Raw genomic sequence first — 72,089 nt, 5'->3', positions numbered from 1 at the left:
GACTGGCCAAGATATAGGCTCGGGCCTTCTCGTTTTCCCGTGTCCAACGCTCGTACGCCGCCTGAACATTTCAAGTAGCATCCTGAGGTGGAATAGGAGGACAGTCCTCCGTTAGGACAAACATTAGATCCTCGATGATGAGTATCGTCGTGAGCATATGTTTCTAACTCGAATAGTTTTGGCCATTCAGTTTTTCGGCACTAAGTAAATTGATAGTGGCTATAGCCATTTAAAACCATTGCTGAAAAATGAATAAACTTTTGTAAGACTTTACAAAACCACATTTTTAACCAATTAGTTTTAGCAAAATAGTTTCCAAGTACCCTAAGTGATAAGACTTCTATTTTGCAATGATGCCCCAGCGAGGCAGGACAAACGTCTTCGGTGGGGTGATTAAATGTCCATTCACTGGGATGAGACATTCTCAAACATTAGGTAAAACCAAATTTTGAAACTAAACCTAACAACCAACATTTTTTCGATCTAGAACTATTAACCCTTAATAATTTCGTGTAAGTGTAACCCCTCGTTTTCAACCCCAGAGTCCCGCCTTAATGCACCCACCGTAAGGAAAAAGCAGATTAGGACAAGAGACTAAGTAACCTTATCCTCCTACAGGAGATCAAATAAAGAAACGTGAAAACAACCATCTTATGACTAGAAGAAATTTGGGCTTTAATGTCGGTTGGAAAAAGTGAAATCGGATGTATAATGTTGATTTAAAAAAAAATGGATCTTTAATGTCAGTTTTAAACCGACATTGAAGATGGGCTTTAATGTCAGTTTAAAACCGACATTAAAGGTGTAATGTTTTTTTTTTTCTTATTTTATTAAATATAATATCCCTAAATCGCGCGTTCCTTCTCTTCTTTATGCCCAAACCTTTTTCTGTCGCACCGTCACTAAACCTTACCTCGCCCAATCCCTAAACCTTTCCCTCGCCATCTGCCGATCGTTATCAGCTTTCTTCCTCGCCATCTGTCGATCATTCTTCAGCTTTCTTCGCTCGCCGTCCGTCGATTGTTCTTCAATTATTAGAGTGATTTACCCGTTATCGGAGTTTCGTTGTTTCTATTTTCTTCAATTATTAGAGTGATTTACCCGTTATCGTCAATGCAAGAATCTGACACCATTAATATGGCTCTATTTTTTGTTTGTTCTTTAAGTGTACAGTCTGTGAAAGTTGAGATTGATGGCAACAAATTGACAGTAACGAGGAAGAAAATAGAAACAACGAAACTCCATGGGAAACTTTCAAATAAGACGAAGAAGAAAGTGGATTTGATTTCACCAAAGCCCAAGAAGGAAAAGGACTCGAAGCCCAAAGATAAGATCGATGATGACCAGATTTCTTCGAATAACAATAAATCCGACAAGAAAACAGATGAGAATAAGAAGAAATCTAAAGAAGTAATTTGAAAAATCAACAAACCCCCAAATGAAAAATCGGTCCCCTCTATGATTCTATTTGATTTTGTGTGTTGTTCTCTCTTTTTTCAACCGCCAGTGACGAGGACGGTGTTGAAGGTTTCATTACACTGCCAAGGCTGTATAGAGAAGATTTAGAGAGTAACAACGAAATTCAAAGGTAAGAGATATAAATCAACAATTATTATCACTAAACAAGAACATGATTTCTGATTTAATTTGATTCTATTTGATTTCAAATAGGCGTTCAAGAGATGTCAGTGGACAGACAAAAGGATTTGGTGACAGTGAAAGGCACAATGGATGTTATGGCCTTAAGTGGTAGCTTAACTGAGAGACTAAAACAAGCCGTTAAAATTATCCCAATGAAGAAGGAGAAAGATAAAAATAAAAACGAAGGCGGCAGTGGCGACAACAAGAAAAATGTTGATAAATTATTCAACATTATTTAGGACTCTCATAGTAGCTTACAACATAGTTTTGCTTCTATTGGACAAGGATTAAGCAAATTCGGACACCAACTAGCAAGGATTTGGGTTCTTTTGGATTCAGAATAGTTTCAAAACTCTTCGAATACTTTTTAGCAAGAATATGAGACTATTTTGTTTAGACTTGATTCAAAGTGCCCGAATTGAGATTTAAAATTGCTTTGGGAGTCTTTCAAATAGTTTAGAAGTTCTTTTATACGCATTGTGCAAGTGGAATTCATCTTCTAGAGTCTATTTGTTATGTGCTAGCCTGTTTCGGGCTTCTATTGTAATTTATATATTATTTATGGCTATATATTGATCATCTTGAATCATGTGTTTTGGCTAAATAATAGCATGTTGTGATGTCATGTAGTAGTGTAATAGCTTATGTGTGAATGAGTTTTTAAGTGATATGGTGCATATGACTTTGTTGACTTGTTGAGAATGTTTGGTTGTGCAAATGATTATGTTGGAGGCATGTTGTTACTTTATGTGTTTTGACATGAGATATGGTTGAGGATTATACAGTAGAAATCATGCATTGGTGAGATTTTGTAAGAAGAGGGTTGAGAACCTTGTGAACTTGTAAAGAAAATGTCTCAATGTTGGAGGCATGTTGTTACTTTATGTGTTTTGGCATGAAATTTTTGTTCTTATGTTTACGCCTCTCAACTGTTTGTGTAAATGTCTCAATGAAAGCCAGCTATAATTTCACTCCAATATGTCTCTCTACTCCTAGATTTTGGCCTTTTTATGTGTGTATGGCCTTTGAAATTCGATTTGATTAATGGTTTTGTTGTACACGATACATTTGTTGAATTACTTGAAGTTCTTGTGCATAATTACTTGCTATCTTTTGTGATAACATCCTTAAGACAGGTAGGAGTGAGAAGTTGAGTGATGAAGCAATTAAGGAGACACTTGAGAAGGTAATTTTTACTGTGATTTGGTGTATCTCATTTGGATGTGTTTTTACTGTGTACTGGAAGTTTGCGGTTGTAGTTGGGAGAAATCTAGCAATTTGGATGTGGGTAGTTGTTAGCCTAAGCATATTGGAAAATAATAAGTGTTATCTCCTAGACTGTGGTGCTAAAATATTTGTTTGGGTTGGAAGAGTGATGCAAGTAGAGGAGCGAAAAGCAACAATTCAAGTAGCTGAGGTAAACTTTTGTGCCAAAATTTCAAGTAATTAAAGTCATGGACAGAATTTATCAAACAATACTTTATATTCACGAATTTATTGCTAGCCAGAATAGGCCAAAGGCAACTTGTGTGACTTGGGTTATAGAAGGCTATAAAACACATTCTTTTAAGTCCAACTTCGAGTCCTGGTCAGTTGGATCAATGACTACAGGTGCTGAGGAAGGAAGAGGAAAGTAGCTGGTAGTTACCACATCTAATTGATAAAATGAGTTTTTTATTCTACTTGCTTTAATTATTATTCAAAATGGTACTCTTTTTGTAAACATCTCTATTGAAGCAACAAGGTCTCGATCTCAAGGGATTAACAAAAAGTGCACCAGTGAATGAGGAAGTTCCATCGTTGCTGGAGGGAGGCGGGAAAATGGAGGTTTAGATGATACCAGTTTTGGTTGTTTGAAATGGTTAGATTAGTTTTGATTGTTTAATCGAGGCCCTGATGGTTTTCATTCTCTAGGTATGGCGAATCAATGGCAGTGCCAAAACTCCATTGCTTGCAGAGGATATTGGTAAATTTTATAGTGGAGATTGCTACATCATTCTTTACACCTACCACTCTGGTGAGAGGAAAGAAGATCATTTCTTGTGCTCTTAGTTTGGAAAGGATGGCATCGAGGTTAGTTAGCATTTAGGGTTTATTTTGAGAAAATCTAACTATTGTAAGTTACATACTTAAACTTGGAATGTGGTGGTACACTTGCCAATTGAGTTGAATAACTAGTGTTGATTCTCTAAGAAAGGGAATAATGGAAGATGGTTTCCTTGATCTAATGAAAGTACTCTTGATTCATGTAAAAGAATAATTTCTTGTAAACAAGTGTAGAGATGTTTTCTCATTCCTTACATTTTCATATCATGACATATTTAAGTGCATTTGTACATAAACATATGTGTTTATTGCTGTTAAACCATTTTCTATTATTTCAAACCTCAGGAAGATCAAAAGATGGCTACATGGTTGACGAATACAATGTCCAACTCGCTGAAAGGGAGGCCTGTTTAGGTACCATAAACATAAAGTATACGTGATAAATAGTTTCTATCTTTGGGAATTTCCTTATCATATGCTTTTTTCTTTTGGCAGGGTCGTATATTTCAAGGCAAAGAGCCACCCCAATTTATTGCCCTCTTTCAACCTTTTGTGGCGCTCAAGGTGGTTGTCTTATAAAGCTTCTTTCTTAACTCATCTCTTTTGATTAGAATCACGTTGTAGTTTCTTTTACAAGGTTCTGATGTGGAACTGAGAGGGTCTTTGAGACACACATATAACCATCATTTTCTTAATGAATTCTGGTGTAGGGTGGCTTGAGCTCTAGTTGCAAGAAACTCATAGCAGATAAAGCTTTGGCTAATGAAATTTACACGGAAGATTCTGTTGCCCTTATTAGGATATCACAAACATCCATTCACAACAATAAAGCAGTGCAAGTTGAAGTTGTACATAGTAGTGATTTTGATAATTTTCTTTCTATGTTAAGTATGATTCATGCTTTTTAAAATGCCTTTCAATCTTGCCTCTTGAGGTTTGAAATATATGTGTGCATACATATTCAAGCTAACTGAAAATAATGTTATAACATTGTCATTGGGTCATGTTTCATGTTTATGCTGAAATCCTGTACTATGAGCCATTGCAAGTCTTATGGTAATGTCTCAACTTATGATTATCTAGATTGCAACCTCACTGAACTCTACTGAGTGTTTTGTCATGCAATCTGGCTCTTCTGTTTTCTCTTGGCATGGAAACCAAAGTACATTTAAACAGCAACAGTTAGCTGGCAAAAGTTGCAGAGTTTCTAAGGGTAAGGTCTCAAACATTTTATCCATTTATATATATATATATATATATATATTAGAATGGATACAATCTTCCGTTGCATGTGTTATGCTTACGCCCAAACTTTTATTGTTTGTTATCCTTTGAACAATAGTGGTCAAACAAAGATGCCTATAACCAGACACTGCTGAAGCTGGGGGGTCTGTTCAAGAAGAATTATGAAGGGATCCATACTTACCAAGTGGAGAGGGATAGTAAACTCAAAATGTTTGTAAAATCATAATCTTTGTATTACTTGTAATTTGTGTTTTCAAGGCCTGAATTATTGTACGCCTTTTAAATTATAATTCAATAGCAGAATTTGCGGATTAAATATAATAGATTTATAATCCATACATTAATAATATGTCATAGCTATAGCGTTCGATGATGATGTGTCATGTTATACTGTTTTACCGAAAAAATGGATTTGGTAAAGGAACTTTAAAAAAGGGACAATAATTGATAAAACGGACAGATTCAGGTTTCAATGTCGGTTAAGAATTAAAAAAAATGGCTTTAATGTCGGTTGCAACCAACAAGCTTTAATCACTAAAGACCTTTAATGTTGGTTGCAACCGACATTGAAGGTCTTTAATGTTGGTTGCAATTGACATTGAAGGCTGTGTTATTGGTGTTATTGAAGCCTTTTAATGTTGGTTTAAAACCGACATTAAAGGCAACCGATATTAAAGGGCTTTAATAACACTATCTTTAATGTCGGTTGCCAACCGACATTAAAGCCCGAATTTCTTCTAGTGTATAGAGGAAAACCGACATTAAAGTCCGAATTTCTTCTAGTGTATAGAGGAACACTCCCAGGGTGCCTCGAGGCGATGCGCATAAACTTTATTTAATCCAACGAGAGAGACCGTGGGGTATGCTGTCGCACTTCCCGCTCCCACTTATTATGAACATCCTCTCCATCCAACTTGATATTGACCTACCCAAACACCATCCTTTAGGGAGACACTCCCAGGGTGTCACAAGGCTGAGGATAGATCTAACAATGTAGACTATGAGGGAGAAACGTGAGAGGCTTAAATGAAGCATCAAATGTCCCAAGTACCTCCCACTAAATGTTCTACCTAGAGGTTTATTAACCTAGAAAATCTGGCTACTAATTATAATCTAAGTCATGTATTAAGTTTACACAAAAACAACTTTTGTCTTTGAAATAAAACATGTTCAAGTAGTCACATTAAACTCTTTAATGGATTGTCCTTAACTTGCATGCATGCATCAAATCTATCTAATTTACCTTTCCAGGTAGGTTCCCAGGTAGGAGTGTTCCATTGCCGTCACCTTAAATACCCCAGTCTAGACAGAACCTGCCTTAGACAAAAGGTCCCTTATAGATAGATTTGCTACACTTTAACCTTTTATTAATTATTTTAGTTTTAATTTCATTTTATAACCATTGTAAAATAAACAACTAAAACACACATGCCACGTAACAAAGTATTTATAATGCTTATAAATATTACGCTAAATAAATAATGCATACATAAATATAACCCTTATATTATATGATGCATGAGCATGCACTTACGTAATTTAAATCATGCTTCACTAAATCATAGCACTTATAATAAAGAGAATATGCATGACCAATGCATAACCTACGGTGGGATTTATCTATATGTGTATACCATATGACATAAAAGAAATATCCATCACATTTATAAAACCATGGATTAATGGACCAGGATTAACCAACACAAAACCGGAATGAAAAAACTATTTATTACATTATTCCACCGAGCAAACCGGTTCACAAGCGAACCAGGTCTTGAACCACCGGGCGAAGCTCCCATCGTTTAGCAAACTCCTCCAAGTAAATGATCATGTAGCGCACACTAGACGATAGCGCGAAAGCTAAACGATCACATAGACGACAACGAGGTTGCGAAGCCTGATCGTCTAGACGATCGCTTAGCACGCGAAAGGTAAACGATTTACCACGCATTTACTCTGCGATTGTATAGTCAGTAACTAAGCGATGAGGCTTGCTGAGCTATATGATCGTCTAGTGTGCGCGTGCGTTAAACGACAGCTGAGCATCCGATACTCAGCGATCGTCTACCTCATCATCTACACGACACGACCAACGCTTGATTGTCTTCTACCTCGAAGAACAACAACCCTTGCTCCAAACTTCTTCACGAACGACTTAAGACTCAAACTAACTTTGAAATTACAAACTTGATAGCAATTAATTGTGCCAAAAAATGCAGGGGCCTTTACAATTAATTGGAGAATTTAAAAAACCAAGTTACATCCCAGAAAACTCCATTAATCCAAAATCCACAGACGATTTAACAATTAAAACAGAGAGTAGACAAGTTGCACCCACCGAGAATGTAAATGCAATTCTTTTGCAGCAATGAATTGGAATATCAGAAACCTGGAGCTCTGATACCAATTGAAGGAACTCTTTATTCAAGAGTACCTATGAGTGGAAGTGGATCTTTCCAATTCATTGTGACAGAATTTCCATATATACATTCAAACATATAGATATGCATTCACAATGCTAAATTACTGGCATGCTTAAAGGAACAATAAACTAGAGGCTGAGAGATCATACCAGTTGAAGACTTTTTTGTTCATAAAAAATCTTGTTATCGCTGGAACGACAAGCTATCGTTAAACAAATCCCAAACGTCTACCTCGAATAGTCTCCATACGAACAAAAGGAAATGGGGACGACATTACCACTTAAAGCCCTCAGTATTCTCGAAGTGAGAATCCAAAGGGTGGGCTTTGTTCGGATCCGGTAGAGGGAAAGAGGAAGGGAGATTGTATACAACGACCAAGCAAGTGGGGGAAAGGCTCGTCTATTGTATAGATAAAATGCTTAATCGTTTAGGTGAAGTATACGATCAAGTAGGAAAAGGTAAGCGATAGTCTAAACGATCGTGTAGGAAAAGTTATGCGATCATCTATGTGATCGTTTAGTAAATATCGGGTGCTAATGATAGCTTAGAAAAAAGTAAACGATTGTTTAGTAAATAGCGTGTGCAGGTGTAAGCATTAAGCAATCGCTCAACACTCACATATAGGTAAGCGATTGTTCAACACTATCGTATAGGCATTGATTTTACTAAGCGATGGCATACTTCAACACTATGTTCGCGCAACCAATGCTTAATACACCGTGAGCTATTTAAGCGTCTCAAATCGATTCTTCAACTTACTCATCTGTTATGAAAACAGAAGAGACGTCGACCTATTATCCCTTAATGGTCCAATTAATAGATAAGGAATATGATTACATTATATTCATTACCTATGGAATAATATCAAATATTAATGATAGTATTTTTTCCTCCACTAGATATAAATCATATTTATATCCAATTTCTTCCAAATTAATGTATCTCATAACATAAAGTTAATTATATCAAATATAATTAACTAGTTCAATTATATCATATATAATCGAACTCCCTCTTGTCAATTTGAACATTTCAAATTGACCTAAAAACTAATTCTCAACTTGTATCCAAGCTACCAAGGGGACCTTATGGACCTATGGCTTGAAACTCCAACGGTATGTGAATAACTGACTAAACTCTTTAGCCACGATATCCACCATCCGTTAACTGTCAGGCATTCTACTAAAGACCAACAATTGAACTCTTCTTATCATAGATATATTTCTATGTCCATTGGATATAACCAATCATCAATACAATGACCTTTCACAAATGCTCGTAAGTACAGCTGGACCAATTTACCATTTTTCCCCTGTAATTACATCTTACTCCTTAACAACAATACAACATATTCCTACTATGTGTGAATACCTCTCGGGCCATGAGAAGGTGTGTGGCGCCACATCGTTCAAGCCCCGGGATCAGCCCTTAAGAGAGTAATCTATCTACTTACCTCTTCTTTGGGTAAAGAGTGAACTCCATCTTATGAAACTGAGTTCCTAGCTCCCAAATCAGACGAATCCTCAAAGTGTTAGGTTTGAGTTGGCATTCTGGTCACTCGTACCCATGCAAATCAAAGGACCGCTCTCAATGGCAGGAGTTGACAACTTACTCAAGATTGAGGTCATGTTACCTATGGTCATCCTAGTGAAGTGAAGTCTCTGTCATGAACGGAGTTATATGACGAGACGTTAACACTTCGTGGTTAGGTCTTATACAAACTCTTTGTATAGGACGCCCCCGCTCGCATGTCCCCTACACGAATGATCAGGATCTGACCATCTGTGACAATCACAACACTTGTAACTATTCCACAAAGCGAGCCGCGTCCGTAGCATTACCAGGATAAGGTTTCTCTTCTATATCCATATACTACAGACTATTTTGGTTGTCACTTAAGACATGATCTACTTGTATGTCACTACATACATGCTTAAGTTACATAAAGACAACCAGGGATATTAAGTTTATTGGTTTGTGGTAAAATAAAAACATTTAAATGTGCAAAGTCAAGAAGTAAAGTAAATATCATATATATTATACATCACAAGCGTTCATACAAAATTGTTTACAAACTACAGAACACGAGACTTTAAGGCATAAATCCCAACACTGTATTCCATCCAGGAGTGTCACGAGAACACATTTGGAATTATGGAATAGTCATAAAGGTAGTTTATGCCATTTCAGAATCTAGGGCTATCCAACACATGTGCTTGAGACAAATTCTAAGAAATTGGAACCTTGTTCAAAATTGTGCCTATTTGTAGGCTACCCTAAAAGAATGAGAGGTGGTTACTTCTATGATCCTAAAGAAAATAAAGTTGTGTCAAAAAACGCTACATTTTTAAAAGAGGACCACATAAGGGAGCATAAATCCTGCAATAAGATTGTGTTGAATGAACTTTTCAACGAAACTACTAAACCTTCAACAAGAGTTGTTCAAGAACCCAATACCTCAATAAGAGTTGTTGAAGTTGGATCATCTAGTAGGTCAATTCCACCTCAAGTTATGAGGGAGTGTTCAAGACAAAATTGGTGTCATTAATTCAAATTAACCAAAAACAAATGAAATTTCTAATGCTCAAACTACAACTAAAACTAACAAGTAGTTATAATAGAAGTAAGAGTTCAATCCATAAGGAACCTACATTAATTATCAAAATTTGACTTTTGAATTCCAACTTGTAACAAAAGGAGGGTGTAGTTGGTTTGAAAGAAGTGAAGTAAAAGTAGAACAAGATTTGATAGGAAATTTTAGTAATGAGAGAAAATAGAGAGATTATGTAATAAAATTCAATGGAAAAAGAATCTTGGAGAATTTATGTAGATTGAACCAATTCCATCATAGACTTAATAAAATTTATACAATTAATTATTCCATAGTTCATTAAGGATTACCTCTAATGCCCTAATTAACCAATCAAACAATTAGCCCTAATTTAGTTATTAATTCTTTCCTAAAGACATTCCACAATTAATCCCTAAATTGCATTAATCTCTTGGGTTTTCTTAACTATGACATTCTTGAAACTCAAAAGATTAAAAACTCAAGCATGATTATATCAATGTTCTAAACTAGTGGATTCTTTCAAGAAAATAGGAAAAGAAGTCCAAACCATCAATCAAGGTCACTAATTCTTGCAACCTAATTACAATTTTGCTATAGAGACATGTAATTTTACATACAAAAATCAATTAAATTTGATTTTTTTTAGTTCAATTTTAATTGATTTCATTCAAAATCTCAACAAGAACATTCAAAGAACAACAAATTGTATAAAATAAATTGAAGAAAAGTCTTAAGAATTTGCTAATCTACATAATCCCCAAGAAAGAAATTACCTACTCATGGAGAGGAAATTTTTTCAAGAATTTCGTTGAGTCTTGCATTAAAATTTACAAGGATTGAAAAAAAAAATTGACAGAATCTCTCAAGAATTACAAAGAAAAGCACTCAAATTCATCAAATTGATATCTCTCTATTGTTGAAATCTGGAATATTTGAAGATTATATCTATTGAGGGTCACAGCATTGCGACCCTAGGCTAACGATGCTGGCTTGTGCGAGGCGCATGTGCACTTTTTATTTTTTTCGTCAATGTCCGGAGCATTGCAACGTTGGGTAGAGCATTGCGATGTTGCCTCTTTTGATGAATTTTAGTGCATTTTTTCTTTCAGTGTTGAGCTAGTGATAACTTGTAGAAATACAAATTATTTTTGTTCTTAAGTTGGGACAACTAAGGTTTTTAATGATAAATTCTCCTCATTTTTAGTAAAAACGCATGGAATTTTTCAAACAATAGCAAACTCATGAAAAAAGAAGTTTTATTACCAAATACTGTGGTGCTAACGCATCGAATTGCAGGATTTTTACAAGAAGCTAATGCATAGTCAAGAAGTGCCACAGGGAAAGCTCTAATGCATGGGCCATTCGTTGGAGGGAATTCAACACAGAGAAGATTCATTTATCCAGGCTGATTGTGTCACATGACCACTTGCAAGTATGGGCACCTGCAGTAGGCGGCGTCTGAAAAGCTTCCAGCAGCAGGTGGTGTCTGAAAAGTTCCCGAGAGTCAGGCGGCTGACCAGGGCATGGACTTTAATGCTGCCCATTCACCAAGTGGACATGACCAATGCCTATAAATAGATAGTCCCTCCAGAGTTTGGAGTTAGAAAAATTATTCAGTTCAGAAATTATCAAGATCCTTACTCTCTGTAATTAGTGTAGTCATAGTTTAAGTTGTGCTGTGGTGCCAAGACGATCAGAAGGGTTGAGAACCACCACCACCGCCGGTTAAGGAGCGGAGGAAGCCAAGCTTGAGAAAGACACTTCGTCCTCTTCCTATACAAGTGATTGTACACAACAGAATTGAGCCAAAGAGATACAAGAGATTATACTCTGCGGCTTGACTCAGTTTCCTTCATCTCTTTCATTTCACTTGATTGAATATTGCTTTTGTAAAGACAATTTACTTGTTTATAAAATTCATATATTTGATCCATCACATTTTTTCCATTGTTTATTTCTTGTTCATGTTGAATGCATTTATACTTTATGCAAAATTTCATTTCAACGCTTAAGCCAACTTGATCAATTAGTAAAAGCATCTTTAACTTAGATCGTTCGAGAGAATAACTAAGTCGCATCAAGTAGAACGCCTAGTACAACTAGAGATAGACTTACTGGTGTTTATTGTATTATGTGTTAGACGTATGCATCCTAGAGATAGGTTTTGTATGTTGTTCGCATTGAATAGTGTTGAATAAAGTCTAACGCATGAACAAAAGATAAGCACATCATCCCATCTCATCCATATCATATTCTGGTTTGTGTATACTCATCTTAGACCGACACATCCACTTACATTAAACTTCTTTTTCGCATGACCCATCACTCACCATTCAACTCTTTTGTATCTTCTTGCATAGGCACAACACTTTAGTGTAAATAACACATTTCTCTCATTCATTTAGGAAAACCCCTACAATAGATATAACGCAAGGTCTGCGTTTGTTTAACTGAATCCCTGAGTTCGACCCTGGACTTGCCAGGAACCTAAATTAGATTTATACTTGGGTCTGGTTTAGGAAAACTTGAACGTCATTAATAGGAGTGTCGTGTGTTCTGATTGCATATCTCTAACACATCAATGCGTTACAACTACTTAAACGCATCACAGGATCAACACACCATTTATACTTCACATTATTTTTCCAACTTATTTTATACAATACACTCCCTGCTCGAATCACGATAGCAACGAACAACTAGCGTTGGACCTAGTTATGGAGAGAGCGTTGCGATGCTCTAAGTGGTGCTGAAGTGTGTAAATTTGTTCCTTTTGAGGGGTACAATGGTCATTTGTATTGTTCTTCTTTTAAGTTTATTCTTTTGACTCCAGTAAGCTCGAAACTTTCTGTAACGACTCCAAAAGTGTCGGGATTGGATTTTGCCTATCAAATAGATATTTTAAGCAAACAATTGAAGTAGAATTGAGGCATTTAACACTAAGAAAATAGCTCTTTTCAAGACTTATCAAAATACCCCCAACTTAGCTGTTGATCATCCCGAGCAAGTTTAAAATCTAGAAATATGCATTCCATCAAGCAAAATGTGAATTTGTTTATTTTTTTATTGAAACTATTCAAAACCTTCATTCAATTATTTGAATTGTTCATATGCTCAATTGTCTTTACACAAAAATTTGATTATCATCTATTTTCTCAATAATCAAGGAAGTGACGATACAAAGATCCATTTAGAAATTTAAAAATTTCTAACAAAAATTTGAAACTTATTTTTGAAGAGAAAAGGTCTTTTTCTTGCAAAATCATAAAAGAGAAGATTACAAAGTTTTAGTTTATTTAAAGGCCAACAACTAGTAGAAAGTTAACATCTAACTCTCAGCTCCTCTTCGCCCTACATTGGCATAGTTATTGGTCTAATATATACCTAAATTGTATTGGAAAGAGACAATTCTAAGACAAGGGTGCCTTTTTCAAAATTCACACACACAAATTTTAATTGGCATTTCTTTTAGGAGGGATAGCTTTCACACTCCGATCGTCTGGAACCTATCACTCTTTTCTCACAGGCCTTAACAAGACACAATGGAGGTAGCTCTTTTCACCTTTATCCATGCACACACACACGTGAGTGAAAGTTATGTTATTTTGCAAGCTTGCTTAATTAACTTTTTTTTTTTTTTAATGCTAGCAACTTTCTTTTTTTTTTTTTAGAAGGCCATCTTTTTTGTCTAGACTTGCTACTCTAACAATATGGCTGTTCTTAAACCAAAAGTTATCCTATCGGGGTGACAAAGAAAATCAAGTAGATTTGACATTTCTAAAATTTTTAAGATTCTAAATAAATTTAAATGCTAAGTATTCGATTTTTTTTATGAAATTTAAAAGGAAAAGAATTTTTATTTTGAAAATTGGTTTTAAAAAATCTGTTTGAAAATTTTAAGAGGTCTAAAATTTTTCTTGTGTCTTTATTAGAAAAAGCCCAAAGCATATCATTAAGATGGGAGCTCCAATCTTTTCTTTTCAAGTTGATTATCTTTTCTATAATGCTTTTTCACTTCCCTATTAGAAATTTCCGCTTGGCCATTTGTTTGATGATACGAGGTTGTTACACGGTGGTGCACTCCGTATTTCCTCAATAATGCCTCTATGGTCCTATTACAAAAATGTGTTCCTTGGTCGCTTATAATGGCTCTAGGAATTCCAAATTTACAAAAGATGAGATTTTTGAGAAATTTTGAAACAATAGAAGAATCATTTGTTCTAGTGGGGATTGCCTCAACCCACTTAGAAACGTAATCTACTGCAAGCAAAATGTATAGATAGCCAAATGAAGAAAGGAATGGACCCATAAAATCTAAGCCCCAAATGTCAAAAATCTCACATACAAGAATGGAATTAAGTGGCATTTCGTTTCTTTTTGAAAAATATCCAAATTTTTTATCACAAGATTTTCAATATGCATAAGAATCGGCAAAGAGAGAATTCCAAAATACTCCTGAGTCTAAAATTTTTCTAGCAGTTCATTTTGGGCTAAAATGACCTCCACATGCGTGTTCATGATAAAGCAACAAAACAGACTCAAACTCTTGATCGGGAACACATCTCCTAATTATTTGATATGAACAAAATTTCCATAAAATAGGAGGATCCCATACAAAGTATTTAGAGTCACTTTTGAGTTTAGACCTTCTAGAAGAAGACATGTTAAAGGGAAACTTACTAGTTACAAGGTAATTTACCATGTCGGCGTACCACGATAGGAAAGTAGATACCTTGAAAAGGTGTTCATCGGGCTAGTCTTCTCTTATTGGAATTAGCTCCTCTTCTTGCACGATTCACTTAGGTGGTCGGCTACTAAATTCTCTGATCCTTTTCTGTATTTGATGGTTAAGTTGAACTCTTGCAAAAGAAGGATCCATCTTACAAGCCTGGACTTTGATTCTTTCTTCTTCATAAGGTACCTAAGAGCAGAGTGGTCAGTGTAAACAATTATTAGAAAACCAAGAATGTAAGATCTAAATTTATCTAAAGCAAAAATAATGGAAATAAATTCCTTTTTTATGGTGGAATAATTGATTTGAGATGAATTGAGAGTCCTAGATGTGAAACAGATCACATGGCACTTCTTGTCAACTCTCTGCCCTGATACTGCTTGACTGTAGGTTACTAGCATCACACATGATCTCGAATGGAAAATCCCATCGGGTTGGTTGGAGGATTAGAGTTGAAGTCAACTTCTCTTTAAGCTTATCAAAGGATTCCTTGCATTCAACGTTGAAATCAAATATGGCATCGTTTTGAAGTATGCTAGACAAAGGGAATGCAATTTTGGAAAAGTCTTTAATGAATCTACTGTGGAATCCTGCACTACCAAGAAAAAAGTGTACTTTCCTAATGTTTTTAGGATAGGGAAGGTTAGCAATGACAATTTTTGCTTTATCTACTTCTATGCCTTTTAATGACATAAGATGTCTTAAAACAATTCCGTGAGAAGTCATGAAGTGACATTTTTCATAATTCTGAACTAAATTGGTTTCTTTGGTACCACATGTATTGGACTTACCCATTGGCTATTTGGCATTGGGTATATTATCTCGACTTCAAGGAGTTTGATGATTCCCTTATGAACTATTTTCTTCATCGTTGGATTAAGCCTTCTTTGAGGTTGGGTGGTGGCCTTGGCTCCGTCTTCTAGAATAATCCCGTGCATACAAAAGGAAGGGCTTATTCCCTTGAGATCATCCAAAGTCCAACTGATTTTTTTTTTTTTTTTTTTTTTTTTTTTTGTAGATCTTCAATGTTTCCACTAATGTGCATTCTTAAGAAGACGTTAGTTATTTAGAAATGATAACTAGAAAGGTTTTTTTTATCTCCTAGGAAGACATACTTGAGGTGAGAAGGGAGAGCCTTAAGCTCGATCCTTTGTACTTGAGATTCATCAATATCCTTATTAGAAGAATTAACATTAAAGTCAAACTCATTAGAAGTAAGAAAAGATCAATTGAAGAGTCATCATCAAGATCAATGGAGGGGATAATCAAACAGTCAAAATTTTCATCAATAATTAACAACAATTCGTTAAACATATCACATGTATCTATGAAGCAAAGAGACAAATACTCCTCTGAAAATTTCATGGCATCATATATGTTGAAAGAACTTCTCCATCAAATTCTACTAATAAAGACCCCTTATCTACATCAATTCTAGTTTTGCAGTTTTTAGAAGTAGTGTAAGGTTCATCCATTTTTAAGATATAAAAATCAACGAGAAAAATCAATTTGCCAACTCTCAATAGACATCCTCAACTATGCCTAGAGGTTGTATACATGACCTATCGGCTAATTGTATGCAAACATTCATTTTTTGTAGGCCATTCAATTTTAGGTCTTCATAAACATGAAAAGGCATAACATTTATTGAAGCTCCTAAATCTAGCATAGCATTCTTAATAACTCTATCTTCTATTTTGCATGGCAAGGTAAACATTCCCAGATCTTTACATTTTTTTGGCATGTCTTTCTTTAACAAAGCATAGACTTTTTTGCAAACCATTACTCTCTCCTCTTCTTTCCTTTTTTCTTTTCTTAGTACACAAATCTTTTAAAAAATTAGCATACCTGGGTATTTGTTGAATAACATTGAGCAAAGAGATGTCGATTTGTACCTTTTTTAACATCTCAATAAGCTCTAAATCGACATCTTCTACCTTAGGCCTTGCTAATCTACTGAGGAAGGGAGCCTTAGGTATATATGGTTCTACTTTAGGGGAGTAGTTACGTACCTCAGGAAAGATGGGAGTTTCCTCATATTCATTTACTCCTTGTTTTCTTGTTCATTTACCTTTTCTGGCTTCTTGAGGGATGATTGAACAGGGCTAGCTTCTTGAGAGGAAGAAAGAATCTCCTTCCCACTTCTAAGAGTTATGGAACTTACGTTCACATGATCTGGTTGGGCGGGAAACTTTCTGAATGATTTACTCTCAAGTTTTCTTACCACAGTTGCAAGTTGTGTGATTTGAGTGCCCAAATTGATGAAGCCTTATCTAGTCTCTTGTTGAAAGGATTTCGTGTCTTGTTAGAGTTGGATGTTGTCTTTTTTAAGTTGGTGAAGTTCTTGTTGAAATTTTAAGGAGTGGTCAGCAAGTGATTTTATAACATCCTCTAGAGTTGTCCTGTTTTGCAGCATTTTAGTGCATTCCGTCTTTTAGCATTGAGCTAGCATTGGACCTAGTCATGGAGAAAGCGTTGCGATGCTCCGAGTGGGGCTGAAGTGTGTAAATTGTTCCTTTTGAGGGGTAGAATGGTAATTTGTATCTGTTCTTCTTCTAACTTTATTCTTTTGACTCCATTAAGCTTGATACTTCCTGCAATGAATGACTCCAAAAGTATTGGATTGGATTTTATCTATCAAATAGACATTTTAAGCAAACAATTGAAGTAGAATTGAGGGATTTAACATTAAGAAAATAGCTTTTTTCAAGACATATAAAAATTCCCCCAACTTAGCTCTCGATAGTCCCGAGCCAGTTTAAAAACCAGAAATACGCATTAAATCAAGAAAAATGTGAATTTATTTATTGTCATTCAATTATTTGGATTTTCATATGCTCAATTGTCTTTACAAAAAAATTTGAATATCATCTCTTTTCTAGGCATTTAGATTTTTAGAGATCAAAAGAATAGAACGCTAGTTCTATCTTAGGCATCGTACATTAACAAAATGCTTGTCATTTTTTTATGCAAAACTCCAAGATAGTTCTAGTCCCTTTCAGGCATGGAGTTATATTATCTAAGGAATAGTGTCCTAAGACATCTTAAGAAGTTAAGGAAATGAGACGGATCCCCTATACATTGGCTGTTGGCAGCCTGACGTATGCAATGTTATGTATTAAACCTGACATCTACTATGCGGTGGAGATAATCAATAGATATCAGTCTAATCCAAGATTTGATCATTGGATCGGTGTTAAGAACATCCTCAAGTATCTATGGAGAATGAATGACTACATGTTTGTGTATGGTTCTAAGGATTTAATCCTTACAGAATACACGGACTCTGATTTCCAGACTGATAAGGATTCTAGAAAATCTACATCAGGATCAATATTCACTTTTAACGGAGGAGCAGTAATCTGAAGGAGCACCAAGCAGGGGTGCATTACTGACCCTACCATGGAGGCTGAGTATGTAACGGCTTGTGAAGCTGCTAAGGAAGTTGTGTGGCTCAAGAAATTCCTAATTGATCTGGAAGTGGTTCCAGACATGTCTAAGCCCATCCCCCTTTATTGTGATAATAGTGATGCTGTGGCTAATTCTCAAGAGCCTAGGAGTCACAAGCATAAGAAGCACATAGAGTGAAAGTATCTTCTCATCTGAGAGATTGTGCATCAAGGGGACGTGATTGTTATGCAGATAGCTTTGGAGCATAATGTTGCCGATCCATTTACAAAGCCCCTCACAGCTAATGTGTCTAAGGGTCACCTGTAGAGTATGGGTCTACGGGACGGGCCACATTTTGTCTAGGGCGAGTGGGAGATTATGTACTGGGCACATTTTATGCCCTAGGTTATTGCTTTGTGTACTTGTATATTAGTATGACTTGTATATTGTACACTTCACTAGCTTTAGGACAAGTGGAAGATTGTTTGGGTTGATGCCCTAAATCTTGTAGAGTCCTGTAGTTTGTAATTGTATTGTACAAATTTTTTATTTATTTAATAAAATATGAGATGTTTTACTTGACATTTAGTAGCATTAAACCCAAATACAAATAAACTAACATCAAAAGTTATCATTTGTAGCTTAAATATGTATGTGGAGACATACAGGTGGATCATGTTTAAGTAATAACATAAATGGTCTGTATTAGATGGATAAAGATGGATACCTTATCTTGTTGACACTACGAATACGACCATCTATGTAGACGCTACTATTGTTGTAAAGTGCTAAAAATGATCTGATCTTGATCATTCATGAGGAGACATATGAGTGGGGGTATTCGATACAAAGGAGTTTGTATAAAACCGGACCACAAAATGACTAGTCTTATTATATAACACTGTTCATAATAGAGACTTACATTTCACCAGGATGACCATAGGTGACATGACCTGAATCCTGAATGAGTTCTGAACTTCTACCTATGTGTCGGCGTGAAATGAAGATGTACTGTGATTGATGTTCTATGCTCGAAATGATGCGATACTACCACTAGATATACGTTAATGATGGGTGTTCACGTAGTATACCATGCGTTGTCACAGGTTTCCTTACAATAGAACCAAGTGTAATTCCATTGCAAGTTTCTCAGTGTGATCCGAGGTCGAACATGGGGACTGGTTTAGGTTATTGTGGTATGTTCATGATATATGCGACCAGGTTTTCAATCTTTAAAAATGTGTTTGTACAGGTATATAAATTGCGATAAAATAAAGTAAAGCGGTAAAGATGTGATAATAAAATGAAATACAATAAACCTAAGCTAGATGATACAAGATACAAGCTTCATGTACACGATGCTAGGGTCAAGGCTGGCTGTGAAAGGTGTGCAAAGATGTGGAATACGGCGGCAAGTCTTATGAACAGGATAGAAAGAGAAAGATAAATAATATAAACAATGCAAGTTTTCAATTGTGTTGAAACTACAAATATTGTTCCGCTCTTCTCTTGGCGTACACCTTTCAGTTATGGGCCGCGCTCCCACATGTTTGTGGTGAAACAGAGACTAACGTAATGAATGCAAGGTTGCTTCCATGTCTGAAAGTACTACTCGCTTTAGTTAACGCACTCTTCTGACCTTCTCTCGATAGATCAGAATGGCATCTTTACTTCTGCTCTCACAGGTGAAGATGTCGTCTAGCATGCCATAGCTAAACGCATTTTATATCTTTAACACAGATTAAGTACTTAGTTAATTCATATTGCTTATCAGGGAATTAAGAAGACATCATGAAGAAAGTGATTGATGGGTGAACGAAAATAGACAGAAGATGGTAAATGAAAGCTAACGAAACATTTAATACGTCTATTAAGCGTTTGATACATGGTGTGTGAATGAAAAGATAAAGGAAACATGAAATACAACGATGAAAGAGAGAGAATAGATACAAATAAGTGCCAATGTCTTGGCACTGATTCGATGGAGATCTGCTTGCCGGATAGGATGGATTTGATGCAAAGAAGAGCTTCCTTCTCAGGCTTGCTCTATCGGTAGCAGGGATCTTTGCACAGAGCTTTCAATCGGGTGTTTGACAGGTTAGATATGAGATTCACCTCTCGGCCTTATCTCATCTTCTTCCCAGAGTTCTTCAATCAAGCACTCAGCTCAACCTTTTCTCTCAACAATTTTGCAGTATTTACCCCGTATCCCGTAGCATACTTTTTCTCTGAAATCAATGGGGTATTTATAGGTGCAGGTCTTTGACTCCGGCCTTGTGGTCCCCACATGATTGTCATGGTAATTTCAAAGATGGAGGGATATTATTCCTTCTGTTATGCAATCAAACCGTCAATTCTGTACAACCGTTAGTTGTACACGTGTCTCAATCCTCCGTTTTTGTGTTGCTCAGCTGCATCTTTCGATCATGGGTTCGCATGTGGTGTTGTTTTTATTACCGCATGCGGTTGAAACACAGCTTTAGATCGACTTTCGCATTGCGCTGCCATTGTTAATCGTTTCTTCATTGTTGATTGATGGGCGCAATGTGACAGAGATGCGTTGATCAGTTTCTCATGAGCCTTGAGTGCAAGCGGTGACTTGGTCTTTTGCAAAACAGAGTAAAATCCAGCTTGTCTTCCATCTTTATGGTGTTAGTGGGTGTAATTGCAAACATTTATAATTATTGTAATACTAGGCTAATTTTCATACAATCGGCGCATATTTACTAACTTTTGGCCGTAATATCTAGATAAGGTGACATAAATAACTTGTATTTCTACAAGTTATCACACCCCCAAATTTAGATATATACTTGTCCTCAAGCATATCTTCTACTAAGGCAATCATGCTCAATTCCTATCCTCTATTTTTGCGACGATTGGTTGCCCGAATGTTACACTTAGGCACATTACTTGACATCGCAATTTCTTTCTATCTTTGCTAATTCTTAACAAGCCCTACTTTATTCTTCTATATGACAAAATTCTGCTCAAAGTTGCTTTTCTAGGTTTCAAAATAGAATGTTTATCTCTTCTTTGTCAAAACAACTTGATATGTCTATATGCGGTGAGCAAAACTTTGCGTCATTTATTCACTTAAAGATTGTTGATCATGGTTACACTATTCGTTTTGGCTTGTCCCCACGAGTGTCATGCGGACATCCAACTCTAGATGTGTGCCAATTTCAATTTTAACTCATGATAATCAGAATAGTTGTCTCTTGCATTCTTTTATTTTGTTTTTGTTTCTTTTTTTTTTCTTTTTTTCATACTGCATTGTTCTTGGAAACCCACCTTCGTTTTGGCTTGCTCCTACGGGTGTCAGAACATCCAACTATGAGCAGGCTCCTTTCACAACTAAACTCTTGTCAGGTTGGGACAGTTTTGATATTTTCCCTTGCGCTGACATTGGAGTTTTGCATAATTTTTTTTTTTTTTTTTATGAAAATGGACACATTTTCTTAACTACAACATAATCTTGATCTCATCTTCTCAGACCTTCCCCACCCCCAAATTTAAAGATGAGCAAGGTCCTCATTGCATTGTTTGGAGAGACTAGACAAACATTTAGAAGGAAATTTCAAAAAGAAGGTTTGAGCAGAACTTTGAAAGATACAAGGTAAAGTATTGCTAAACTAAGAATTAACTAAGTGTTAGTCAGAATTTATTAAGTATGGGAAATGTTTCCAAGTATAAACATGTAATACATCATAGCAACGCAATAAAGATCATAAAAAAATAAGAGATTTAGAATATCACAAAAATTGACAAAGGAAGATAAAGAAAGAGGCACAGGCAAAAAGTGGAGCGAATATATACTCTGATTGTATTGACTATTAACAAGGTATATAAATAAATTACAAATGAACGTATAACAACACTTTGTATTGCCTGTACAAGAGTCAAAGAATTTGATTACTTTACAAATTTGATTTAGAAGGGTGCATGATTCAGAATTCACACCATACTTCCAATAAACACAGATACATTTTTGTCGAGGATGGGCAACACGCATATATCCCCGTAACACACCCCTTAACCAATGCATTTCTGGAGGATACCTCAACATAGCACATTTGGCTAAGGAGGGGCAAAGGACATATGCGAGCGCAACACACCCCTCAACTCAATGCATTTGGGTGTACTGGATGCATAGTATCGCTTACTTATTACATCTACCCTCTCATAGTTTACTTTCCTGTCCTCTTAATTCATAAAAAATGTCAGTCGAAAAGACCTTGCTGTGATTTATCCAATCATTCACAAAAATTCTATGACCGCTGCTACTAAATTTGAGATATGGAGAAACATGCGAAATTAAATTGGAAGGAAATACAAAAATATTAAAGACTGATTCTACTAGATAGTAATTGACGGAATTTAGAAAACGGTAAAAGAAAGTTGTAAAGAAAGCGAGTAAACATAGATAGAAAGGTCAATTGAAAGAAGTTCTTAGAGTTACTGCAATCGTTTTCCTTGTAAGCGGTTTAATCCTGCTTGCCCAAGTCAATGGTGTCCATGCATCGATCGAAGTCACCTCCATAGTAGGGCTTAATCCGTTGACCATTGACTTTGAATGCATTATTCCCATTTAAAGTTGTTAGTTCCACTGCACCGTGAGGAAATATTGTCTTAACTCGGAATGGCCCAGACCAGTGAGACTTCAACTTTCCTGGGAACAATCGCAAACGGGCGTTGAATAATAATACCTGCTGACCTTTCGCGAATGTCCAGTCGTTTATGCGATCATCATGCCATTTCTTTGTTTTCTCCTTGTATATCTTAGCATTTTCATAGGCATCCCTTCGCCATTCGACCAACTGATTCAATTGCAACTTCTGAACTTTCCCCACACCGGTTAAATCAAACGTCAGCTTCTTGCATGCCCACATCCCCTTATGTTCCAACTCAAGCGGTAGATGTAAGCTTCTCCGAAGACTAGGGTGTACAGAGACATGTCAATTGGTGTTTTGTAAGCGGTCCTGTAAGCCCATAGTGCTTCAAAGCTTGGGTGACCAATCCCTCCTGGCAGTATTAACTACCTTTTCTAAGATATTTTTGATCTATCTGTTAGAAATCTCTACCTGCCTATTAGTCTTTGGGTGATAAGCAGTTGCAACTCGATGGCTGACGTTGAATTTAGTCAACAGGTTGGCAATTATGCGGTTGATAAAGTGAGAGCCCTCATCGCTCATTAAGGCCCGAGGCGTCCATATCGAGCAAAAATGTTCTTCTTTAGAAATTTTGCCATAGTAGCCACGTCATTCTTGGCACATGCGATGACCTCAACCTATTTCGATACATAATCTACCGCAACCAAAATATATTGATGACCTTCTGATGGTGGAAACGGGCCCATGAAGTCAATTCCCCAAACATCAAATAATTCAACTTCTAAGATTGGTGTCAATGGCATTTCATTTCTTTTAGACATATTCCCCATCCTTTGACACCTGTCGCATTGCACAACATAGGCATGGGCATCCTTAAACAGTGTTGGCCAAAAGTAGCCGCACTGTAAGACTTTTGTTGCGGTCCTTTGCCCCCCAAAATGTCCTCCATACGGGGACTCATGACAGAGCTCTAAAATGTACTTGGCTTCATGCTCAGGAACACATTGACGTATTATATGATCAGGTCCTTGTCGATATAGGAAGGGATCGTCCCAGAAATAAAATTTGGCATCATGTCTTAGCTTCTTCTTCTACTAGTATGTATAATCATCCGATAGTTGATCAGAAACTATGAAGTTTACTATGTTCGCATACCAGGAACATCAATATCTACTACCATCAGCAACTCATCGGGGAATCTTTCCTCAATATCTTTTTCTGTCCCTTGAACCTCGCAGTTTTCCAATCTTGACAAATGATCTATGACTTGGTTCTCGGTGCCCTTCCGATCTTTGATTTCTAGGTCGAACTCCTGCAAGAGTAACACCCACCATATCAGCCTCGACTGTGCATCCTTCTTCGTCATTAAATACTTAATCGCAGATTGATCCGTATACACCACCACGTTCGTTCCGATGAAGTATTGTCGAAACTTTTCCAGTACAAATACCACTGCGAGCATTTCCTTTTCTATGGTCATATAGTTCTCCTGTGCGTCGTTCAGTGTTTTTGCTCACATAATAAATAGGATGCAACACCTTATCCTTGCACTGACTCAAAACTGCGCCCACAGCATATCCACTGGCATCGCACATCAGGGCGAATGGTTTCGTCCAATCGGGCACAATCAAAATGGGTGCGAAGATGAGTGCATCTTTCAATGTGTTAAATGCTTTGGTGAAAGCGTCATCAAAATTATACTCGTAGTCAGCTTCAAGAAGTGCACTTAGGGTCTTGCGATTTGGGAAAAGTTGCAAAAAATCTTCTATAAAACCTAGCGTGTCCCATAAAGCTCCTAAGTGTTTTTGCGTTCACAGGTGGAGTTAATTTGGAAATTGCATTGATTTTTGCCTGTCAACTTCTAATCCTGCCTTGGAGATTTTGTGACCTAGAACTATTCCTTCTTCTACCATAAAGTGGCATTTTTCCGAGTTCAAAACAAGATATGTTGCCACACATCTCTCGACTGACTCCTCTAAGTAATATGAGAATATTGCCATCATGCATCGTTGAAAAGTGCCTGATGCATTACAGAGTCCAAATGGTATGCGTCGAAATGACAACGTACCAAATGGGCACGTGAAGGTTTTCTTGTCTTGATCCTTTGGCGCAATTGTTATTTGGTTATACCCTGAATAGCCATCAAGAAAGTAGAAAAATTAATTTCCCGCAAGTTTGTCTATCATTTGATTGATGAACGGGAGTGGAAAGTGGTCCTTTTTAGTGTCCAAATTCAACTTGTGATAATCCATGCAGATTCTCCACCCCGTAGTTGTCCTTGTGGGAACCAATTCATTCTTGTCATTAGTGATGACTGTCATCCCCCCTTTCTTCGAAACACATTGCACTAGGCTCACCCAACTGCTATCAGAGATCGGGTAGATAACACTTGTGTCCAGCCACTTTATTATTTCCTTCTTTACAACCTCCTTCATGGCAGGGTTCAAGCGGCGTTGCCTTTCTACTGATCCATTCTTTCCTTCTTCCAGGCGGATCTTATGCATACAATATGAGGGACTGATTCCTAAAATGTCTGTCAGGGTCCATCCTAATGCTTTTGCATTATTTCTCAGGATCCGTATGAGAGCATCTTCTTTCTCCTTACTTAGTGATGCAGAAATAATAACCGGTAACGAGTCGTTACTTCCTAAGTAAGCATACTTTAGGTGTACTGGCAATGGCTTTAACTCTAACACAGGTGGCTCTTCTAAAGATGGCTTAATGCGCTGCGATGTTCGTTCAGATAACTTGAGCGGTTCAAAATTAGCTTTCGTATGAATTGCGGCGCAGTTCTCCTCCAATATTGTGCCGACCTCAAAATCCTCCTCCTTCATTTCCTTTAGGGGTTCGTGCCACTGTTCTCCCTGCAGCTCTTCGATATATTGACAATTCTCTATGTCTCCTGGGTACTTCAACGCATTGAGTACGTTGAATTTTACTTCTTGATCATTGACCCGGATGGTCAATTCTCCTTTCTGCACATCGATTAATGCTTGCCCTGTGGCGAGAAATGGGCATCCCAGGATGATAGGAATCTCTCTATCGGCCTCATAATCCAATATGACAAAGTCTTCTGGGAAGATAAACTTGTCCACTTGCAGAAGAACATCTTCTATCTTGCCCTCAGGAAGCTTTATCGATCTATCGGCTAGCTGTAATGTGATCGTGGTTGGCCTTGCTTCACTGATGTCTAGCTTCTTAAAAATTTACAAGGGCATCAAATTTATGCTTGCCCCTAAATCACACAGCGCGTTCCCAACCATCTTCCCCCCTATGGTACAGGGAAATGTAAAAGTCCCAAGGTCCTTCATTTTAGTAGGGAGATTATTTTGAAACAGAGCGCTACACTCATATGTTAGTGCAACTATTTCATTTTCCCCAATTTTTCTCTTGTTAGCGAGAATATCCTTGAGAAATTTCACATAGCTCAACATCTGCTCTAATGCTTCTATCAAGGGAATATAATGTGTAGTTGTCGGAGAACGTCTAGAAACCTCTAAAATTGCTTGTTGTCGTCTTTCTTTTTCAGCCTAGACAGGAAAGGTGGAGGATCCCGCCGTGTTTCTTGGTCACTTTGCTGCTTGGTGAGGTCCTGTGCTTGCTGTGTGTCATTGGTTGGAGGCTGCGTTGATTGAGAATTCAAGTCTTGAGAAGCTTTATCTTTTGTAAATGATCTTACTTCTGAACTAGGGCTGCTTCCGTTATTCAGTAGCTGGTCATCATTAACAGTTAAATTTGCTGGAGTATAATGGGGGCTGTCGTTCTGCCACTCCGCAATGTCACTACATGACATTATTCTTTATCTCTTGGTCCCGACACTCTTGAGCCTCCATCTGCTTACCAGGCGTTTTCTTCTTTAATTCCCTCGTAAGCTGATCTATCTGATCTTCTAATTCTTTGAGAGAGTCAGCTTGTGATTGTCTCATTACCTCGCTCTTTTCAATATAATTTTTTAATGATGTCTCTAGAGACGAGGTACTGAAAGTGGTATCATATGCGAACAGATGGTCACAGGGTGGCGTACCTTGAAAATTACTTGGGCTGCAGCCCGGATTAGTGAAGACTGAAGGGTTGCCTCGATCCTCTTGATAACTAAATTGATAAAAACTATGGCCCTTCTGATTGAGATTCTCATCCAAACCAAAAATTGGGTGACCCCCCAAACCAGGGTTTTGGTTGTTGCCCCCTGATTTCTCATACATAGCATATACAGGTTGTTGATTCGATGGGCATACGTCTACTGGATGTACCTCTCTCCATTGAGTGCAATCCACTACGGGCTCATAAGTCACTGCCTTAACCTGCACTGTTCCTTAAGAGAGAGTTCTCTGCTGATTAGCCACCGTCTGGAAGAGCGAGGTCATTGTGATCATTTGTTCGACCAATGCGCTCATTGTGTCCGTTGGCACATCAGCCCTTTCTACTCTTTCTTGCTCCTAACCTCTTATCTCAAGCCCGGTATCAATCCATTCATCAGAATGTCACGAGATGCGATCCAATATGTTCTTTGCTTTCGTATATGACTTATTCATTAATCTTCCTTCAGCGGAGGCATCGACAACTGCTTCGTTGATTAGTCGAGGCCATTGTAAAAGGTTTCCATCAAAATACAGTCAGGAATCCCGATATGCGGACAGTTCTTCACTAACTTCCGGAATCGTACCCAGGTGGTGATCAAGGTTTCATAAACCTTTTGTTCGAAATTCAAAACCTCCCTCCACCTCCTTGCGTTGACAGATGGAGGGAAGAATCTGTTCATAAACCTATCAACCAACTGCTCCCATCCATTAATTTCGTCTGGCTCTACTCTTGGGCCCACCTCTTTGCTTCTTCTCACAATGTGTATGGGAATAGGTATAGTTTAAGACTTTCTTGAGTTACATCAGGTAGAGAGAATGCGCTACACATGTCTACAAAATTTTTCAAATGTGTGTGTGGGTCTTCTCCCTGTAATCCTCCGAATTGCCCCACATTATGAATCATTTGTAGCATAATAGATTTTATTTCAAGGCTTGCATTCCCCTCAACTACTGGTCTTGATATTCCTGGTGAAAAATTATAGAAATTTGGCTCCGTATATTCCCTCATAGGGACATTCTAATCAGCAGCAAGAAAAACGGAATCTTGCATTGGCAAATCTCCCCTCTGGTTTCCAGAAGGTGCTACATTCTCATCAGCCATACTTATTCACCAATTAATTTAGCCCTGATGACTCTGCGTGAAGAATACACTTGATCTCTGGGTCCGTTTAGAATTACCAGATCACTCTAGCACTCATAAGCTACCAGACTGCTCTCCATGTTGAACAGTCAGTACAAAGAGATCTGTCCTGTACATAACATAAAAATATTCAAAAAATAAATCATTAACCAAATCCCCGACAACGGCATCATAAACTTGTGCCAGCGTGAAATGAAGATGTACTGTGATTGATGTTTTATGCTCGAAATGATCCGATACTACCACTAGATATGTGTTAATGATGGGTGTTCACGTAGTATGCCATGCGTTGTCACAAGTTTCCTTACGATAGAACCAAGTGTAATTCCATCGCAAGTTTCTCGGTGTGATCTGAGGTCGAACACGGGGACTGGTTTAGGTTATTTTGGTATGTTCATGATATATGCGACCAGGTTTTCAATCTTTAAAAATGTGTTTGTACAGGTATATAAATTGCGATAAAATAAAGTAAAGCGGTAAAGATACAATAATAAAATGAAATACAATAAACCTAAGCTAGATGATACAAGATACAAGCTTCATGTACAAGATGCTAGGGTCAAGGCTGGCTGTGAAAGGTGTGCAAAGACGTGGAATGCGGCGGCAAGTCTTACGAATAGGATAGAAAGAGAAAGACAAATAATATAAACAACGTAAGTTCTCAATTGCAATGAAGCTACAAATGATGTTCCACTCTTCTCTTGGCGTACACCTTTCAGTGATCGACCACGCTCCCACATGTCTGTGGTGAAACAGAGACTAACGTAATGAACGCAAGGTTGCTTCGATGTTTGGAAGTACTACTCGTTTTAGTTAACGCACTCTTTTGACCTTCTCTTGATAGATCAGAATGACATCTTCACTTCTGCTCTCATAGGTGAAGATGCCGTCTAGCATGCCTTAGCTAAACACATTTTATATCTTTAACACAAATTAAGTACTTAGTTAATTCATATTGCTTATCAGGGAATTAAGAAGACATCATGAAGAAAGTGATTGATGGGTGAACGGAAATAGATAGAAGATGGTAAATGAAAGCTATCGAAACATTTAATACGTCTATTAAACATTTGATACATGGTGTGTGAATGAAAAGATAAAGGAAACATGAAATACAACGACGAAAGAGATAGAATTGATACAAACAAGTGCCAATGTCTTAGCACTGATTCAATGGAGATCTACTTGCCGGATAGGATGGATTTGATGGTAGGAAGAGCTTCCCTCTCAGGCTTACTCTACCGGTAGCAGGGATCTTTGCACAGAGCTTTCAATCGAGTGTTTGATGGTTAGATCTGAGATTCACCTCTCGGCCTTATCTCGTCTTCTTCCTGGATTTCTTCACTCAAACACTTAGCTCAGCCTTTTCTCTCAACAATTTTGTAGCATTTACCCCGTATCCCGTAGCATACTTTTTCTCTAAAATCAAGGGGGTATTTATAGGTGCAAGTCTTTGACTCCGGCCTTGTGGTCCCCACATGATTGTCATGGTAATTTCGAAGATGAAGGGATATTATTTCTTCTGTTATGCAATCAGACCGTGAATTCTGTACAACCGATAGTTGTACACGCGTCTCAATCCTCCGCTTTTGCGTTGCTCAACTGCATCTTTCAATCATGGGTTCGTATACGATGTTGTTTTTATTACCGCATGTAGTTGAAACACAGCTCTGGATCGACTATCGCATTGTTCCGCCATTACGATAATCGTCTCTTCATTGTTGATTGACGAGCACAATGTGACAGAGATGCGTTGATCAGTTTCTCGTGAACCTTGAGCGCAAGTGATGACTTGGTCTCTTGTAAAACGGAGTAAAATCTTGCTTGTCTTCCATCTTTATGGTGTTAGTGGGTGTAATTGCAAACATTTATAATTATTGTAATACTAGGCTAATTTTCATACAATCGGCGCATATTTACTAACTTTTAGCCGCAATATCTAGATAAGGTGGCATAAATAACTTGTATTTCTACAAGTTATCAGCCTATGAAAGTGGTCCTTTTATTTATATGGGTGAAAGTGGCTAGATTGCCGACTCAATAAGTTTATCATTTTGGGGATTCGTCTGATTGTAGAGCTTAGAACACAGATACATAAGACGGAATTCACTCCTTACCCAACGTCGAGGTAAGTAGATAAATTTCTCCTTTAAGGGCTGATTTTGAGGCTTGAACAATGTGGCTCCACACCCTCTCCTAGCCCGAGAGGGGTTTGATCATAGTTGGGCTTGTTGGGATTGGTGTCATAATTCTCTCGGTTTCTCGTAGTTTGTAATATATACACATTGTTATGAATAAAATAAGAGTTATTTATCTGGCATTTACTCATATACAATAAACAAAGCTCCATGGTTATTGTATGTAAACTTAAGCATGTATATGAGATATATAAGTGGATCATGCCTTAAGTGATAACCTAAATAGGTTTGTAGTAGATTAAGGAGGGATTCCTGATCCTGGTGACACTACGAATACGACCCGCTTTGTAGAGGTTTGCAAGTTTTGTAAACTACTACAGATGGTAGATCCTGACCAGTCATGTTAAGACATGCGAGTAGGGGTGTCCTATACAAAAAGTTTGTATAAGACCAGACCACGAGATGATTCGTCTATGTATATAACACCATGTTCTATGTGGAATTGCCACCGCAAAAGTGATATGTGATGTCTTAATCACGCTACCCGATGATATATGTGATGCTACAAAATTCACTGTAGAATGCCAATTAATGCATTCATATAGTTTATGCGTGTCACAAGTTTTCTCGCGGTGAAATCAAGTATAATTCCACCACGAGTTTCTTAGAATGATCTGAGGTCGAACACGGGGATTTGTGATGCTAGTGCGACAATGAAGTGATATATGCGACCGTAAACAAATTAAAATTGTAAGGTGCTAAACAGTAAAATGTAATAATAAATGAACAAACAGGTAAATAAATTTGAAATTGTGCAAGGTGTGTGTGAGAGAATGCGATGGTAAGTTTTGTGGATAGAATCATAGAATGAGAACGGGTTTGGGGAAAAGATTATCGCAAGTTTCTCAATCCTATTGATGACGCAACTAAGGCTTCGTCTTCCCTTGGCTTACACCTCCTAGTGATTGCCTGTGTCACCATATCTCTATGATGATTAGGGATGAACGTTTCCAAACACAAGGTTGTTTCCATCTCTAGAAATACTTCTTGCTTTAGTTAACACATTCTATCAATCTTCTTTCAAGAGATGGATTAACATCTTCACTTCTGCTCTCGCAGGTGAAGATGCCATTGAGCATACCTTAAATAAACTTAGCTAACTTCTTCAACATGGATCGACTCACTCGCTCAATCCTTCCCCCACATCTTGGAGGTTTAGTGACTCATGGTGAGAGAAATGGAGGATGAATGCATTATGGTGAACAGATAGATGAACATGAACATGAACATGATAGTGATATTAATTGGTAAAGATAAGGCGTTTATTACAGAGATATGAATGAAAGGCAGGAAATGAATAGTAAACGATGAACAGAAAGTAAGAACAGTTGAGAGTTGTGTGTCAATGTCTTGGCGAGATCCCGATCGAAGCTGTTAGCTTGTTGACATGATGAAGGAATGAGGTGGAGAACTTCCTTCTCGAAGAGTTCTTGAGGGAAGAATGTCCCTTGCACAGAACTTCTTTTTCGTCTTTTTTTCCGTATGTTCTCCTTGTGCTGAGTGTTGCTATTTATAGCTTTAGCACCTCTTGCGTCATTGGTCCCACTCTGAAAAGTTACTTTTCTTGTCGAGGCTTGGTGGAAATGTCCGCTCTGTTCCATGTTCAATTTGTCAGGTCGTACATCAAAAAATCTGTACAATTTCAAAAATCCCCGAGAATGCGTTGATCTTTTTGTCCACGAGCAATCGTCGTATGTGGTGATACCTATTATTGATGCATTGTGAATTGTGATGCGATTATGATGTGAGTTTCGCTGATGTGTTATGCAGTGAACATGCAAGTTTTCCTAATAAGACACAAGTATAAGCCTCACTAGGTTTCCTAGTAAGTCCAGGGTCGAACATAGGGACTACTGAGTAAATATGTAACAATTACTTTGATTCTCTTGCGAAGGTGAAAACAAATGAGTTGGATGGTGTAAGAATATTTCCTATGCGACGGAGTGTGAACGCAGAGTTGATGAAATCGAGAGTTACAATGAGTATGCGACGAAAGGGTTGAGAAAGGGTTTAGCCAACACTTCCTAAGATTATGTACAGATTATGCGATCATGCTACACACAAATAACAGCACGACACCTCTTACTGTAGAATGCCATAATTGCTATTTCTAGGACGCATACGATGGATACGAAAATGTCAATAGGACTTATATCTAAGCCTCTATTCTTGTCTATGTAATGATAAATGATGCACACATAAAATAAGGTGACAGCATACTATCATATCCTATTTCTAGGGTGCATGCGATGTGTTAATAGCAATAGAACTTGTGTCTAAGTTTCTATTTCTTACTTATGCGGTTCTAATCTGACTCTCTCAAGCCTAGATTCTAATCTGACTCTCTCAAGTCTAGATTCTATCTTTAGACTACTCTCTCAAGTATCTCTAAAGGGTGAATGACACATACTTAAGACAAGATAATCACATAAAATGTAAATCTTAGGTCATGCTAGCTAAGTACTTCTCAACCCATTCAGAAATTTAGCTACTCATGCGAAGTCTGGAGAGATTGAACATAGATTGAAATGAGATTTCCATTTTCTATAAATAAAGTGCTAAATACAGAATAGAAAATTGAATGTAGAGATAAGAAGCCCGATAGCAATGTCTTGCTTCTCATGGCCTTTTACACTATTCTTTTTCACTCCAACTCTGTCCAGATGTATATTCTTGCTCTCGCAAGTGTTGGCCCTCTCTCCTTTGAACGCTTTCCGGTAGTCTCTCGATATGTCCGGGAATGATCTCTCAGCTTCCTCATCTCCTTGTTTGTCTCTGTCCTCTAAGTATAAGTATGAGTATGTATGTTAACAGACTAACGACTTTCTAACATGTATATTCTATCTATGATATATGTCGATCCCCTTTTACAATGGTGGCCTTCAGTTTTTATAGAGCTCAAGGTGAAACAGCCTTTCTCTCTAATGATTGCAATGATGGGTGGTCATTGAATCTCCTGCTCTAATGTGCTGATTAATCGTCACCGAAAGTTGAGTGTACTTGCTACAGTGTGGCTTTAACGACTTGTCAACTAAATTCGAATTCGACTATCATCAGCTTTCCATCCCATCATGATTTATTATGTTGTCACCTTGATGCGCAGTCTTTATGCGGCCACCTTTTTTAGCAACTTCTCACAACCGCATTCAATCGAAAGCCTTACGATCGCAATCTTCAAGCGCGATGACGTCTAATTCCTTTGGATCGCATTTTCCCTTGCGCCAATGCATTTTTCCTACACAAAATAAGTAAATTAACTACTTTTATGCGATGGGCTCAAGCGATTACAATTTTCTCAGTTTAACGCTTTTGGACATGAAATTGCTTATTTTTATCGTCGCATTCTCTTATTGTTTTACTTATTTGAGCTATAATAACATATATCTCTACCCGTTATCAGTTACCTGCAAAATAAAGGTTTGGACATCCTTTTTGCCATCGCAATGCGGTCAGCGGATGTGTTTGCGATACTTTTACGATCTTTATGTTTCTAAGCCAATTTTACTATGTTTGATGCAACTTTTCCTTCCTATTGCCGCATATTCTAATTATGATGATATAAATAACTTGTATTTCTACCAGTTATCACACCATTCATACTGGAGACTTACATCTCACCTAAATGACCATAGGTGACATGACCTCAATCCTGAGTGTTTTGGGAACTCCTGCCTTTGAGGGCGGTCCTTTGATTAGTATGGGTGAGAATGGCCAGATTGCGAATTCAACATGTCTACCTTTTTGGGGACTTGTCTGATTTAGAAGTTGGGAACTCAGTTACACAGGATGAAATTCACTCCTTTCCCGAAGCAAGGGTAAGTAGATAGATTGCTCCCTTAAGGGCTGATTCCAGAGCTTGAACATAGTGGCCACAACTTCTCTTTGGAAGAGAGGACTCAATCATAGTAGGACTATGACTTATGTTCATTAGAGGGATCAGTGGTACTTAAGGAGTTAGTTATAACTATAGGGGCATAACGATTACTGGTCGAGTTGTACTTACAAGTGATATGTGAAGGGTTATCACACTGTTGATTGGTTGATATGGACACATAATATATTTGTAGTAAGAAGAGTTCAGCTATCGGAATTTAGTGAAGTGTCTGGCAGTTAATGGATGGTGGATCCGATGACTAAAGAGTTTATTCAGTTATTCACGTACCGTTGGAGCTTTAAGCTATAGGTCCATAAAGTCCCCTTGGTAGCTCAATGGATTCAAGTTAAGGATTAGTTATTGGTGTTGATTTGAAATGTTTAAATTGACAAGAGGTATTTCAATTATATATGATATGATCGGTATGATGTATGAGATACATCAAGTGAAGGATTAATGTAATGAGATTTACATTAAAGACCATGGAATAGAAAAAGAGCTATGGTTTATATGTTTCATGAGATGAAATATTAAAATTATAGGTTATAAATATACTATGGTAAGTTGGTTATCATATTGATAACTTGTAGAAATACAAGTTAGTTATACTGTTTTATTTAGATATTGCGGCCAAAAGGAAGGAAAGTTGCGTCAATTGTATAGAAATTAGCTAAGAAATGCAAGAATTATAAATTGTCATCAATACACCCACTAACACCATTGCAATGGTAGAAAAGAATATTTCAAGTCTGTTTTGCAGGAAATCAAGTTACTGAATGCGTTCAAGACTCAAGATAAACTGAACAACGCATCTACGTCGCATTGTGCCAATCATTCAGAAATGAATAGAAGATCAACGCAATGATGGCACGTGCAACAATCGATCAAGAGCTAAGCGGTCAATGCAATCTGAACTGCATGCGGTAATAAAAAACAACAACGCATGCTAGCAAACGATTGAAGATGTGAAGAGTAATGCAATTGCGATAGATTCTGACGCGTGTATAGTTAACCGTTGTGCATTTCTGATGGGATTGATTGCATAACAGAAGGAACATTCACTCCACCATTTCCAAAACTGCCTTAACAATACAGTGGGGACCACAATGCAGAGAGTCAAAGCTTAGCCTATAAATAGCTCTAGCCATTCAACTAAGAAATTATGCTTGAATATAGAGAAAAGTGTATATACTGATCTGAGAGAGACTGGTTGAGTGACTAATCAGAGTAGATCCGGGAAGAATTAAGAGACAAGGCCGAGAGGTGAGTCTTCAGGCAAAGAATCCTTCCGATCCTCGCCATTGAAGCTTTGTACGAAGGTCACTTCTACTGGACGAGCAAGCCTGAGAGGGAAGCTCTTCTCTGTTCATCCACTCCACATGTCGGCAAGCAAATCCACCATCCAGATCTGTGTCAAGACGTTGACACTCTTCTGTATTTGTTTCTATCTCATTATCATCACTTGTACTCATCTTCTTAATTTCTATCATTCACACCATGTATCAGATGTTTAATCTTAGTATTAATTGTTATGATCATTTTCATCTCCATCATTCAGTCATTTCCGTTCATCCATATTTCACTTTATCCACGATGTTTTCTTAATCCCTTGGATAATTAGCATTAATTGAGCAAGTAAATTAGTTGGGTTAGGGAAATAATTAAATTTAGTCAAAGCATGCTAGACGACATCTTCACCTGTGAAGGCAGAAGTGAAGATGCCATTCTACCTATCGAGAGAGGGTTGGAAGAATGCATTAACTGGAGTGAGAAGTACTTCTAGAGATGGAAGCAACCTTGCATTCACCACGTTCATCCCTGTTTCAACATAGAGATATGGGAACGCGGCCGATCATCGAGAGGTATACGCCAAGGGAAAGCGGAACCTTAGTTGTATCTTTAACTCAATTAACAAACTTGCGATGTTTGTACTAATTATTCTTTTTCCTTCTGATTCATCCATTAAGCCTTGCCATCGCATACCACGATCCTTTGTATAAACTTCACAGTCAATCTCGAACTCAGCATCATGTATATCATGTATCTTGTATCTTGCATCACGTTAGCTTAGGTTTATTTTTATCGCACTTTATTTCATTACCGCAACGTTAGATTATCTGCACAATTTTACTTTACCAAAATTTACTTTCCTGTATAAACACACTCGTTATTAATTGTAAAATGACTGATCGCATATATCGCAAATGTAACGCATTAACGACAACAATCCCTGTGTTCGACCTCGGATCACTCCAAGAAACTTGCATTGGAATTATACTTGGTTTTGGCGCAAGGAAACTTGTGACAACGCATTACTTCATAGCATACTACAAGCATTTCATTAATATCACATATATCTAGAAGTAGTATCGCATAAAGTGTAAATAAGCATAACATAGCATCCACACTCGATCTCCATCTTTCCAAGTCAACAAGATTATGGCAACATGAGCTTGTATGATTCACATTCATCATTATCCATATTTGTCCACATGCTTATTTAAAGAACATGAATAAAAATCAGCGTGTCAAGTTTATGGTGCCGTTGCCGGGGACATGAGCTTGTATCATGCATCATATATCGTAGTGTTCATGCCTAAAATAGAATCTTCAAATTTATCGTTACAAGTTTATGGTGCCGTTATCGGGGACATGAGCTTGTATCATGCATCATATATCGTAGTGCGCATGCCTAAAATAGAATCATACAAATAATCGTTACACATATATATTTATAATATTATTAATTATTGGATAATTATCTCCTTTTCTCAAATAACCAATTGAGTGGGAGGTTATTGGTTGTTTTATTGTAACCGTGAGATAAAAGGAAAAATGTTTTTCTAAATTTAGTAGTTGTTGAATTGAGATTTCCACTCTCCGAAATTACTTAAAGAAAGTCTGTTAAGTAAATTAGATTTACTAAACGACAACATCAAAGAGACTAGACGATTGTTTAGTGTTTCTATATGATAGACACTCAGTTGGCTGATTAGCTAAATGATCGTGCAACTTTAGATAAACGATCGCATAGCTTCTGTTAAACGATTGGCCATTTTCTATATGATAGACCTCTACCATCTCCCACTTGCTCAATCGTTTACACAATTGTTCTTCCTCCAATCTCGTCCTCTAACCAAGTCCACACAGAGCCTACACTTCTGGATCCTCACACCGAGAATACCAAGGTAGCCATTGTGGTGGTGTCGTACTCAACTCGACATCAGTCGAGGTTTTGTGGAGGCCGTTTGTTGTGTTCGTGATCTGAGTGATCGTTGAGTTCGTGATCACTGTGATCGTGTAGGCAGTCGAAGTGTTCGAGCATTCATGACTGTTGTGTTGCTGTTTGATCGAGCGTTCATAATCGAGGGATCTTGAAGATAAGTCTTCAAAAGTATGTTAATTCTATCCCTTGTTCTGTAGAAAACATGCTGTAATTTCATTGTATACATAGCTCGTTATTTATGTTTCTTGATTGTAATTGTGAATATTCATATACAAATGAAATTTGGAACAATCCTTTCGCTGCTCATGAAAATCCTCATGTCTGATTTCCTTCAATTAGTATCAGAGCCAGATTGTTTTGATATTCCAAATTTCACTTTTGTTATGAACTTCTGATGACGAGCAGAAATGCACGTCATTTTAGGCCTTTTATTTAGAATTATAAGGATTGTTAAGTGAAATATATGGCGAATATGTTTGCTTCGTTCGACATTAAGAATCTCGGCTAACTCACTATTATGCGTTATTATGCGTTCAATTGTTTATCTTTGTAGCTAACGTAGGAAGCGGATGCATACGCGGAAGCCGGGCTATCGCAAAGATGACAGCATGTGGAGAATTTCTCCATCGCAAAGGCGGATGCATATGTTCAATGCATGGATGTTGCAGTCATTGACAGCATGCGTCCATCACATAGAAGTTGCGATTGTCAAGCGATTGCGGTCATCGCATAGAAGTTGCGGTCATCGTGCGACTGCGGTTATCGCAAGATTGTGGCTACATGATGATAATGATAATAGAGGGACCATTAGTGCTGTCGGCGATCAACCTCTATAAATAGAAGTCGATGAGTAGAATTTCATTTTATCCAAGGTTTTTCGCATGAGGCTCTTCTTAGGGCGGATCCTTGTGATCCAGACTAAAGCGTGAGAGGAAAGCCTGAGAGTTCTTCATCTCCTTCATCCATTCCGAGTGACAATCGGAACCTTCACTGGAGTTACAGCTCGAGAGAGTCATCTCCATCACTCTTCCATAGCACCACTGACAGCCTTGACATACATCTGCTGGAAGCAAGACATTGCTTCCAGCTGGTCCTTTCACTTTCTCTTCTTTCCTTACATTGTTTTGTATTACATTTTGCCTTAAGAAATTAATACATTTTGTGATCAATGCATTTTTATATTTCCTTTGATTCCATCTCCATCGTCCTTTACTTAGCATCCTTAACTTTCATCGCATCACTTAGTGAGATTGTTCGAGTATCGCATACTTAATCATGTGGCATAGGAATATGAAGCATGTAGCAAACCACTGGGAGTGTGCGTTGCGTGAGTGTGTGAGAAAGCCTTATTTGCTTAGTGTGAAGCTGTAGCAACACTTGTCTATAAGTTATGCAATGCTTGTCTATGAGTAAAATCAACAACAACTAATTGCCTGGGAGGGTAAGTGGTTGGCTACATTAAGCAGTGTAAGCAAGTGTTCACTAGAGATAGGAATAATCTTACGTCAACTAGGCTTTTGTAGTTACCTTGTCTTATGTATGCGTCCATCACATCTTTAGAACTACTCGAGAGAGAGTTTAAAGAAAGAACCTAAGACTTGAGAGAGCTAGGTTAGAATCGATGCTCGGAAGAGCTAGATTAAGATCGCATAAGCAAGAATTGAGACTTAGGAATAAGTTCCATTTGTTAATACAAATCACGTGCATTTGCAGCGGGCATGATGCCATGATTGTATTAGTCTAAGTTGGCTGGGGTTGCCCTTGCAATCAAGCTTAGGGTTGCGATGAAGACATCTGCACATTTTATCTATTTTTCCATTCATTTACTACGCATCAATAGTTATCGTGTCTCTACCTCTCAATCATATTCTCACCGCTTAATCTATTAGTTAGGAGTAGGAGTAGTGCTTAGCTTACAAACCCCATCATTCTTTCATTCATCTGCTGCAAACACATCACCACATAGCATTTAGCTACAAGTCCCTGAGTTTGACCTCGGATCACCTGAGAAACTTGCGTTCACGTTATACTTGGCGTGAACGTAAGAAAACTTATGACAGGAACGCAAGGTCATTGCATATAAGAGTAATGCATATTTTCAATCTAACGCATGACCACCGACGCATGAGTATAAACACGTAACCAAAGAAATGCATCGCATATTGCGTCCTACTAATTTTGAGTCATCAACTTCCTTTACAGTCGTGGTGGGTTTTCTGCATTTCATTTAATTGTTAAATGTGTTTGTGGATGGCGTCGATGAATGTTTACGGGTTTAATTGCCTTTGTTAATGCTTTCTTTAAATTACAATATTAATTTGTAAAGGCCCCTGTGTTTTTGGGCATAATTAACATGCAATCGAGTCTGTAATTCAAAGTGTTTGAGTTAGTCGAGTCGTTCGTGATGATGTTTCGAAGCATAGAGATGCAGTTCTAGGTGAAGAAGAAGACCAAGAGTTGGTCGTGTTATGTAGCCTCAGGTAAATGATCGTTGGGATTTAACTAAACGATCTTATAGATTTTTCTATACAATCGTGTAGTATTTACTAAACAATCTTGCTAAACGATTGGGGTAAATCGTTTACTCTATCTCGTAGCATTGGTTGCCCGATCGTGGAGACGCTGGAGGTAGACGATCGTAATAGGAGCATTTGATGCTCATCGTTTAGAAAAAGGTGTGCGCTAAACGATCGTGTAGTTAGCATGCTTCATCGCATAGTTACCGACTACACGATCACGCGGTATACAATACGAAGGTTCTCGCTCAGCTATCATTTAGACGATTGTGCTTTGTCACATCGTAGTCGTTTAGACGATTGTATAAGGTTTGTATTACGGAGCGCGCTGCATGATCGCGTACCTCGTGCTTCATCGCATAATAAAAGGTACACGATCGTTGCTAAACGATTGTTTAGCTCTGGAAGCGTAGGTAAACGATTGAGTAAAGCATTTACTCTTTCGTGTAGACGATCGCGGGGATGTTTGGTGCACGATTAGTAGAGACACGTGGACTTCTATCAGACGGTTCAAGACCTGGTTCGCCTGTTTGAACCGAAGACTCCTTGTTTTTGTAATAGTTAGCTTTAGTTTTTGAGGATTTGAGGCAATTTTTCCCAGTTCATCAACATTTGTTTATTATACATGAGATGTATGGTGTTTGTATGGAAAAATGTTTGACATATAGTTTTGAAACCCACCTTAGGTTGTGCAATTTTCATGCATCATGTATTATAAGTGTTATAATATTGCATGAAGAAATTACTTGAAAGCATGTGCATGCATCATGAAATATAAGAGTTATATTTTTGCATGCAGTAAGCATATTCTTGCATCGTCCTTTTATTATAAGCATTATAGTATAAGGGAGTATGGAAGCATGTTTTTACTTGGATCATTGCTTGTTTGTATAAACGTTATATAAAACGGTAGCAATGAATGAACGACACATGGAGCATGACACTTAGGCTGTTTATAAAGCGTTATGAATGGCTCGTATGTGTTTAGCTTTGCATTGTGGTTGGTTTTAATTGTTTTTGTTGTAAGTGTTATAATAGAAATTAGAACTAAAATCGATAAGAAAGAGTTGCATGCGAACTTAGGGTGAACTCATGTTTTAAAAAGGTTTTAAAATTTGATTGAGATAGACCTAAGTTCAAAGGTTCCAATGGGATTAGCAACCTAGTTTAATATTTTTAAATCAGTTTAGTAGAAATAAATTGATTGGCATCAAAGATTAAAATTGTTTTAAATCTATATATAAGGGACCTTTTGTCAAATGTGGGTTCTATCTTGTTGGGGTTCTTAAGCTGACGGAAATGGAACACCCCTACCTGGTAACCTACCTAGAAAGGTGAATTAGATAGATTTTCTGCAAGCATACGACAGTTGGTCAAAGATTCTGTTAAAGAGTTTAATGGATGATGATAAAAAGTTGTTTAACTATCCAAGGTAAAAGTTACTCTTAGGCAAACCTAAAAAGTTACTTAGTTAAAATTCTTAGCCGTGTTTTTTTCTAAGTAAACTAAATACTAGGTTATAAAATACTCAGTGGGAGGAAGAGATGTATCTGATATGTGAATGATTCCACTCACGTTTCTCCCCGAATGTTCATATCGTGAGATTCATGTTTGGCCTCGTGGTGTCCTGAGAGCATCCCCCTTCGGATGGTGTTTGCATGAGTCAATATCAAGGTGGACGGAGAGAGCGTTTATAGTAAGTGGATGAAGGGTATGTGTCAACATGTCCTACAGTCTCTATCATTGATTCACACCGTAAGATCATTTTGTACTCCCTCGTGGCACCCTAGAAGCATCCCCCTTCAGATGGGTTTTGTGCAGTTGATCAAGATCAAGGTGAACTCCAGAAATGGATAGGGTTGCTTTAGGTTTTGCCCCAATTGGATTTTTTCCCTTTGGATAGGCTACTTGAGGAGGATCTCTAGGGCCTAAAATGGCTGGTCACACTTACGGGAGATTGTTAAGTAAGTTAATGATCTCTTGACCAAATCAATGATGGCCAGTCGTTATAGGAGCAAGAGTTGTTCTAGTATTAATGACTGGTTGTGAATTTCTCAATTCAGAGGAGGGATAATTGACCTCTCTTTGGCGGTTGTCCTAAACCTTTGAAGCGCATTGCGAAACTAGATGTCACATGGGGTTCATGTTAATTTTGCTAAACCTTATTGGATATTGTATGTTTTTTCAATGGATATTTGCTTAAAACCTAACGTAGGTCAATGTGTTTTTGTTTTCAGCAACTTGTTTGTATTCTCGTTTAATGCCTTTAATTTGATCGATTACATACAATGAAAAGAGTCTTGTAAAACGTATTTCACAAAAAACGACCTCAAATTTGTCATGGTTGAGGAATGTCCTCACGTCCCAACCCTTGATGCACCTCAAAGTGTTCGTAATGCATATGAGTTGTGGATGAAGGCTAATTCATTGACCCAACTTCACATATTGGCTAACATACCTAATGTTTTGGCCAAAAGGGTTGAGAACATAGTCATTGCTCGAGAGATCATGGACTCGTTGCAAGATTTGTTTGAACGTCAGTTCTTACTTTTCGAGAAAAGAGGGATGGATGACAAAACCAGTAGCGTCAGTTCCAAAATTAAACTCCAAGAAAAGTAAGCAAGTGTTGCTGACTCTATTGAAGTTCATAGAAGAGAAGCGTTCTCTGAAATGAAACTTGGAGCTTATTTAGATTCTGATACAGATCCCACTACTCTCCAAAAGAGAAGGATGTCTAAAGACAGTAAATTTGATTTATTGGTCTTGGAGACGTGTTTGATAGAGAATGATGATTCTGTCTGGATCTTTGATTCGGGTGCTACCAATCATGTCAATTCCTCTTACCAATGATTTAGTTCCTGGCAAATGTTGCCACAGGGAGAGATGACTCTTTGAGTCGGTACTGGTGAGGTTGTTTCAGTTGTTGCTGTAGACAGGCTGAAGTTACTTTTGGACAAGAAACGTTATCTGTTACTGGATAATGTTTTTGTAATTCCTCATATTAAGAGGAACTTAATCTCGGTTTCTTGTCTCATTGAACAGGGGTATACTGTCTCATTTTCTGAGAATAAAGTGTTTATTTTCAAGAATGAAATAGATATTGATTTTGGTTTGATGGAAAGTAACTTATATGTACTAAGGTTGTTGTCATAAAAGTCTTGTTTAATATTGAAATATTCAGTACGACAACAACAGCTAAAAGACCAAAGGATTCGCCTAAGGAAAATACCCATCTTTGGCATCTAAGGTTAGGTCACATTAACCTCAATAGGATTGAGTTGTTGGTGAAATATGGACTTCTAAAGAGTTTAGAAGAAAACTTCTTACCGGTATGTGAATCATGCCTCGAAGGCAAGATGACCAAATGACCTTTTACTGGAAAAGATTACAGAGCCAAGGAAACCTTTGAGCTTGTACATTCAGACCTTTGTGGTCCAATGAGTGTTAAAGCTCGAGGTGGGCATGAATATTTTATCTCTTTCATAGATGATTATTCAAGGTACAAGTATCTCTACCTAATGCAATGTAAGTCTGAAGCCTTTGACAAGTTCAAGGAGTATAAGGGTGAAGTTGAAAACTTGTTAGATAAGAAGATAAAAACACTACGATTTAATCCTAGTGGAGAGTATATGGACCTCCAATTCCATAACTATATGATAGAATATGGGATTACGTCCCAACTCTCGGCCCTATGTACACCTTAGCAGAATGGTGTATCAGAAAGGAGAAACTGGACCTTGTTGGACATGGTTCGGTCTATGATGAGTTATGCTAATCTTCCAGACTCATTTTGGGGTTTTGCAGTGGAGATTGCATGCTATATTCTGAACAACGTCCCCTCAAAAAGTGTTTCTAAAACACCTTTTGAGTTGTGGAGAGGCCATAAAGGTAGTTTACGCCACTTCAGAATTTCGAGGTGTCCGACACATGTCTTGTGACTAACCCGAAGAAGTTGGAACCGTGTTCGAAGGTTTGCCTCTTTATAGACTATCCCAAGGAAACGAGGGGTGGATACCTGAGTGAGAACAAAGTGTTTGTTTCTACAAATGCGATCTTCTTAGAAGAAGACCATATCCAGGATCATAAGCCATGGAGTAAGCTTGTTTTACGTGAGATTTCTAGTGAGACTGAGACTACTGAGGGTTCAATAAGAATTGTTGAATAGACTGACAGATCAATAAGAGTTGTTGAGGTCGGTACATCTAGTCAACCACAGATCAATAAGAGTTGTTGACAGATCAATACTTTTTATAGTTTTGAGGTGGATATAGAACATAGGTAGGGTTGGCAACGGGGTCGGGGCAGAACGGAGCGGGACGGAGCGGGAAAGTGTTTTTTCAACTTTCACGTCCCCACAAAGTTCACACTGTGAGATTCTAATATAAAGTTCATTTGAGAGGAAATAAATATTTGAACATGATTCGAATATTATTTATGTGATTGGATTCATATAATTAAATTTAATATAAATGATATTTATATTAAAAACCATGCATTAATGAGAGAATTAAAACTATATGGTACATTGTATTTAATGCAATATAAAAATTATAGATTATGTATTATATATGATATAACATATAGTTATATATATAATAGATTAGTTATTATATATATATATATATATATTTAAAATAAAAATTATTTTTAATTTTATTTTATTTTAAATTAAAGGGAGGGAAATAACTCCCTTCCCCTTAATTCTCTTCGTGAAGAGTGGGGAAGTTAAAGGGGAGTTTTGGTTATTGACCTTTTTTTATTCACCTTTTTCACAGAGAGGTGAAAAATCTTCTCTACAAAAATTCTCCCAAGGTTTCTCCTTCTTAGAGATTCCTCTCAAATTCTCAATATCTCTTTCTTCCAAAAATCTAGGAACCTACATCTCCTTAGAGATTCTCATCCCTACAAAGAATATGGAGGAGATTGTTTTGTTCGTGATCAATTTTGAAGACGAGAAAATTCGAAGAAGATCAGATAGGTAAGATTTTTCTAAACCTTAATTCCTCTTTTGTTTAATTTTGATAGCATACTGTAAATTTAGCCTTTTTGTATGCACATTTTCTTATGTAATTTCAATTTCTATGCAAAATTGAAATTGTGATCGATGCTCGTTTTCGCACAGTGCCTTGACAAGGTTCGTTCAGTTTGTGCCAGATATAAGTCATCTCTAAAAAATAAACATCTTCGCATGCCAAACAAATAATTAAATACACAAATGGAACTAGTGACTATGCGTTGCATATACATTTGACACAAGTAGCTCATTAGTTGGCTATTGCGATGTTGATTGGGCAGGGAAAGACAAAAAAGCAATCAGAAGGTTGTTTCTTCTTGGAAAACAATTTGATATCTTGGTTCAATAAGAAACAAAACTATGTTTCTCTATACTATGTCAGAAAATGTAAATTAATGTAGATGAAGAAAACGTTAAAAGAATATGATGTTCCATAAGATGTCATGACTTTATACTGTGACAACTGAGTGTCATATATATTTCAAAAAATCCGGTTCAACATAGCCAAACCAAGCACATTGATAACCAACATCACTTTATTCGAGAACGAGTTGAAAGCAAGTAAATTGTTTTAGAGCATATTCGCACAAAGAATCAAATTACAGACATTTTCGTAAAAGCCTTAGATGTTGTCTAATTTGAGGCCCTAAGAACTGCTTTGGGTCTCTGTTCGATAAACAAATAGAAATTAATTACTTGAGCTGGTGACTGGATGATGCTGGCCCAGATGTGTAACAAGCACAAACAGATTATCCCAATCACCTAAGCCTTAGTTGAAGCAATTGAGAATTTATTCATGTGCACAGGGATTTTATTTTCAAATTCAATTCTAATTTCTTGTATTGGCAGTTGTTGTCTAACAAGTTCCTGCAAGTTATTGTGGGTTTCCATCCTCCCCAATCGTTCATCTTCATCCATTCAAAAACCTTTCCAATGGTAAGCACCAGACAAGGTACTCACACTTCTGAAGCAAAAATGGTGAGGAAGAAAGGAAAAGCTAAGCAGAAGCCAAATGTCAAGGAGAATGTTCCTTCGGCAACCATAAATAAGTCTGCCGTCCGAGTGCGAGGACTTACTCACTCTAATGAAAGTATTGGTGTTCTTCCTCCTGTTGCCTGATGCTGGTCCTTCAAATGTTTAAAAGGACAAAGAAAAGGTAAATGTCTCTGCTCTTACTATGTCAGACCTTGTTGGCCCTAGCCATGAAATTAATCCTGGGTTGATAGCTTAAAAACTAGTGATTCTTCTGCCTCTATGCATGAGTATATCGTTGTTAGTAGAAATTCTGAAAATGTTGTTCAAGAGCATGTTGGTCCTTCTAAAAATTAATAGGATACTAGGGTTTTTGAAACTGTGAACACCTCTGCTGAGTTGTATGTCCCATATATGGGAGAAAAGTCTAGTAATTTGAAACTAAATGAGCGTACAGTGTCTGAAAATGTGAATGTTAATCCTCTACCTGGTTTGTCTTTAGATGAGAACTATAACTCGACTTTAGAAGAAATTGTTGATAAAGTTGTGATGGAGAATATCTTGCCTGCTCTAGATCCGTCTGGTGATTTGAAAAATGTCAATGTGCTTGTTGATCCTGTTGCTAAAAAAGGTGGTATTAAAAAAAATCAACAATCGAATAATGAGGATGTTAATCCTATTTCTGAGACAATTGTCTCTCACGATGTGAAGAATACAACTGCAGATATTGATGAAAGAACTGAAAAAGGGATCGATGAACTACTGACAATAAATGTCGATGTGGATAAGAATACTTCTGAAACTGATGGCCATGTTGAACATAATAGTCAGAAAGATTTAAAAGAAACAAGCTCAGATGACAATATTCCTCTGTCCAGATTAGTTGCTAAGAAAAATCAAGATGTTAAACAGGTTGCCTCTACTTCCTCTAAAACATCAAAGCAACATTATGAGAAAACTGAATCGGAAAATGCATCCGTGTCTTCTAAAGACTAGGGTCTGAGAAGTGAATCTAATACCGATGAACCTACTCAAGCACCTGTTGCACGTGCTTCTGCCAGAGTCAAGGGAAAGAAGGTTGGTTCTTCCATTGTGCCCTCTGTTCCATTAGATGGTGTGTCCTTCCATAGAAAAGAAAGTGCAAGCATGTGGAAATATGTTGTTAGGCGAAACATTGTCGATGAAAAGGAGCTATCTGATAGGACACAAGATTGCATTGAGTTAATGGAGCTTATTCTGAATGTTGGCTTGGAAAGAACTGTCTAAAGATTTTGATGATCCTACCAGCCTGGATTATCAAAAAGTTCATGTACGAAGGCACTCCTTTATCTTTTTTGCTTCCTTGATAAATCAATTTCTTAATCGCATTGTTTGAGCAAATGTTAATGAACAATATCCCTCCAGAAGGACCTAGTTTTTGAGTTGATAGGTGGAACCAGATCTTCTTGGCCGAGAAGAGGTCAATTGTCTATGTTAGTGCTCAGTGTGAAATATGTTATTCTCCAATCTCATCTCAAATTGGTGCCCTTCATCCCCTAAATCTGGCCTGTCAGTTTCTCTTGCTACTTTACTGTATTAAATTGGAACTTCGGCTCCTTTTAACTATAGGGTGCTCGTGTTGAATCAAATCAAGAGACATAGGCTCTCAGGCTATCAAATTGCCAATTTGTTACCCCCCGTTGATTTGTGGTATTCTCTTGTCTCCGAAACCTAATCTGATTTCCACCATTGAGCCTAAAGGTCCTGCCCCATCTCTCTTATCTATCAATCCCAAGCTTTATCAAAGTAGCCATGTTCATGACTCTACTACTCAAGATTCCAGTTCTCGTACTAATGGTCCCAGCTAAGCCTTGGTTGAATCTCCATTTGGCAGTCGCATTCTACTACAACTCCTCTCCAATAAATCTTGTGACGTTGATCAGCTTATTCAGAAGCTTCAAGGTCGCAAGGCTGAGATTGAGGAGATGTTACAGCTGATGTGGGTGACATTGGTTAGGTCTGCTAGTGCCTCTACTTCTCAGTGACAGATTTTTTTTTTTAAGACAGGAAGGGAGAGATGGTGTTGGGTTGGTTTTTGCTACTGATTGTGTTCTGAATTCACTTTTTCTTGTTGTTGGCTTTGTTATTTGGTGTGGTGGACTTTGAGAAACTTTCTGTAATCTTGCTTTAGTGTTTATGTTTGTTTTTCCGTTGGGACTTATTACTAATTCAGTTTGCAGTAATGATGAACTTTGTTGTTTGTATTTGGTTCTTATTCTGCCATAAAAAATTATTAGCCAAAGGAGGAGTTTGTTAGAATATTGTTTTCGACTGCATATTTGTTCAAGGGTTGTGGCTCGTGGTCGGTGGTTGGTCTAGTTGATGTTTCAGAAGTTGTTACAAATGTTGTCACAAACGATTTCATAAAAGATGCCAATACTATAGATTTTTTCTATCCCAATCTGGAAAATTTTGTAGTTTTATTTCTCTAGCTGGAGTTTTTCCTTTTCTATGATTCTGCAGAATTGGTGTGGGATATTTTTCTTTTCTGCTGTGTGCCTTTTTATTGGTAAGAGTTGTGCTTGTTAGGGCTGCCGCTTGTCATTGTAATTTTGCTAGAATTTAGAACTGTGATGGTCGAATACTGTGACGACAAGCATTGCATTGTTCTTGATTATTTTGTTGTCTTGTGATATCATTGAATATCGTTTCAGAATCAAGAAGTACATCTTGTCTTACGCTGAGCCTGATGTTCAGATTTATGTGCTAAAGTCTCGTAGTTAATTAGTTATTTGATATAATAGTTGATTATTTTAAATATGCAATAATGAGTTATCCATTACGAGAAAAATTCAAGGTTATTTCATGAGACTTGAATAGTATGTAGTGGGCATACAGGTAGATAATATTCAAGTAATAATTTAAAGGGTTTATAGTATATGGATAAGGTTGGATGTTATATCCTAGTAACACTTTGTAAGTATTACAAATGTTGTAAGTGTTACAAACAATGTAATTGAGATCATTCGTTTGAAGACATGTGAATGGGGGTATCTTATACAATGAAATTATATAAGACTGGACCACGAAATACTTAATCTCTCTTTGTAACGCTGATGACTGAATAGATTAATATTTCATAGGATAACCATGTAATTTGATTACAATCTTGAGCAAGTTATGGACTCTTGTCTATGAAAGTTATCTTTTGATTTATGTTGATGAGAGTGACCCAAATCGCCAACTCAATAAGTCTATCATTTTATGAACATGTCCGAGTAAGGAGTTGGAAACATAGCTATACAGGATGAAGTTCTCTCATTCCAACCTTTAGGGTAAGTAGATGAATAGTTTTCTTAAGTGTTAATTTCAGGTCTTGAATAAAGGCTACTCGCCCTCTCACTAGTCCGAGAGGGTATTGGTTTATGATAGGACCATAAACTGATTGTTCATTAGAAAGGTCAATGATATTTAAGGAGTAAGAGGTAATTATAGGGATAGAACGATAATTTGACTCAATTATAATTATGAACAACTTGTGAAGAATCGACTTACTAGTAATGGTTAAATCCATAGATGCAAAATATTCTACGGTACGGACAGTGCAGGAGTGGGTCTTTATTGGAGCGGCCCAAAGTTAATGATTGTTGATTAACATAACTAAAGAGTTTAATTAGTTAATCTCGGATCATTGGAGCTTCTAATTTGTAGATTTAGTAGGTCCCCCTACTAGTTCACATCGGGTAAACAAGGACCAATAGTTTTGGAAGAATTTAAATTGTTCAAATTATTTAAGGGAATAACATTAATTGTATATGATACAATTAATATAATGTATAGTTACATTATAATATAAAGTTAATTTTGAATAAGTTTCAAAATTAAACTTTATAATAAAAGGAGGTGTAATATATTTGAATATGATTCAAATATTAAAATAATATGAATTAGATTCATACCAAAACTATAGGTTAAAATTTAATATGAACGAGATTCATATTAAAATTATAGGAGAGATATATGCATTTGAATATGATTTAAATTTACATTTAATTAAATATGAGATATTTAATTAAAATATTGATTAAGTATTTTATTTTATTTAATCAATTTTATTTCATTCTAATTTAAATTAAATAATAGGAAGTGGGAGCTATGTTTTAATCCCATTTTACTATAGAAAAAAACTTCCTCCCATCTCCTCTCATCTCTTACAGTTCTCTCTAAATGGATTTTAATAGAGAAAGAGTTCTTCGTAGAAAAAATCTCCAAAATTCAATTCCCTTTTATCTCTTTCAAAAGTCGATTCTCACAAACCGATTCTTACCAAGATAATAGTAAGGAAGACCCTATGGTGGCATCTTCATACTGTTCGTGGTAGATCAATTGATGAAGACCTAGAGAAGTCTGGAGAACTGTTCTTCAAAGTTGAGTTCTTTCTTCTTCTTTATAAAATTAAAAGCTTAACCTTTACTGCATTGTGAATGTATGTTGTGTTTTCTATTCTATGTTGAAAATTCTAAAACAAAATTGAAAGCAAAGTGATCGCTCGTTTCTGTTGCGGGATTCGATCCCTTCACATAAGACTTTACTATTGAGAAGAGATTATCGATCTTAAAGGAAGTCTAAGATTTCATTGACCAAAGAAGGAGTTCTCTAACTTAGAGGGAGCTTAAGTTTCTTTCAGTGATGGGTTTTCACTCATAGAAGGAAATATAAAGCTACAAGGAGGGATTCTCTTAAATTGAGAGGAATCAAGGTGTATCTACACTAATATTTATGCACTTAGGGGGAGCCTAAGTATATTTGAGAAGATGACTCACGTCTAGGAGGAGCCTAGGTGATTGATAAGTTAAGCTCTATGCGTGTCACTGTAAAAGTCGTTACTTTACAGATAATTATGTTGTAAATGCTTGATTTTTAACATTAGTAGATTATCTTTCTTGAGCACTTTGCCCTCTAGATGTAGGTGGTTCATCACTGAACTGGGTTACCAATCTCTATGTGTTCATTCTAGTTTTACTGTTGATCATTATTTTGTTGTTAGAATAAGTGCAAGTACAATACATTTGACATTTGTGATCCGTTTGGTGAGTGTCCTCAAATTTTCACACTTTAATATGCACGTTTAGGAAACCTTTTATATATTTTAATGTGGATATAGAGCATAGGGGACTTGAAGTCTCGGGCAATTATGTCCAATTTATGGTCTAAAAGTACACTTGGGCACTTATTAAGAATTTTGGAAATTTTGTTCATTTTGTTTATTTTATTTTATTTTATTTTTTGAGGGGCAGGGATGGGGTACAGAGACCAACATGTTTGCCCCATTTTTTAGGACATGCACTTTAATATGCACATTTGTGATACTTTTTATAGTTTTGAGGTGGATATAGAACATAGGTAGGGTTGGCAACGAGGTCGGGGCAGAACGGAGCGGGATGGAGCGGGAAAGTGTTTTTTCAACTTTCACGTCCCCACAAAGTTCACACTGTGAGATTCATATGACGCTTCATGTCACCCTGGGAGTGACCTCCATTGGAAAGTGTTTGTTTGAGTCAAGAGCAAGGTGAATGGGGGAAGTAGTTTATAGTAAGTGGGTGAAGGATATGTGTCAACGTATCCTGCGGTCTTTTCCGTTAGTTTGGACCGTGAGATTCCTATGTTGCGCCTGCTGGTTTGCTTTAGGCGGTCCTTGCTAGTCGTTTAACGACGGTTAGCCCCTCAGAGGGTTGTAACATAGGATTCGGAACAACTCAAAACTCTAGAAATTGATACGATTTCTTAGGTCCATTCTCAACCTTGACTCTCCATTTCGGTAGCATCATTGGGGCCAACCTCTGAGGTCTGAATATGGAGGGTTACACTACAGAATTACTAAAGTGTTAGTAATTTCTAACCGAAAACGGTAACTAAACGACTATAGGAATAAGAGTTATTTTGGAGATAGTGTTTGGACAAAATTGTTTTGCTTTAGTGAAGGAGTATTTGACTGTCCCTCAGTAGCACTTATTCTGACTCACTATAGTATCGTTGCAAATAAATAATGGTTATGGGTACATTATTACTTGTTTTGCTAAAACTTGATTTTGGATTTAGATGCAATTTTACTAAATTAGAATTTGTTTAAAATTTCAGCATGTCAAATTCTTCTAGAATACTCGTTTCTGAATTAATCAACGGTAAAATCAATTCAACATACAAATTACTAGCACTTGATGGTTGTAAAAGAGTTTTAACAGAGGATTGTTCTCTATCTCCCAACTCATCTAAAGTTTTGAACTCAATAGATGAGAATATAAAATTCGAACAACAAGATAAATATGATTTACTTGTTATTAAAACATATTTAGTGGAAAACGATAAAATCTGGATAATAGATTCAGGTGCCGTTGATCATATTTGTACGTTCTCACAGGAAACAAGTTCCTGGAGACAATTTATAGGAGGCAAAGCAATCTTTAAGGTAGGGACCAGAGAGGTTGTTTCAGCTAAAGTAGTGGGAGATATGAAGTTATTTATAGGAGATAAATACATTTTTCTTAAGAATGTTTATTACATTCCTTTTATGAAAAGGAATCTAATATCTATCTCTTGTTTGCTGGAACAAAATTATAAAGTTTCTTTTGAAAATAATGAAGTGTTCATTACTTCGAAGAATATTAAAATTTGTTTTGCAAAATTAGAAAATATCTTGTATTTGTTAAAACCGACTGAGGTAAGAGCCGTTTTGAACATAGAGATTTATAAAACAGCCGAAACTCATAATAAGAAAAGAAAAGTTTCTCCAAATGCCTGTCTTTGGCACTTGAGACTAGGTCACATAAATCTCAACAGGATTATGAGATTGGTTAAGAACAGTCATCTAAATCAGTTAAAAGACAGTTCATTACCACCATGTGAATCTTGTCTTGAGGGTAAGGTGACTAAAAGATCTTTTTGTGGAAAAGGTCTTAGAGCCAAAGAACCCTTAGAGCTAGTACATCCAGACCTTTGTGGTCTTATGAATGTTAGAGCTAGAGGAAGGTATAAATATTTCATCAGCTTCATTGAAGACTATTCAAGGTGGGCATATTTACCTAATGCATCAAAAGTCCGAAACATTTGAAAAGTTCAAAGAATATAAGGCCGAGGTTGAAAACCAATTAGGTAAAAAGCTTAAAACACTTCGATGAGATCGAGGTGGTGAGTATATGGACTTGGAATTCCATAACTATTTAATAAAACATAGAATTCAGTCTCAACTCACAACCCTTGGCACACCTCAACAAAATGGTGTGGCAGAAAGGAGAAACAAAACCTTGTTAGACATGGTTCGTTCCATGATGAGTTATGCTCAGTTACCAAATTCTTTTTCAGGACAAGCAGTTGAAACTGCAGTGTATATTTTGAACATGGTTCCCTCGAAAAGTGTTTCTGAAACACCTTACGAGCTCTAGAGAGGATGTAAAGGAAGTTTACATCACTTCAGAATCTGGGATTACCCGGCATACGTGTTAGTGCAAAATCCTAAAAAGTTGGAACGTCGTTCAAAAGTATGCCTATTTGTAGGCTACCCTAAAGAAACGAATGGTGGTTACTTTTATGATCCTCAGGAAGATAAGGTATTTGTATCGATAAATGTAACTTTCTTGGAGGAGGACCACATGAAGAATCATCAACCTCGCAGGAAGCTAGTAATAGAAGAAATGTCTAGAGAAACGACAAATATATCAACAAGAGTTGTTGACTGAACAGGTCCATCAACAAGAGTTGTTGATGAAACTAATACTTCACATCCTTCTTAAGAGTTGAGAATGCCTCGACGTAGTGGGAGGGTTGTGCAACAGCCTAACCGGTACATGAGTTTAACTGGAACTCAAATCGTCATACCAAACTTAGAGGATCCATTGACTTGCAAACAAGCAATGAATGATGTGGATAAAGACCAATGGATTAAAGTCATAGACCTTGAAATAAAATCTATGTATTTTAATTTAGTTTGGGATCTTGTAGATCAACCTAAAGGGGCAAAACCCATCGGTTGCAAATGGATCTATAAGAGAAAATGAGACCAAATTGGTAAGGTACATACCTATAAAACAAGACTTGTGGCAAAAGGGTTTACCCAAAAAGAAGGGATAGACTATGAAGAAACCTTCTCTTCTATTGCCATGATAAAATCAATTAGAATACTCTTGTCCATAGCTGCATTTTATGATTATGAAATATGGCAAATGGATGTCAAGACAACCTTCCTAAATGGCTATCTTGAAGAAAGTATTTATATGTCACAACCAGAAGGGTTTATTGAACATGGTCAAGAGCAAAAAGTTTGTAAGTTTAATCAATCCACTTATGAGTTGAAACAAGCTTCTAAATCCTAGAATATGAGATTTGATACTGCGATCAAATCTTATGGCTTTGAACAAAATGTTGACGAACCTTGTGTGTACAAGAAAATCGTTAACAAAAGTGTCGCCTTTCTGATGTTGTATGTTGATGATATTCTACTCATAGGAAATGAAGTAGAATTTCTAGCTGACGTTAAGACATGGCTGACTACACAATTCCAAATGAAAGATTTGGGAGAAGCACAGTATGTTCTTGGGATCCAAATAGTTCGGAACCGCAAGAATAAAACTTTAGCATTATCTCAAGCATCTTACATAGACAAAATGTTGCCCAGATATATAACGCAAAATTCTAATAAACAAACGTTTCCTTTCAGACATGGAATTCATCTGTCAAAGGAACAAAGTCCTAAGACACCTCAAGAGGTTGAGGATATGAAACGAATTCCATATGCATCAACAATAGGGAGTTTAATGTATGTTATGTTGTGTACTCGTCCCGATATATGCTATGCAGTTGGAATAGTCAGCAGGTTTCAGTCCAATCTTGGATATGATCATTGAACTGCCATTAAAAATATTATCAAGTATCTTCAGAGAACGAGAAATTATATGCTCGTGTATGGTGATAAGGATCTGATCCTTACTAGATACACTGATTCTGACTTCCAGGCGATATAGATTCAAGAAAATCAACTTCGGGGTCAGTATTCACTCTAAATGGATGAGCAGTGGTGTGGAGATGTATCAAACAAAATTGTATTGCTGACTCCACAATGGAAGCTGAGTATGTAGCTGCAAGTGAAGCAGCGGAAAAAGTAGTATGGCTCAGAAAGTTCCTGACTGATTTGGAAGTGGTTCCAAATATGCACTAGTCAGTCACCCTATCTTGTGATAACAATGGAGCAGTTGCAAATTCAAAGGAACCTCAAAGCCATAAACATGGAAAGCACATCGAGCGGAAGTACCATCTCATCAGGGAGATTGTACACAAAGGAGACGTGATCGTCACATAGATAGCCTCACAAGACAACTTAGCTGATCCATTTACAAAGGCCCTCTCGGCTAAGGTGTTCGAGGGTCACCTAGTAGGACTAGGTCTACGAGATGCTTATAACTAGGGCAAGTGGGAGAATTTATGGATATCTGATGCCCTAGTTTATTGTATTTATTATTTTATTCTCTCATTGTAACTCAACATTGTGAATATTTGTATATATTAATCCACTGGAGATTTAGTCCAAGTAGGAGTATTGTTGTATGTCCTAAAAATCGCAGATTGTAAAATTAAACATATTATATTATCAATAAAGATGTTATACAAACATTTCTTCAATAAAGTTGTTATTGAATCTATAAATTACATTTGTAAAGTCTAAATCCAATAAACTAAGGTCCATGGTTATTACATGAATACTTAAACTTTATGTAGAGTCATAAAGATGGATCAAGTTCGAGTAAATAGCCAAAATGACCTATAGTATATGAATAAGGTTGGGTGTCTTATTTTGGTAACACTATTGGATGCGGCCTACTCTATAGTTGTTACAAGTTGTTGTAAAGATGCTACAAACGAAGTGATCCTGATTTGTTCATGTATTGACATGAGGAGTGGGGGTGTTCTATGCAATGAGTTTGCATAAGATCGGACCAAGAAATAAGTCACTCTTACTTTATAACGTTGTTTACTGTTTAAGACTGACTATTTTGCTTAGATGACCTAGGTAACTCAATTTTAATCCTGATGTAACTATGAACTCCTGTTTATTCGAGATTATCCTTAGATTTGCATAGGTGAGGGTTAGCTCAATAGCACCGGCTCAATAAGCCTTCCATCAAGGGTAAGACCAAGTAAATAGCTGGGGACATAGGGTGCAAGATGGAATTCACGCATACCCAATTAAAGATTAAGAGAAAGGTTGTTCTCTTAAGTACTAAATCCAATTCTTGAATAAGGGGCCCCACCCTCTCATTGGCCCGAGATATATCCGGTTTAATGATTGGATCACAAACTAATTGTTCATTAGAGGATCAGTAGAACTTAAGGAACAAGACGTAATATCGGGGGTAAAACAGCATATTAACCCAGCGGTTAATATGAACAACCTATGAAGGATCGACTTACTGGTTATGGTTATATCATATGGATACAAATATATCTACAGTGAAGAGAGTGCAACTATCGAGGTATAGTGGTGTGACTTGATAGTTAAGGAATACTGATTAATTTGGTCTAAAGAGTTTTAGCCAATTAATCTTAAATCGTTGGAGCTTATGATCTGTAGGTCCATAAGGTCCTTCTACTAGCTCATAAAACATGAGCACCTTGAATTAATAAATTGAGTGAATTTGGAATGATATCAATTTGAATTGTTGAAATTGAATTTCAATTTGAAAATATTCAAATTGAAATTAGGGTTTGAATTTGAATAAGTTCAAATTCAAATTAGGGTTTGTATAATTATATTTGATATAATTAATTAATGTTAAACTTATTGAAATTAAACAAAATTTGAGAGTTTATAATATTTACATATTGATTTAAATATCATTATATGAATAAGATTCATGTTTAAAATTAACTGTGATTAATTTAATGTTTGATATTAAATTAATAAATTAATTAAATATGTTTAATTAATTAAAAATCTAATTAATTTCCAATTTTAATTCAATTTAAGAAATTGGATTTTGTATTTAGATTTGATTAATTATGAATTAATTAAATATATTTTAGTTTAATTATATTTCTTATTGGAGATTAAAAATTGGAAATTGGAAGTCTTTTGAAGACTTAGTGGGTTTTTCCCACAAATACCTAAGGAGGAGGTGTTGGTCTTCCAATCACACACAAATACCACTTCATTTAGAAGTAGGTGCAGGCCATTTGATGGATGATGAGTGCCTGCATGCTAAAGAGTAATAAAACTCTTTGAATTAAAGAAGAAAATGGAGTTTTTTGGAGCTAAGAAATTGGTTATTCAGTCATCTTCTTCTTCCTCTCAAAAACCCAGAAAAATCCATTACATAATTCACCCAATTTGGAGTCCTACCATTCAAATTCAAGGTTGAAAATAGTAGAGAAGATCTCTTGGTGGTTCACTGCCAAATTGGAGCTGAAAACAAGTGAAGGACAACTTGGATTTCGGGGAGAATTCATTAAAGGTAAGTATATTGAAACCCTATTTTTTTTTCTGAAAAAACATGCTTTTTGAACTCAGATTAAATGTAATTAGAGTGCTTATTGATTCTGTTTTCTTCTATTGCATGCTAGTATATCCTATCAAAACCTCCCCTATAAACATTATCGTGGACGGTCTTTAAGGTGTGGCAGTAGGGCTTGCCTCTAAAAAAGATGCTCTTCTCTTCTAGGTTGTCCCTATAAAACAAAAACAAAAGAAAGTTAATCTAGAAAGCAAATAAAGAAAGCATTAAATTTAATCATCTGGCTCCCTCCAGGAAGGACAAACTTTTAACTTCGGTTGCTTGACATTATCTATCCCCTATCAAGGTACAAAGAAATTCTCATATTTGTCCTTTCTTAGATGAGTCAATATAGCCCAGTAAGGCTATAATGCTCATCTTTTGAAGAGAACTAGACAGGTCGAATTTGGTATTTTTCATATTAATCAAAAAAGAAAAGGAAGAATCAAAAGATTCAAGCGACCCAAAAGAGTCGAAATAAAGAAAAGAATCAACGGACTCTTGAGAACAAGAAGAACAAAACTAAAAAATAAACGATATACCAAAAGGCGAAACAGAGTGAGGTCTTTCAACCTCTAACTCCATCACCTGGAAATCGACAGTTTTAAGCTTAGATTCTTCATCATCCTCACAAACTAGCTTTAGATATGGCATGTTATCTTTCAGCTCATCCTCAATGTCGACATTGTTTACCTCATCGTTGCATGCCTTGGTAGTGTCATAGGATATGAGTGGCAGGGGTTCGCGTCCTCTCTCAACTGAATCAGAAGATTGAACAACTGAGTCTCTCAATCTCTGAAGATCAGTTTCAACCTCAGTTTAAAAACTAAAGCTCTCTTGTTGGAGGTTGCGGATCTCCTACTAAAAAATAAGATTGTTATTAGCAAGCTATCTCATCACATCTTCTAATGACATACTTGAGTCGGTGGTATGAGCTTGCATCGATATGTCGAATGTGGTAGGGTATGGATCATAGTGGCACTGGTCCCATTCTAAGTTTTCATAGCCCTAACTCTTCCCATTTAGGCCGATGGAAATCGTCATTCATATAACTAGGATAGCCTCCCCCCATGGAGCAATCTTGTGACATAGAGCTCCACTGCAAACTTGGACATGTTTGCTCAGGGTGATCAATCCTACGTGCTTGCACCTATTGTAGTCTACCTGCAACCAATCGAATAACCAAAGAAGTTAACTCAGAAAGTTGACCTCGGAGGTCACAAACCTCGTCACTAGGCTGAGATGCTCCACTCGATTATTCCCATCCTTGTTGGTGATATCCTATCATGCTTAGAACACCGACACAAAAAGGAAAACAAATCAAAAGCAAAAGAATGCTTTAACTAGAAATTTAACTAATGAAATATAATGCTTCCCCGACAATGGCACCATTTTGATTGGATGCTTTTTCAATATCATTTAATTCCTGAAAAGGGCCTCGAAGCAAAAGAAGATTTTATAAATTACACCGAACTTCCCCTAACCGCCAAGACAACTTCCCTCCACCCACTGCATTCCTCCAATTCCAGTCGCGTCAGTCACTGTTGAAGCTCGTATGAGGTTTGAAGTTTTCGAAATCCGTCAGCCCAAGACGTCAGCTGTCCCCATGTGCTCTCAGCCTAGATCCAGCCGACGCCCACCGTCATTCACGTTCGTCCATTTTTGCCGCTTCTCCAGCCACTGTTCTTTCTTTTGGTCATGACCGTTGCCACCGTCGTCGTTGGGTTTCATCAGAATCTTGAATAATTTGGGTAAGATTTGAGTTTTAGAGTTTTTCTTTAAAGATTTCGGGTATCCATTTGATTTTTGGATAAAACTGATAATACTCATTATGTTTGGGTCATAGATTCGAGCTTTGGAGGAATTTTAAAGTCGAAGAGTGTTGTTCGGCGTTGCGAAGGATTAAGTTTTGGTAAGTTTTTGGATGAGTAGTTGGTTTGGTTTTCTTTCGGATTAAGAGAAATTGTGGGAAATTAAGTTATCAAATATGGGATTTTGTTTTATGTTCAAGTTGGCCAACAGAATTGGGTTTTGGATCTAATTTTAGACCAAGCCACATTTTTTTGGTTGACTCAAGTCTTCCAAAGGATTTAAGAGGATTAATTATGTGGACTAAAATTTATGACCAAATTTTTTTAAGTAAGTAATCTTACTATTGGAACCGCCTTTGTGCCAAATTATAAGATCTAAGAATAATTTGAGGATTTTAAGACTGTTTGCATTGAGATGCAAGAGGATGTATGAGCCTATCTTAAATTTGTTAAAGCATGTTATGAGTACGAGCATGAATTAAATTCTTATATGTTTTGCTAAGAGATTGTATGTGTATGATTTAATTGCCTGTTTGTGGGACTATGTTTTATGATAGTGATAATTATCCCCCCCCCCCCCCCCCCCACCCACAGTTATGTACCTACCAGAGATTTATGTTTCCTTCAGGATTCACCAAAGGTGGTGATCTCCTTCGGGATTTCAACAAAGGTTTGTGATTCCTTCGAGATTCACCAGAGGTTTGTGTTTCCGTCGGGATTCACCGGAGATGGTGATTTCCTTTGGAATTTCACCAGAGGTTTGTATCTCCTTCAGGATTCACCAAAATTAGTGATCTCTTTCGGGATTTCACCAAAGTTTGTGATATCTGTTGGGACTTCACTAGAGGTTAGTGATCGCCTTCGAGATTTCACTAGAGGTTTGTGGGTACATCTAATCTACGGTTGGGCAGGTTCAATTATCCACTAGATAACCATCCCATGGAAAGTAGAGGTTTATGCATGTCTTACTAAAGAGTGGCATCTAGAGGACATTGATGCTTAGTCTAAATCCAACAGTGGGATTGCTTACTGAGTATTTACACTAATTCTCTCATGTTTCTTTTTCAGGTAAAGGTAAGAATACACCGGCGAATGACATGCAGAATCTGTGATTGAGCCACTAGGACCAATCATATGCTCCCGCTCATGTTTTAAGGATTTTATGTTTTAAAATTTCTAGTCTTGATGTTTGAACTTAAAGTTTTGGTATTTGTGCTTTTAAACCTTTTAAGTGAATTTTCTAGTTTTATTTTATGGATTTAAGGGTACCCTGTTAAATGAATTTCAGTTATTTAGTTTTAATAAAGTTAATTATTTTATGATATTTATTTGGTTTTACTAAGTCATGAAAAGATATCAATTTGAATTGTATGCATGCATATCTATAGTAATAGCCTAGTTTGAGTTCTAGGGAGTCGGGTCGTTACATTTTGTGGTCATTTTCCTCCTCTTTGACTTGATTGTTGAATTGAGGCTCTGAATGGTTCGTTTAAAGTCAGTGTTCCATCAAATGCTCGTTTTTACCTTTCAAACTCTCAATACATAAAAAAAATCATAAAATAAACAAACTAAACACTAGAACGAGCCTAAATTAAGCTAAGTGAGATAACACATTTTAGGTGTTATCAAGCATTTACCTTATTAAGCTAGTATAGCCCTGTAACTCTCTAGGCGTCGCCCTCTCTGATGACCAAATGTAATTGGTAGTGGCCATGTCCTCTAAAAGAGCATGGGTTGCCTTTGCATTCTTGGAAAATATCGGATTTTATGGTACTAATCAACCTCTTATAAAACAACTGGATATGAAGCTATTTTGGATATTCGCATTGAGGACACTTTCATAGGATCTCCTTGATAGAACTTTATCTCTATCTATTACAGTGATAGATAGAATTATATCATTTTCTATTATTGTCCATTGGTGGGAAGATATATGTATAATTTGACACGTGAAATTCTTTTATAACTGTCTGTCACTAATAGATAGTGATAGATAGAACTATAAAGATAGTTATAGAAGTTTAACGATTTTGTGTTTGGATTCTATCTTGGTTCGTGTTTGTAAGTGATAGAACTATATCTATATTAGTGATAGATATAAATAGAACTCTATCTCTATGATAGTAACTATGTGATATAAATAGGACTTAGGGATAGACATATATTAATATGGATTATGTGATTTGTTTTCTCTGTTTTAGACTTGTTTGTATTGGTTTGTGTTTGTATAATATGCTCGTTCATTAATTTCTTTTACAATCTTCTTCATGACAACTTTTTCTCTATCCATCACTAATAGACAGGGAAATAGTTCTATCTTTGTCTATCACTGATACATTGAGATAGTGTCCTATCTTTGTCTATCACTAATTGACAGTGATAGACTTATATCTCTATCTATCTATAATAGATATCTTCACTATTAGTTTCTTATATAATATTTTTTTCATTTTCTGTAATAATTTGATGCCAATGTTAATCTATCTATAGTTGTTTTTTTTATAGTGGATAGTGGACCAATTATAATTTTTTGACACTAAGCGATCATGTAGCATCCTCCGGCGCTAGACGATGACACTATACGATAGAAGGTGAACACTACACGATCGTGTAGCTTTGTTAAACGATATGCATTTGTTGCTAAACGATCAAGCCAAACGCATGACGATGGTCATCAATGCTAAACGATCAGATTTAGCGAGATTTTAGACGAGAGCAAGATCAGTCGGTTCGACTGGTTCTCTTGAGGTCTGGTACGGTTCAACTTCAAATGGTTTAGTTGGTCCGGTTCAGTCTCTACTGGTTCGGTTCAGATGGTTTGGGTCCGGTTCAAGCAGTTTTGGATATGATAGACTTCAATGGTTTAGTTAGATTGATATTGGAAAAAATTCATTTGATGATTCAATAGATTTATCAGTATTATTGGATTTTAGTCAAACTAATATTCAACATGTGTTCCAAATAAAACAAGATAAGGATGTTAGTTGGCTTTTTACTTTGGCTAAAGATGCAAGTACTAGGCATCATTTAGTTATTCACGTTAGTCATCATTCTTTAAAAGGATCTTGTAGTGGTATTAGTTGTGGAGGTGGTGATAGATTGCTATATTTAGATACTAATAGAAGTCTATCAATAATATATTTCTTACAATGATAGACTTCTATTAATATCCATCACTGAAAGATGCTAATAGAAGTCTATTAGTATATATCAGTGATGGGTATTAATAGACTTTTATCGGTGTCTAGTTATTTACTTTTTCCTTCTCATTATGATCAATTTCCTTTATTCATCTTCAATCTCCTGCAACAAAACAATTTGTTGTTGTTTTTTTTTTAAGATAGACAGTGGCATACTTCTATCAATGTCTATCAGTGGTAGATACTGATAGAAGCATCTATAAACATTAGAGGACACAAGTAGATTAATGAAATAATTAAACCTTTTCATTTTTTTGTGTTTTTATTTGATTATCCTCCCATACTTGTGTTTTTGGAGTTTCCAAATCAAGAGTTGGCATAGGTTCTAACTCATTTTTGTATCAAGTTGTTGAGTATGGATGTCAGATGTCAGATTCCTAGAACAAAAATCACAAATCAAAACATAGTTAATGAAATGATAAGCTTACTATAACTAAAAATACAAATCACATATAGTTAATGTATAAAAACATTTTCTTTCTCCATTCCAATTTTAGTATACAAGAAAAATTCAATTTCATAGTTAGTATATGTATAGTTATTATTAAAGAATAAAATACTAATTTATAAGCTACAAGGAGGTGCTTTATTTTTCTCAAGACTCTGTTCACGCTCTTTGTCTTCTTGTTGTGCAAAAGTTTCAAATGGAAGTTTATCCTTTAGGTCATTTACAACAAACTTATTATTTCTTTTTGGCATTGTTTCAATTATTTTTGTTCTTGTTCTATTTTCTTTTGGTCTTTTTTTTTTTAGTTCTTTGATTTCTTTTATCAGTTATTCAATTATTTTATTTTGTTTTCTCTTTCTCTTCTTTTTCTTTTTCATTCCCCTAACTCCTTTTTCTCTAGTTCTATGAAATATTTCATGAAGGTTGATTGACATTCTTCTTCGGTTGGTTATATTGGAAGCACACAAAACTACAAGTAAACACATGTTAAATAATTAGAAAACAATACTAGCATCATTTTGCTTGTGATAGATAGAGATAGTAGTGTATGGTTGCCTATCACTCATAGATAGCGATGGAATACTATCTTTGTCTATCAGACAAGTGATAGACAAGTGATAGACAATGATAGATGCCTATCACTTGTTTATCAATTTGTCCATCAAAGTGAAAATTGAAAAAATAAAGGAATTACTTACATCATTTGTTTCAAAGATGTTCTTGTGCAAAATCCTCCATTCATTCGAGTCGAGACACTCCCATGTCATGATTCTCGGACTTTTGTTTGGAATTTTTCTTCCAAAACCAACATTTAGAGCAGAAAGTTTTAAAATTATCTCAAAAGCCCAATAAACAAGTGCTAACGGGAAGCCTTGAAGGTAGATAGCTTCTTTTTCACTGTAAGAAGCACTTTTTTAAAAAAAATTGATAATTTAGATTGTAGACAATCTTCCCCAGGGGTACTTTTTGAATAATTCTTCATTGTCCATCCAAATGTTTCCAATTGATTTTGTTGTGTAGTTTCCTAAAGACTAAAATACTCTCTAAGATTAAGAGGTTCGCAAGTTTAACCTTAAGTGTGTTATCTTCATAATTTCGTAACATCTTGAAGGTTCTCTATATCTTTCCTATTAATGTTATCATCATCTAGGAAGAAAAGATTTTTAAATTCAGATATCTGAGCTTCTTCTACTACATCTATGGGTGGAAAGTTGTCTCAATTCAAACCAATGATTAAACAAAACTCTTCCAATCCAAATTCGGCTATCGAGCCATCGAAGTTCAGTTTGATACAAAATTTGAATGTTGTATGTTGATTGTTGGACTAATGGTGGCTGTTAACACTTCTATCAGGTTGTATACTTCTCATGTTTGTGAATCTTCAAGTTCACTTCTTATGTTCATGTTCAGCTACGGGATCGCCACCTATGCTTAGAATTGTGATCCTCCGGGATCACTACAATGAAAGTGTGCCTTCCGGCCCGCCCTTATGATTATGTCTATGATACGTGATGTACACCTTTGTCTCGATAGGAAAGCTAACAAGTTCACCTAGTGGCCTAGTAGTAGATCACTTATTGAGTATTTTTATACTCACCTTTTTCTATACATTTTTTTTTCAAGTAAGGGAAAGGACAGAACAACCAATAACAAGAAAAATTCGTGACCAAGCCTTTGGGACTTGACATGGCTTTCGTATATTTTCCTCAAATTTATATGTTTTGGTTTAGGAGTTAGGCATTAAAATTCTTTGATTGTTTTATTCAGTTAGTTATTTAATTTATTTTAAATTGGAGTAAGGGATACCCCGAACAATGATTCTATGATTTTATTCTTTGGACACTTTGTTTAATAAAAAGAGTTTTGTTTCTTTTACTTAAGTTTACAAAGATCTTTTTTTCAATTTGTGCATGCATGTAGTAACATCCCTTCAATGTGTAGAAAGTTGAGTCATTATATCAAATTATCGTTTTACCTCTGTCATTATCTCCTACTCTTTAAATATCACCGACCCCTCTAATGAACAATCTGTTTATAGTCTTACCATAAACCGATCCCATTTGGGGCCAAACAAAGGGCAAGTGCCATTTATTCAAGACTTGGAATCAACACTTAAGGGAACTACTCATCTACTTACCCTAAAGGCAGGAAGGAGTGAATTTCATCTTTTGAAGTTATGTTCCCAACTCATTGTCCAGAGCTAAATAGGTGTCATTAGTTCTACCTAACCCGAAACAAACAATATTTATAAAGCTCGAACAACAATCTAACTAACTCGTAGTTAAATTGAAAGTAAGAGGTCGATCCACAGGGAAATGTTATTTAATCCTTTCTTTAATCAAGCTTAACTATGAAAGCTATAAAATGGGAGGTTTGTTATTAAGACAAGAAGAAACATGCTAAAAATTAAAAGATAAAGGATAGTTGTAACCAAGTTTAGAACAATATTACTTCTAATCCAAGTTAGACGTTAATTGTAATTCTTATCAATTGAATTCTACAAATTTAATTCACAATCGGATTAAGCACGTAACTACTTACTTAATCTAGATTAAACTAGTCTCTACAAAGGCGGACAACTAGCATAACCTAGTCAAGAAACCGTCCTAATCAGCGATTAAGATAGGATAGTCCTAACGCTAATCTATCTACATGCTTCTACCTTTATTGGGTTCCTTAACAGTCATATAGAAGAGAAAATACGAACACTAAGTTCTAGGATTCAATTGTGTCGATTAATTGTTAAGATAGCTTACTCAATTAACCGAATTATCTCCAAACCTAGTAATTAGTGCGTCCTAGGTTAGTCAGCCATTCAACACACAATACTATTGCCTCTTGGAGATCTTGGCTAGATATTCTATCAAACACATTAAAAGCAACATATTCAATCATAAGTGGTGACAAAACCAAGCATCTAGGTTAAACATGCTTAAGATATAGATCATTCAACATGCTTTAAGAATTAAAATCATATTCAAGAATACTCAAATTCATATTACTAATGATAAAGAAAAGTAGAAAACTCAAAATAATTTGCAAGAACTCTTGAAATAGAAACAAGATTGAATTACGTCATAAATCCATAGACAAATTCATGAAGAATTACATGTTATTGATTACAAATAAAAAAGAAATCAAAATATAACCTACGTAGGAAACAAAATTACCATAAAGACTAATTGTTACAGAGAGAAATTTCAGCCTCCATCGAAATCGTGCTTCCTCCCCCACCTTTCACAAAAATGAAAGAAAACTATTTATAGTTGCAGAGTAGCGTCGGGATGTTGATGTTAGCATTACAATGCTAAATTGTAGAAAAGCCAAGAGGCATTGCGCTTGAGACATGGCGCTAGTGCTTGACACTGCGTTGCGCCAGGCGCGCGCGCGTGGGATGAATCGCGTCAAAATCTAGAACATTGCAACGCTGTGGTGAGCGTTGAAACGCTGTCCGATTTTGCAGCAAAAGTGAGTGTTCTACCTTCAAGCGTTACTCGACGCCTCTCCTAGGGTCGTGATGCTGAAACTCGATGGCCTTAACTCAATGACTCGATGACATTTACTCGATGCTTTATGGCCTTAAATCGATGATACTCGAGCATATTCTAGTAAATACTCGATGCTCGATTACTCGATGGGTTATGATACTCGATGCTTGGCTACTCAACAACCTTACTCGATGGCATTCTACGTATTTACTCGATTCTCTTCAATTTATTGATTTTCTTGGTCATTTTTTATCCTTCAGGCATAGTTTTCTCTTAATGACTCTTAAATGCCTCAGGGATCGTTTTACCTACAAAATTAGCTCATAATTTTGGAGAAATTAACATAGAAAATATACATCCTTTAAAGACCTATCAAAACACTCCCAACTTAACTCTTGGTCATCCTGAACAAGTCTAAACTAAAAATATGTATACATTCAAGCAAAAACATGAATATCAATCGTGCATTCATTTAGAGAACTCATTCAAAAATGTTAATATGTTCATGTGGCTTACTAAAAAATTTGATTCATATCCTCTCTTTTCAACAATCAAGCAAACGAATGATACAAATGGGCATTCCTTTAAAATTTTCTAACAAAGAATTGAAGCCTATTTTTTAAAAGAAAACGTTCTTTTTCTTGTAAAGCCATAAAAGAAAAGACTACTCGGTTTTAGTTTATTTAAAGGCTAGAACTAGTAGAAAGGCTATATCCAACTCTCAATTCCTCTTCGCCCTACACTGACTTAGTTATCGATCGATGATATACCTAACTTGCATTGGATAGAGGAAATTCTAATACAAGGGTATCCTTTTAAAAAAAAAAAAAAAAAAAAAAAAAACTCACACACACAAAATGTAAATGGCATTTCTTTTACCTAGAGGGATAGCTTTCACATTCACACCGCAGGAAACCTATCGCTCTTTTCTCGCGGGCCCTTCCTAACACGATGGAGGTAGCTCTTTTCACCTCTATCCATTCATTACACACACACACATTAGTGAAGGTTATGTTAATTTGGAAAATTTGCTTTTTTTTTTTTTTTTTTTGTGCTAGCAACTTTTTTATACACTAGGCCCTTTTTATTTCTCTATATCTAGATTTTTCTCTAAAATAAGATGATTGTTATTAGACCAAAGTTTGTCCTATCGGGATAATAAATAACTTAAGTAGATATAACATTTCTAAGAGTTTGAGATTCTAAATAAATCTAAAGACTAAGTATTCAATTTTTTTATGAAGTTAAAAGGAAAAGAAAGTTTCTTTTGAAAAATGAGTTTCAAATTTTGTAAGAAAAGATTTTAAGAAGTTTAAAATTGATTTGAATCATTACTTGAGAGAATGTGTCATCAAAGTTCATTGATAAGAATCAAAATATTGAGGAAAAAAAATGATCATGACAAGCAAAGTGAATGTTATTCCTGAATGAATGAACATACTTAGATGAATCATGCATTGAAAGTAAAAATGAGTCATATAAAAAGGAAAAATGGTGCCAAGATAATGATATTGTGTTTCTTAAGAGAATAAAAAAGAATGTCATAGGAATGTAATAGAGCCTAATCGAGATATATTTCATCAAAATCATAAAATCTACATAACCCGAGCTCTGGTGCTCAAGGGTCCAGACATGCAAAAATAATAGAGCAAATAGAGTAAGAAAATTTTGTAAGGCCAATTTTTAACAACCCTACAAAAATTTTAAGAACATGCAATGTATTCCCACCCCTAACTTAGAAACTAAACATTGTCCTCAATGTTTATAAAACTAAAATATGAGCAAGAAGACAAAAAGAAAAGGGAATAGAGAACTCCCTTGATTTCACGCAATGGGTGGTGGTAGAAATTTTTCCTTATTTATTTTTATTATTTTCCTACATCAAATTTTTTGCTTTTTTCTTTCATTTTTGTTGTTCCTACAAAAATAAAAGAAAAAATAAAGGAAAAGAAAAGAAAAGCTACAAGAAAATGAAGAAAGTTAGTCTAAAATTTTATTCCTAGAAAACAAATAAAAAGAATGCAAATAAAAGTGAAAAATGAAAATGAAAGATAAAAGGTAGGGCAAAAAATATGAAGAAGATACTGGAAAAATATATGGGTTGCCAAAGTCAGTCTGAGTCAGGTGAGTCAAGCTCTCGTTGAAAATCGTATTGAAAACCTATGTTGGCATAGTAGAGACGGCCTCTTTCGCACATGAAATTGGCAGTTCTTTGCATACACCTAACTTGGCGAGTGGTCTCGCGGCTCACCCTTAAGGCTTCAGTGGCGGTTCTAAGTGCTTGCTCACTTAAGGTTTCACCACTATGGGATTGCTCATGGGGATGACTGGGAAGTTCTACCCTAAGTGGTTCTTCTCTTAAATGCTCATCCACACCACCCAGCTCTTCTTCTTCTTGTTCGTGGAGTTCCTCAACTCCACGTCCTCATAAGGATGAGATGGAATTCTTAGAAATTGGAGCTTTACGCCCCATACGTTCCTCATTCCTGGGTATTTCTAGGGTGTCCAAGGCTACCCGTTGTAGGACACCATCCATATCGTCAGATGGAAGCATGGATAACTCTTCCAACTAATGGACATACCCTGAATGAGACAGTAGAGAAGTTTGGCCCTAAGGTCAAAGCTCCTTCTAGTACTAGGTTCCTAAGAGCTACCACTTGATGTTATCTACTCTCAGGTCCTTCTGAAATAAACATAGGGTTACTGGACCTGGGATGTGGAGGAGAATCCCTACCACTTGAACTGGCAACACTCTTTCCCTTCTTAGGCTTAGAGCCCATGAAGAATATTCTAAGGAAGCTCACAGAATAAGGGTTAAAACCTAAGAGAATACTAATTCACTCTTTTAAAAGGTTTCTCAAGAAAAATAATCTCACACCACTAATCGATTAGAAACCTACAAGAAGAAAAATTTTCAAGCATATTATTGCTAATTATCCAAAATTCAATAATTTAAAAGCAAAAATCATTCATTCCAAGCAAGTCATGTATAAAACAAGAAAATCTCAAGTCTCATCAAGTAAAACTCAAATCTCATCAAGCAGAACTCAAATCACCATCAAGATAATCATCAAAGAGTTAAAAGAAAGAGGAATGCATTACTTTGGGTTGATTAAAGCTTTTGCTTGAGAGGAAGAGAAAAAAAATTCTAAAATGGGTGTTTTGGTGAAAACGTCAAAAAATTCAAGGAAGAAATAAAAAGAATGAAGAGTTTTGGAAGAAAAATTGGCTTGGATTTGGAGTTGGGGTGAAAAATTGGCAACGGGTGGGAAGAAAATTTGAGAGAGAATCAAGTTTGAGAAGAGGGAATCGAGTTTGAACTTCTTCGAATGACAAAAACTAGTTTAAAATCCTGTTTCTGCCTCATAGCTAGTTACTTGGCGTTGCGACACTGTGCCCTAAATTTTGTTTTTCTTTTGAAATATAAACAAAGACTTATCCTAACTTATTAAGAATAAAGAAGTAAAATTCTAATCTACAACTAAAATTAAATCTTAAAAAAAATGAAAATTAAAACTAAAAGAAATCATGTTTTATTTTTTATGCCTGACTACCTCTAGGAAGGGAAAATTTTTAACGTCGATTGCTCGACGCGACCCATCTTTTATAAATTTTTAACGTCGATTGCTCGACGCGACCCATCTTTTATGCTTTTCAAAGTACATAAAAATTCTCATATTTCTCCGGCCCTCTCTTGGATGAATCTATATAGCCGGGAAGTGCTATAAGGGAACTCATCCTCTTTCGAGAACCAAACAGGTCAAATTTGGATTTTCTAATATTTGGTAAAAAAGAGAAAAAGAAAGAATAAAAAGACTCAAATGACCTAAAGAATCGAAACAAAGAAAAGATTCAACAACAGACTCAGACTTATAAGGAAAAGACGAGCAATAATTGAAGATGCAAGAAATTCCAGGACAAAGTATGGTTTTAGGTTTGGAAGCCTCTAATTTTTTTACCTGAGATTCTTTAAGGTGTGGTGCAGGCTCATACTTATCCCTACTTACTTTTTCTGAATATGGCGTGGAATAAACATCATCTTCACTATCGATCTAAGGAAACTCCTCAATTAGATCGGCTTCAATGCCATAGACGACGGAAGGGTCTAAATGGTTCTCTAATGTAAGTATGGAATGTGCAAGCTTAGGCGTTTGATGGACCTCAACTGGCATGAGGGTCTGAGTTTCTAGGTGAAACTCAATTGAATCCTACTCACAATCAGAAAAGCCATTAGCAAGTTCACACATTTCTAAATCCAACATCTTACGTTGATAAGAATTTCGAAGAATCGACGACTCTATTGGATTGTCGATGTGAATTCCTCCACCGCTTAACTCAATATTCTCAGAAAATATATCTTCCCGAGACTTCTCGATTCTCCTAACCGAATTAGTAATTTGGGCAACGAGGTCACACAGATTTTGAACATCGACTCTGACTTCTTGTCCAGAATAAAACCCATTCTGCTGGAAACTTGATGGTTATTGAGAAAGATAAGAATGTTCCTGCAAAAACTCGCAAGAGTAATCAGAAAGTTCATCTACTAAATGTTCTAAGGAATTACCTAAATTGGTGGAAGAAAACGGAATTGATGATGGAGTTCGGTTGGGCTCATCCTAAATTGAGTAGTACTCACGTTCAGAACCACGCAAAACTTGTATCTGTTCAGTAAGCACAACTCGAACAAGAGAGGTTAGTTCATTTACTTCACTTTTAAACTCATTAAATTCTCTTACCTCCCGCATACATCGCTTGAAGCACGTAATAGATGTTCATGTCTTCCATATTAAAACAAGTAGACACAAAAGGAAGAAAATATTTTTGGTGTTTTAAAGTTTGCTAGTTAAGTTTAGCTAAGAAAAAGATTAAATGGTTAGCCATTTCCCTGGCAACGACGCCCTTTTGTCTGGAGCTAAGTAGGTATTGTTAGTTCTACCTAACCCGAAACAAACAATATTTATAAAGCTCGAACAACAACCTAACTAACTCGTAGTTAAAGTGGAAGTAAGATGTCAATCCACAGAGAAATGTTGTTTAATCCTTTCTTTAATCAAGCTTAACTATGAAAGCTAAGCTAAAATCAAAAGATAAAGGATAGTTGTAACTAAGTTAAGAACAATCTTACTTCTAATCCAAGTTAGACATTCATTGCAATTCTTATCATTGAATTCTACAAATTTAATTCACAATCGGATTAAGCACAAAACTACTTACTTAATCTAAATTAAACTAGTCTCTACAAAGGCAGACAACTAGCATAACCTAGTTAAGAAAGCGTCCTAATCAACGATAAAGGTAGGATAGCCCTATCTATCTACATGCTTCTACCTCTATTGGGTTCCTTAGCGGTCATATAGAAGAGAAAACACGCGCATTAAGTTCTAGGATTCAATTACGTCGATTAATTCATTAAGATAGCTTATTCAATTAACCGAATTTTCTCCAAATCTAGTAATTAGTGCATCCTAGGTTAGTCAGTCATTCAACACACAATTACTATTGCCTCTTAGAGATCTTAGCTAGACATTCTATCAAACACATTAAAAGCAACGTATTTAATTATGAGTGAATGTGACAAAACCAAGCATCTAGGCTAAACATGCTCAAGATATAGATCATTGAACATGCATCAAGAATTAAAATCAGACTCAAGAATGCTCAAATTCATATTGCTGATGAAAAAGAAAAGTAGAAAACTCAAAAGAATTTGCAAGAAATCTTGAAATAGAAACAAGATTGAATTATTTCATAAATCCATAGTCAAATTCATGAAGAATTACAAGTTATTGATTAAAAATAAAAAATAAATCAAAATCTAACATATGTAGGAAACAAAATTACCATAAAGACTAATTGATACAGAGAGAAATTCCAGCCTCCATCGAAATTGTGCTTCCTCCCCGTCCTTTCAGCAAAAATGAAAGAAAACTATTTATAGTTCCGT

The 72,089-nt window shown here is 36.3% G+C and overlaps 1 protein-coding gene and 1 pseudogene across 2 annotated transcripts; both read left to right on the top strand.

The window, feature by feature from the left end:
• The first annotated feature begins 1,113 nt into the window (after positions 1 to 1,113).
• On the top strand, positions 1,114 to 1,880 carry LOC120079189 (heavy metal-associated isoprenylated plant protein 3 pseudogene; annotated as a pseudogene).
• A 43,359-nt stretch (positions 1,881 to 45,239) lies between these two features.
• On the top strand, positions 45,240 to 60,291 carry LOC150035572 (uncharacterized). Of its 2 annotated transcripts, none has more exons than XR_016530056.1 (2): positions 45,240 to 45,866; positions 60,078 to 60,291. XR_016530056.1 is itself a non-coding variant. In XM_090314552.1 (2 exons), exon 2 carries the CDS (start codon positions 46,232 to 46,234, stop codon positions 46,676 to 46,678), a length of 447 nt encoding a protein of 148 aa, XP_090170678.1. In that variant the 5' UTR covers positions 45,294 to 45,866; positions 46,185 to 46,231; the 3' UTR covers positions 46,679 to 47,923. The 2 variants fall into 2 exon arrangements, 1 of the variants encoding a protein (XP_090170678.1); XM_090314552.1 differs by lacking the exon at positions 60,078 to 60,291 and adding an exon at positions 46,185 to 47,923 and having other exon boundaries at positions 45,294 to 45,866.
• The last annotated feature ends 11,798 nt before the right edge of the window (positions 60,292 to 72,089 follow it).

This window comes from Benincasa hispida, chromosome 6 (genome assembly GCF_027475165.1).
Source record: "Benincasa hispida cultivar pf3 chromosome 6, pf3_genome.v1.1, whole genome shotgun sequence".
Taxonomy (NCBI): Eukaryota; Viridiplantae; Streptophyta; class Magnoliopsida; order Cucurbitales; family Cucurbitaceae; genus Benincasa; species Benincasa hispida.
The sequence above is the reverse complement of the archived record's forward strand: the minus strand, read 5'-3'. Positions and strand labels throughout refer to the sequence as shown.

What these genes read in the sequence shown, in the direction of transcription:
- LOC150035572 (XM_090314552.1), top strand. Translation starts at nt 46,232, where the DNA reads ATGGAGAATATCTTGCCTGCTCTAGATCCGTCTGGTGATTTGAAAAAT.